At 48.3% G+C, this 72,089-nt stretch overlaps 1 protein-coding gene across 1 annotated transcript; it reads left to right on the top strand.

The window, feature by feature from the left end:
- Nucleotides 1–38,188: 38,188 nt before the first annotated feature.
- Nucleotides 38,189–51,084, top strand: LOC142302776 (beta-1,3-galactosyltransferase 1-like). The gene is made up of 2 exons (XM_075343887.1): nucleotides 38,189–38,778; nucleotides 49,918–51,084. Exons 1-2 carry the CDS (start codon nucleotides 38,189–38,191, stop codon nucleotides 50,915–50,917), a joined length of 1,590 nt encoding a protein of 529 aa, XP_075200002.1. The 3' UTR covers nucleotides 50,918–51,084.
- Nucleotides 51,085–72,089: the final 21,005 nt, after the last annotated feature.

Raw genomic sequence — 72,089 nt, 5'->3', positions numbered from 1 at the left:
TTTTTGTGAAATGACCCCCCGGCAGCATGGAGAAACCCTAAAAATGTCACAAAAGTCTCAGAAGAGTGCTCAAATGACATGGCAACAGCATGGGGAAGACCCCTTGAAGCATTTATCACTTAAAAGTCACAGCTGTGAACAATTTTGTCCGCGTTTTACGCCATTTTTACGGACTCACCAGAAAACCTTCCAAAATGACCCCAAAATGATTTTTCATGGCGGAAATGTTAAGGGCACATACCCAATAGTGAGATAGAGCTGGTGTATGTTACTTTTTGAGATTAATACATGAAAGATTTTACGTGAAAACATTGTGTGGCACTCCGATGTCCCTGAGAAGAGACGTACATGAAGGCCTCTTGAGTCTAATGTGCCCATTTTGAGGAAGTGAGTCTTTGTAGTATTTTCCTTTGCCAGGGCAGTCCAAAATTGTGAGGTTCACCAATGCCCCTGCATACAGACGTGCATGAGGGCCTGTAAACCTGAAGTGCCCATTGGAAGGAAGTGGGTCTATTGTAGTATAGCCCTTTGGCAGGGCAGCCAAAAATTGGGAGGCTCCACATTGTCCCTGGATAGAGACGTGCATGAGGGCCTGTAAACCTGAATTGCCCATTGGAAGGAAGTGGGTCTATTGTAGTATAGCCCTTAGGCAGGGCAGCCAAAAATTGGGAGGCTCCACGTTGTCCCTGGGTAGAGACGTGCATGAGGGCCTCAAAACATTAAGTGTCCATTGTCAGGAAGTGGGTGTATTATAGTATAGCCCTTAGGCAGGGCAGCCAAAAATTGGGAGGCTCCACGTTGTCCCTGGATAGAGACGTGCATGAGGGCCTGTAAACCTGAAGTGCCCATTGGAAGGAAGTGGGTCTATTGTAGTATAGCCCTTAGGCAGGGCAGCCAAAAATTGGGAGGCTCCACGTTGTCCCTGGGTAGAGACGTGCATGAGGGCCTCAAAACATTAAGTGTCCATTGTCAGGAAGTGGGTGTATTATAGTATAGCCCTTAGGCAGGGCAGCCAAAAATTGGGAGGCTCCACGTTGTCCCTGGGTAGAGACGTGCATGAGGGCCTCAAAACATTAAGTGTCCATTGTCAGGAAGTGGGTGTATTATAGTATAGCCCTTAGGCAGGGCAGCCAAAAATTGGGAGGCTCCACGTTGTCCCTGGGTAGAGACGTGCATGAGGGCCTCAAAACATTGTTCCCATTGCAAAGGAGCGGGTCTCCTGTCGTTGTAATGTCCATTCTGCAAAGAATGGGCGAAAAAATTTACCACTGGGGGTATACCTGAAACAAAGGCCTAAGTATTGCAATTTGTAACGGTCATCATGGTGGCGCATGAGGAGAAGGAGGAGCAGTCCAGTGATTATCCAAAGTCCAGAAGTGTGTACCCATGGGTGAGTGGAGGTACATGGCAAACTTTAAATTCCGCTCTCATTTGCTGGTGGTGTGGTGAAGTCTGGCCCAATCCAACCCTTGTTCATCTTGATCAGAGTCAGCCTGTCAGCATTTTCAGTTGACAGGCGGGTGCGTTTATCTGTAATGATTCCACCTGCGGCACTAAAAACACGCTCTGACAAAACGCTAGCGGCAGGGCAGGCCAGGACTTCCAAGGCGTAGAGAGCCAATTCATGCCACGTGTCCAGCTTGGATACCCAATAATTGTAAGGCACAGAGGAATGTCGGAGTACAGTTGTTCGATCTGCAAGGTACTCCTTCAGCATCTGGGCAAACTTAGGATTTCTTGTGGCACTACCCCGCACCTCAGGGGCTGTGGTACGTGAGGGGCTGAGAAAACTGTCCCACATCTTAAAGACTGTTCCCCTACCTCTGGCGGATTGGACTTGTGCCTCTCTCGGCTGTACGCCTCGGTTGTCCACTGATTCCTGACCTATGCTGCTAGCGTTTTGTGAGGGGAATGCTTTGCCTACTTCCGTGACTATGGCCTTCCGGAACTGCTGCATTTTGGTTGACCTCTCCTCCACGAGAATAAGAGACAAAAAGTTCTCCTTGTAGCGTGGGTCTAACAGTGTTACCAACCAGTAATGATTGTCGGCCAAGATGTTCTTAACGCGAGGGTCACGAGACAGGCAGCTTACCATAAAGTCAGCCATGTGCGCCAGACTCTTAACAGCCAGGACTTCAGTAGCCTGACCAACAAGATGACTGAACATGCTGTCCTCCTCCTCCTCCTCCTCCTCCTCATCTACCCTGTCCTCTGGCCAGCCACGCTGAACCGAGGATATGACTGGTGTGCATGTCATATCCTCAATTTGGCCGGAGAGTTGCTCCATGTCTTCATCCTCCTCCTCGTCATAGTCCTCCACTGCACGTTGTGATTAGACGAGGGTGGGCTGTGTGTTATCATCACCCACACCCACTACTGTTTCTTGCTGCAACTCATCGCGCTCCGCCTGCAATGCATCATGTTTGTTTTTCAGCAGAGACCGTTTTAGAAGGCAGAGTAGCGGTATGGTGACGCTAATAATGGCGTCATCACCACTCACCATCTTGGTGGAGTCCTCAAAGTTTTGGAGGATGGTACATAGGTCTGACATCCATCTCCACTCCTCAGGTGTTATGTGTGGAGTTTGACCCATTTCCCGACGGCTTAGGTGATGCAGGTACTCAACAACTGCCCTCTTCTGCTCACATATCCTGACCAACATGTGCAGAGTTGAATTCCAACGCGTGGGGACATCACACACCAGTCTGTGAGCCGGAAGATGCAAACTGCGCTGAAAGCCGGCAAGGCCGGCTGAAGCAGTAGGTGACTTTCGAAAATGTGCAGACAGGCGGCGAACTTTTACCAGCAGATCAGACAGCTCTGGGTATGACTTTAGAAACCGCTGAACCACGAGGTTGAGCACATGGGCCACGCATGGAACATGTGTCAGCTGGCCTCGCCTCAAAGCCGCCACCAGGTTCCGGCCATTGTCACACACTACCTTTCCTGGCTTTAGGTTCAGAGGTGTGAGCCAGTGATCTGCCTGCTGTTTCAGAGCTGTCCACAGCTCTTCTGCATTGTGGGGTTTGTCACCTATGCAGATTAGCTTCAGCACAGCCTGTTGCCGCTTCGCCGAGGCAGTGCTGCAGTGCTTCCAGCTTGTGACTGGTGTGGAGGGTACAGTGGATGAGGATGCGCAGGAGGAGGAGGAGGCTGAAGAGCATGACATTCCGGAGCTGTAGAGTGTGGGTGAAACACTGACTGAGGTAGGGCCTGCAAACCTTGGTGTGGGAAGGACGTGTTCCGTCCCTCGCTCAGACTGGGTCCCAGCTTCCACAATATTAACCCAGTGTGCCGTCAACGAGATGTAGCGGCCTTGCCCACAAGCACTTGTCCACGTGTCTGTGGTTAGGTGGACCTTGGGTGAAACAGCGTTGTTCAGGGCACGTGTGATGTTTTGTGACACGTGGTTATGCAACGCGGGGACGGCACACCGGGAGAAATAGTGGCGGCTGGGGACCGAGTAACGTGGGACAGCTGCCGCCATCAGGTCACGGAATGCTTCTGTCTCCACCAGCCTAAAAGGCAACATTTCCAGTGCAAGCAGTCGCGAAATGTTAGCATTTAGAACTGTGGCATGTGGGGTGTTGGCAGTGTATTTGCTCCTGCGTTCAAAGGTTTGCTGAATGGATAACTGAACGCTGCGCTGGGACAAGGACGTGCTTGATGATGGTGTTCTTTCTGCGTAGGCAACTGCAGGTGCAGGAGTGGAGGAGGCTTGTTCGCAGGCAGCATGGACAGGGGATTGGCTCGCATGCACAACCAGCGAAGACGTAGCAGTGACATCAGCAAGCACTGCTCCTCGACTCTGTTGTACTTCCCACAAAGTCGGGTGCTTGGCTGACATGTGCCTGATCATGCTGGTGGTGGTCAGGCTGCTAGTTTTGGTACCCCTGCTGATGCTGGCACGGCAGGTGTTGCAAATGGCCTTTTTTGAATCATCTGGATCCAACTTAAAAAACTGCCAGACTCGGGAAGACCTAACATTTGTACAGGCACCTTGTGTCGTCGTGTTGTTCCGGGGAACGGTTGCCTGACTTCTGCCTGGGGCCACCACCCTGCTTCTTACTGCCTGTTGTGATGCTACGCCTCCCTCCCCCTGTGCACTGCTGTCCTCGCTCTGCATATCCTCCTGCCAGGTTGGGTCAGTTACTGGATCATCCACCACGTCGTCTTCCTCTTCCGCACCCTGCTCCTCCTCCTGACTTCCTGACAATTGTGTCTCATCATCGTCCACCACTTGTTGAGACACGTTGCCAACTTCGTGAGAACGTGGCTGCTCAAATATTTGGCCATCTGTACAGACGATCTCCTCATGACCCACTTCAATATGAGCTGGCGAGAGGCCAGAATGTGTGAATGGAAACGTGAACAGCTCTTCCGAGTGTCCAAGTGTGGGATCATTAATGTCCGAGGAGGACGTGTACTCAGCCTGGTGGTAGGAAGGAGGATCAGGTTCAGAAATGTGCGGTGCAGTATCACGGCTACTGACACTTGACCGTGTGGAAGACAGAGTGTTTGTGGTGGTGCCAATCTGACTGGAAGCATTATCTGCTATCCAACTAACAACCTGTTGACACTGGTCTTGGTTCAAGAGCGGTGTACTGCTGCGGTCCCCAAGAATTTGGGACAGGACGTGCGAGCGACTAGATGTGGCCCTTTGTTGTGGCGAAATTAGAGCTTGCCCACGACCTCGGCCTCTGCCTGCACCACCATCACGTCCACTTCCTTGTTCCTTGCCAACGCCCTTGCGCATTTTGCAATGCTGTGCTGACGTGTATATTCACTACTTGTGCGTTATATCAAAGTTTGTGGAAATTGCACACAAGTGCACCTGTACGCTGCCACCGACAGGCACACACGTGCGGTTTTAAAAACCAAGCACGGACGCAATAAGAACCTAACAGGTTTTTTTGGGGAGCGACAATTACAGACAAGTCAGACACTATCTGGACTGTTTTAGACTGTGTACACCAGCCCCAGATATGATGAAGGCTGGTATACGGTCACCACTAGGAATGGCTATATATACCCTGCCTGCCTGCCTGCCTGTATACTGGTACAATAGTCCTGACAAGGACTCTTCTGGTCACTAGCCTGTATTCAGACCTGGCTATACCCTGCCTGTATATAGCAACAATAGTCCTGAGAAGGACTCTGCTACTGTACTCCGACCTGGCTATACCCTGCCTGCCTGTATACAACTAGAATAGTCCTGAGAAGGACTTTTGGTCACACTGTTTGCAGCCCTGCAACTGAAAAAGCTATAAAGGGCCGCAAAGCTTTCCCTGAATCAGCGACACTCTCCCTGCACTCACTGTCTGGATAGCTGTGAGCAGAGCACAGCACGCCAGCCGGTATAAAGGCTCGGTCACGCTGTGCAGGCCGGCCAATCACTGCAATTCCACAACTAACAGGGCTGTGGCATTGCAGTGGTCTGCCAGCCAATCCCTGCATGAGGGCTGGCTCTCAAAAGAGCGCCAACATGCAGGGATGAAGACCACGAGTACAGCACGAGTATCGCGAGATTACTCGGTCCCCGCCGAGCAGCCCGAGTACAGCGATACTCGTGCGAGTACCGAGTAGTTACAAGCATGCTCGCTCATCACTAATCATAAGATATCTTGTAGCGTGTAAAGCAGGCTTAAGACAAGCCAGAAATCTCACAGATGGGAAGATGAGCCAGGAATCTCACAGAACTGGAAGACAAGCGAGGAATCTGACATAACTGGAAGACAAGCCAGGAATCTCACAGAACTGAAAGACGAGCCAGGAATCTCACAGAACTGTGGCTTGTGAACATGTAGTTTGTCAAATTCCAGTCTGGCTTTTTTATGATTTTTTTTCAACAATGGTGTCCTCCTTTGTCGTTTCCCATGAAGTCCACTTTGGCTCAAACAACAACGGATTGTGCGATCTGACACTGATGTTCCTTGAACTTGAAGTTCACCTTTAATCTCTTTAGAAGTTTTTCTGGGCTCTTTTGTTACCATTCGTATTAGCCGTCTTTTTGATTTGTCATCAATTTTGGTTCCTGCGGCCACGTCCAGGGATTTTGGTTACAGTCCCATGGATCTTAAATTTCTGAATACTATGTGCAATTGTAGTCACAGGAACATGAAGCTACTTGGAGATGGTTTTATAACCTTTACCTTTAACATGCTTTTAGAAGGGCGCCATATTCTTCTTCTTTCCTTAGAGGATCTAACGTTCAGTATTATTATCAGCATTTATCCACATGGAGTAAGGTTGGATCTAAATGTGTATTGTCCCGTGTAGACTACGTCATTATACATTATACCTCTCTTCTCCTTGTTTCTTATACTATTATCTTGGGTGTATGGCACATCTGTCACGATACCTACCGGGAAGTACCAAGTGAACAGTGAAAGGAAGGGGAAGGGAAACCCTGTGTCTAGGGAAGGGGGAGATGGGAAGGGGGAGATGTGTGACCCCTGACCAAGCCAACCGCTCGGCCCTGGCTTCCCTCTCCACTCTAGATAGGTTCCGCACCTATGCGCTGAGCCCGATACCTGGCCCTAGGCTAACCCTGATCTTGGCCCTAGGTAGGGAGAGGAAGGGATGAGCTCTTTGTCAACCCCACTAGGCACTAAAGGACACACAGGGATAACAAACAAGGAAAAACCACAAACAACTTATCTCTAGTTGTCTCAGAGAGAGAAGCTGCAACAACCACCAAGATGATGTATGCAAGCCGCCTGCTTGCATTGATGACTTGATAAAGATGTATCAAATATCACCTGCACCGAATAATAGGAAGTGTAGGTATATAAAGTCAAGAAAAGTACTGATGAACAGCAGATGATGAGCTGAACAATGCTCCAGGGTCCTAAAGAGAAAGGGATGAAAACCAAGTAGGAATGATAGCAGGTCAGGGAGCAGTCTGTAGAGAAAAACACTGTGACCGTCTATAGCCGGACACTACAGGACTGTCTGTCAGCTGTGACATTATCATCCTAATTATTTGGTGGTGCCGGTCCATCTCTCTATTTTCTACTATTGTTGTTAATATTGTCACTAACATCACCAGCACCACTTCTGCTTATCTAAGGTCCCAATCTACCAAAATCAATGGTGGTGTCATGGTTCACCTCCCCGTCCACATGGCTAGGGGGCGGAGCTCATGGTTCACCTCCCCGTCCACATGGCTAGGGGGCGGAGCCTTCTCCCAGGCCTCACTTCCAGAGCCTGGATGCCTTAAAAGCTGACATTTACAGTGAACCAGCGCCGGCTATAAGCTTAGCACTGCTTTGCCTGTGATTGCTGGTACTTTGAGTGATATCCTGATCCGTCTGTTCCTGTGCCCCCGTGTCCTTGTCTGTGTTCTGTCTCCTGGTCGTCCCTCCTGTCCTCTGTCCCCTTTCCTACCTCCCCACTTGGTTGCTTCCTCTGGTACTGACCACGGCCTGACTTTGACTCCGCTTCTGCTCGTACCTCTGGTCCTGCTTCTGCCCGTACTGTGTTTGACCCAGCCTGCCTGACTATTCCTCGTAGGCCCTGCAGCTCTGTTTCCCAGCTGTGCTGTGAGGCAGTGTACGAGAACACTGTGTATTTACTTCCTGGTTCTCGTTGCTTTGTGTTGCGTCTTCTGCTGCAGAGCTCCGGCTTCCCCTGGTGGCAGCTTGACAGGTGGCAAGAATAAAGCAACCGGGCTTATTACAGCCATAGTGTGTTCCTCCTCTGTATGATCTGGTCAGGTCATACAGGGACATATTTGGGTTCAACAACCTTGTTGTCTCACATGTGTCCCCATCACGTCATTCCATGCAACGAATGTTGTGGGCAGGGGGACAGACCGTGGCAAGGGGGGAGGGTTGCTCGACACGCTTGGATCCGGGGTCGCTGCGGAGGCTTGAGGGGAAGCCGGATCCGGGCCTGAGCACCCGTCTGTCGTCTGCAAGTGAAAAAGGGGGTTTATTTATATAGGGGAGGTTTGTCAGTGACGCCACCCGTGGTGTGCGGTCAGGGGCAGGCTGGCCCAGGGGGCAGGTGGGCAGTTGACCCCAGAACACCGTCACAACCGCTGTAGAGGGCCGGCCGCCTGCTGCATAATATCATTATAACACACACATGGCCGCGCACAGTTCACTGCGCACGGCCGTGTCTCTGGTACTGTGATGCCGCGGGGTCGGCACTGACACATTACAGGCGCAGACCGTGTCAGCAGGCGGCATTATATAGTACAGGAGACACGGCCGCGCGCAGTTCACTGTGCGCGGCCGTGTATTGTACATGACATTGTAACGGGGTGCCAGGGGTGCCTCGGGGTTTGTAGTCGTGGCCCCGGTTTCACTCAGGCTAACCCCCGGTTCCGCCGTCACTATTGGGACGGGAGGTGACTTGGTGGGGCAGAGTGTGGTGTTGCAGACGCCGTCGTCAGTTGTACAGAGACTCTGCAGACATGGATCAATTGAACCAGCAGGCATTTTTTATTAAACACTTCTTCTTCACAGAGGCACAACACTTCAAGTGACTTCACACTTTTTGGCTGAGGGGAAAAAACCTGTTCCTGACGTCTCCTCCAGTGGGATGTGCCCGGCTAATCCACTTCACCTGGCTCCCACTACGGCTATCACAGACCGGACCCACACCAGTACTGCTTCACACTTGAGGTTCCGCCTTCTCCTCTTCTCTCCGGCTTTCCTATTCACCCAGCTCCCACACTCTGCCCCTTCTCTGCTTCTTCTCTACCGTCCCGGACTCAACTGCCTCTGGTTCTAGTTTTTTTTCCTTTACAACTCTCCTTCTCCCTCCCCTTTCTGCTGCCGGCTCCTCCTTTCCTCTGCCCTGTTTCTGTGGAGACAGCCGTCCCACCCGGCCACTAGGGGAACCCCTAAAAACAGTGCATATAACAATAAAACATTTTTATTAAATAACATCAACATTCCGGGGAAACTGTACCTCATTGTAAGGGGTCTGCCCACCCCTTACATACCTCCCCTCTTTAAGCCTAAGCCTCCCGGCAAGGCACACACCTAAAAACCACATTTATGTAATAAAAATACAAACATGTCCACCTTAGGGCACACGCAAGGGGCGCACCAGTCCGGCGCCCGGAGTCCCTCCTGGGAGCTCCCGGTCTTAGTAGGTAACGTGCCCGGAGGCCTTCAGTAAGCACTCCCGGTCTTTGCAGGTCTTCTGCCCGGAGGCTTTTGTAGCACTCCCGGTCTTAGACGGCAGGAACACAAGAAAGCAAAGTTTCCTTTAACCACACGGAGGGAACCCTTGGCTCAGTCCAGCGTCAGGCTCCTTCCGGGCTCCGTAGCTTGAACAGGTTGAAAACAATAAAACTTTTCCGGCTCTTCAACAATACCGGTAATCAATACGAACAGCTCAGTTATCTTCCGGTCATGACAGCTCACTCCGGGTGATAAGCACGTTGCCATTCAGCCCGCTGAGCCTTCACATAGTCAGACAAGGACTGACCAGGCAACCGGCGCAGCCTCCGGAAGGGTTCATAGTTGACGGTTGGCTCCGGTGTCTCAGTCTCCGGTCTTGTCTCCTCAACCCCCGACGGGGGTGATGGGGTCGCCGAACGGGACGGCTGGGGGCTGCCCATGATGATCACCGGGTGAGTAACCAGACTCTGTTGAATAGCCAGCACCGCCGGGGTCCCCTTCTCTGGGTCAGCGCTCGGTCCGGTCATGACTTCAGGTGCTACTGCCAGTGTGCTTCTCGGGCGGGAAATCTCAGCTAGTACCAGTCTTTGCTGTGTACGCCGCCGGTATTGGCATTCTTCCCACTCGATTTCTTGCTGCCATTGGGCAGCCTCTTGGGTAGTGGGCATCCGGGTCACTCCTACCGCAAATAGGCCCCGGCATCCCACCTCTCTCATGAACCGCACCTTCTCTCCCGGGTATACAGTATGAAGGCGTTGTGGTAGGCCTTCAGTGTTCAGGTTCACCCGGTTGTAAAAGTAATGATCACCGGTCTCTTCATCCTCGATGAAACCATAGCCCTCTTTCTGGTTGAACTTTACCACAGTTCCGACGGTACACTGTCGTTCGAATTCATCACTCCGGGGACCGGCCATCATTTCACGGGCCACGGTCTCGGCCAGCAACCTCTCCTGTACCGGGTCGGGTTCTGGTGATGGGGACTTCCGCCGAGTCTGGGACGACGGCTGCACTGGATCCCAGAAGAAACCCCACTCGTCCTTTTCTAGCTCCCGGGCGTGTGGTTCTTCCGGGGCCGGAACTGTTGCGTGGGTTGAAGATCCCACCGCGACCGGCGGGGGTACCTCCGGGCACCGGTAGGGAGTTCCCAGGAGTCTGTTTCCCGACGGCAGCTGTGCCGTGTAAGTAGCTCGGACCTCGGTCGTGGTCTCTCCGGTCACGGCGTCCCAGGTAGTAACCCAGGTAACCTTCGTAGGCCGCTCCGATCCTCCGGGCACAGCCGGTAAGTTAGGGGTGAGTCCTTCCGCAGCTGCAGCCGCAGTCGGCTTCGGGTGTCCTCTGCCCAGGCTAGTCGCGACCAACGCAGCCACCGCAGCTTGCTGTCTTTCTGAGTTCTCCATATTGCTCGACGTCACTTTCTGAGTAGTCGCTTCTTGTAATGGCGTCGGGGACAGTGGAGATGCTGGGGAAGGTGGAGGCGGCCCTTCTTTTCCCGCTCTTGGGTACGCTCCACCCCCAGTCTCGCACATCACGTCGACCCGGCCAAGGCGGCTCTTCTTTCTTGCTGCAACACCGCCCACTTCACATGTTTTTCTCGGCATCCTGGGGCCAGCACCTCCCCTCTTTGAGCGGCGCACTCTTCACTTCTTTTTCTTCACCGGCCAGCCCCAGGCTCTTTTTTTGGCGCCAATTCTTCACGCTCTCACTGTGTCCATAAAGACGACGGCCATCTTGCCGCCATCTTGTGCCCGGTCCAACGCCTTAGGCACCACTTCTTCTTCCCACCATGGGATCGGGACCCTTCGCCAATAATCCGGATCCTGTGCCCTAGGCACCACTTGGTCTCCATCTTCTTGAATCGGGACCCCTTGCATATAATCCGGATCCTGCCGACTACGCCACATGTAACGGGGTGCCAGGGGTGCCTCGGGGTTTGTAGTCGTGGTCCCGGTTTCACTCAGGCTAACCCCCGGTTCCGCCGTCACTATTGGGACGGGAGGTGACTTGGTGGGGCAGAGTGTGGTGTTGCAGACGCCGTCGTCAGTTGTACAGAGACTCTGCAGACATGGATCAATTGAACCAGCAGGCATTTTTTATTAAACACTTCTTCTTCACAGAGGCACAACACTTCAGGTGACTTCACACTTTTTGGCTGAGGGGAAAAAACCTGTTCCTGACGTCTCCTCCAGTGGGGATGTGCCCGGCTAATCCACTTCACCTGGCTCCCACTACGGCTATCACAGACCGGACCCACACCAGTACTGCTTCACACTTGAGGTTCCGCCTTCTCCTCTTCTCTCCGGCTTTCCTAGTTACCCAGCTCCCACACTCTGCCCCTTCTCTGCTTCTTCTCTCCCGTCCCGGACTCAACTGCCTCTGGTTCTAACTTTTTCCTTTACAACTCTCCTTCTCCCTCCCCTTTCTTCTGCCGGCTCCTCCTTTCCTCTACCCCGTTCCCATGGGGACAGCCGTCCCACCCGGCCACTAGGGGAACCCCTAAAAACAGTGCATATAACAATAAAACATTTTTATTAAATAACATCAACATTCCGGGGAAACTGTACCTCATTGTAAGGGGTCTGCCCACCCCTTACAACATCATGTCAGGGCCGCCATCAGGGCATTACTGCCCGTACTGGTGTATGGGGCCCAGAAGCAAGGAGGGAGAACTGGCCGCTCACCGAAAGCTGCCCTCCCCTGCTGCTCTGCACTAATCTATGTGATCGGTGCAGGGGAGGAAGCTACCGGGAGATGAACGGAGGCTGCTGGAGCGGCAGCAGGTGAAGTGAGGAATTTCAGGACCTATCAGGTCAAGTGCCTGATCACATGACCAGTGACCCGGCAGGTCCTGTAGCTGATGCAGTCTCCGTGCAGCTCCCAGCGTCTCATCTACTGGGCTGCACTGATCAGGAACGGCAAGATGAGGTAATGTGTGTGTGTGTGTGTGTGTATGTGTGTGTGTGTGTGTGTGTGTGTATGTGTGTGTGTGTGTGTGTGTGTGTGTGTGTATGTGTGTGTGTGTGTGTGTGTGTGTATAAATGTGCTTGTTGTAAGGCTGCGTGTGTGTGTGTGTGTGTGCGTGTGTATAAATGTGCTTGTTGTAAGGCTGCGTGTGTGTGTGTGTGTATGTGTGTGTGTGTGTGTATAAATGTGCTTGTTGTAAGGCTGCGTGTGTGTGTGTGTGTGTGTGTATAAATGTGCTTGTTGTAAGGCTGCGTGTGTGTGTGTGTGTATGTGTGTGTGTGTGTGTGTGTGAGGCAAATCCCGGGATATGAAGGTGAATTATGACTCCAGTCATAATCCCTCATCACTCCCTGGCAGTGCCCCCTCCCTTCTTGTTCTCAGTGTTCCACTTACACCTCCATGGCCATGTCCTGTGATATGGAGATGAGGTGGTGTGGGAACAAAGGACACAGGATGACTCCCTGCCGTCACCCTGTAACAAGAGTTGTATCTCATTAGCAAGGCTATGGAACTAGCTAGACAGAACGACTCCAGTAAAAAATGGTTCATATCTCGCAAGCCATATTTCCGATAAATATGGCAACCATAAAAATGGTGTCTCCGCATGCGGACGATGCCGGCACACCCTTTTTATGGGAGCAGGACATTGGGAAATGCCCCAGGCGTGATATCAGCCAATGGGGAACTGGCAGACAGGTCATGAGTCCCCTCGTTCTGTAGCTAAATTCATAACTGTCACAATGAGAGCATTGGCGTCCGCCTACGACGCTCCCAGGCAAAGTTATGGCCATATTCCATGTTGTGGATTTTGTCCATAACTCAAGCCAGGGGTGGAGCAGTGCTCCCTGTGAGGTCACTAAGGTAGGAGGGGACCTGGATCTGCCCAGGTTGATAACCCTACTTCGGCCATTTTCCAGTGTTCTTTCGCTGGGGGTCACGTGCAGGAAACATCTGCGGGAGTTCCTAGAAACCTGGTCTACAGCGCCCCCCTGTGGCCAGACGCACAAGGTAACTGATTGAATTGCATACCTGTTGTAAACCGTGCTTTATCTGTAACTGTACTCTGACATATGTATATTCTGTAGATTCCCTATTGTATATATTGTAGTTTCTAGTGTGCTTTAGGCTGATTAAATTATATAATTAATCTTGGGCTGTTCTGTTATCTCGATCTTGAATCCCACGTCTGTGTGTTCGGCTAATAGTTACCGTGAAGCGGTTGGTGGCAGCGAGTTGTGCCAAGGATTATTGTGGGGAGGCCAGTGAGATTCGGGGAGATTTTATATATTCCGCCCGCGGAGGTCGGGGGAATATATACCTTACTCTCACCGGGGACCCTTCAATAATCGGCATAAGTAGTATAGCGGCCTCCTTGCTTATTGTCGGGCAATTCCATAATTGGCCTGACTATAAGAGGGGCGCTAGAGAGCGCGTCACGTGCTCTGTCTGTCGGTCGGGAGGTATAAAGGAGGGGTGACCCCCACTTGTTACCCCCCGATTGTGACGTACTGGTAGCCAGCGCGGGGGATTTCTGAGTGACCCCCCCGGTGGTTTGTGACATATTGGTGGCAGCGGTGGGATCGAGATAATAGTGTGTGTGAGTGTGAGACCCATACTCCCAGACACTAAAGACTGCCTGCAGCAGCTGTGGCTGCTGGGGTCTTCAGACTAGCTCAACACTAGAGTGTCAGAGTGCAGATACTGTAAGGTGTGTGGAGGCATCAGGTGTCAGTTCTGTGTCAGTGACCAAAAGTCTGCAAGAATGGCTGATGGCACCAGGAGCAGAGCTATGCAACTGGCCAATGCTAAAGCAGGAGCCGAAGAGAGGGAGGACGGTGCTGTGGGCAGTAATGAGGAGGTTGCCCACGAGTCCTCCAGGAGCTCGACGCCAGAAAACCGTTCTGCAGAGGACAGCGCACAAGCTGGCAATTATGGACAAGATGAGGAGCAGCTCACCCAAGGGTCCTCAACGAGCCAGATGCCAGCCCTCCGCTCTGCAAGGGACAGTGAATCACCAGGCTCCGCAGCGGGCCGCCGATCACCACGTGCCATTCCACCGAGCCTGGGAGGCTCGGATAGCCTTCTTCAAATGGCTATGGCCCTTCTCCAGGCTGGAGACCAGGAGGGCTACAAGGGACTCCTGGCAGAGCGCAGGGCAGAGCGGCAAGCAGCGCGTGAGGCTGAGGCTGCGGAGCGGCAGGCAGCGCGTGAAGAGCGCCAGGCAGAGCGTGACTACCAGCTGCAGCTAGCCCAGCTCCGGCCCTCATCAGCCACACGTGACCTTCAAGACACCAAACTTCCAAAGGTCCGTGTTGAGGACTTCCCAGTGCTGGAGAAGGATGGAGACTTGGACTCTTTCTTGACTGCTTTTGAACGGACTTGCTTGCAGCACCATCTGGACAAGGACCAGTGGGCCAAATACCTGACCCCCCGTTTAAGGGGTAAGGCCCTGGATGTCCTTGGGGACTTGCCTGCTGAGGCAGATCAGGGCTACGACACCATCAAGCGGGCCCTGATCCAACAGTACAACCTCACTCCAGAGTCCTACCGCAAGACGTTCCGGAGCCTACAGAAGGGACCAAAGGACTCCTGGGCTGACCACCGGCGGGCACTTGCCCGAGCTGCCGACCACTGGACCCAAGGCCTGCAGCTTTCCACCGGACCGGAGATCCTGGACTTGTTCATCACGGAGCAACTCTTGTGGAACTGCCCTGAGGATCTCCGCCAGTTCATCCGAGACCAGAAGCCAAAGGGGTCCACGGCTACAGCTGCCCTTGCCGATGACTACACCCACAACCGGGCCCCTGAGGCCAGGAGAGCGGCCACCAGCAGCACCTGGAGAGGGGGTAAGATGAATTCTGCGACTGCCCCACCTGCCCCTAGACTGCAGGGGGTGTCCCCCTCAACTCCCCTCTCCAGGCCCGTGGCGGAACCAAGACGGTGCCACCAGTGCAACCTACCTGGACACTTCAAGGCCATGTGCCCTCAGCGTCCCAAGGCCCCGGCTCCGTCCCCGTCCCAAGGGCCGCCCAAGGTGTATTGTGTGGGTGGGGGTGGTGGTAGGTCCCTGGACAGCTTCCAACCTGTCACCGTCGGCCGGTCTGTGACCATAGGACTGCGAGACAGCGCCTCGGAGGTGACTCTGGTGCGGCCTGAGATGGTGTCCCCCCAAGACTTGATCCCTGGAAAAACCCTCGCTGTCTCCGGGATTGGAGGCACTGACCCGGCGCTGCCTGTTGCTGACATTTATGTGGACTGGGGCGCAGGGCGGGGGGTGAGGGAGGTGGGGGTAACTGATCGGATCCCTGCAAACGTGCTACTTGGGACAGATTTGGGGCAGATAACCTCCCAGTTTGGGCCCCCCCCAAGGGCTGAACCTTCAGCCAGTACTGACATGACTCCTGACAATGTTAATGTGTTATCTATGAATGATGTAAGGGAGGAGGGAGTGAACTCTGATATTTCTGCTTGCACAGACACCATAGACACACACGCAGCTGCAGCTGTGACAGGAGGGGAGGGGGTCAGAGAAAGGTGTGACAATGCCTCTACAAGTAACCAGCCTGTGAGCTGGGATCTGTTGCCCTCTGCAGGGATAAGCAGAGAGCAGGGTGCTGCAGGGGGAGGACCAGTGTGTGGGGTGGGGGCTACCACAGCAAATGTGGGGTCCCCAGAGATTTCACAGCGGGGTTCTGTGGCTGCAGGAGGGGAACAGGCAGGTGAGATTGGGGCCGGTCCAGGAGCGGAAGTGCTCCCAGGTAAGATCTCGGTGCATGGTTCCCCCACAACCGGGGTGTCAGGAAGCCAGGTAGGTCTGCCTGAACCGGCGACTTGGTCAGGAACGGAGGAGGAGCAGGCACGACCCACGGTCGCAGCGGCTGTGGCCGCTGTCACCCGCAGTGGGAGTGCTGGGAGCCAAGGGGCCTCCCGGAGGTCCGATAGCTCTTCCCCTTCTGACCAAGTGGCAGCCGAGTCAGGTGGAGGCCAGGACACAGGTCCCGGGGTACTGACTGAAGATGTGACAGTCTCGTCGATTCTGGCCACATCTAGTCAGGGGTTTCAGGCAGCGTTAGAAGCTGACGACAGCCTGAAAGCTCTTAAGGAGCAGGCGGCACAGCCTCCCTCGGACTCGGACCCGGAGCGAGTGGTCTGGGACCAAGGACGGCTGTACCGGGCCACGGTCCAGCAGGGTTCACCGGAGGCGTGGCCCAGGGACCGACAGTTGGTGGTACCCTATCCGTTCCGGACGGAGTTGTTGCGGATCGCACATGAGATTCCGATGGCCGGACACCTAGGGATCGCTAAGACCAAGGCCAGGTTAAACCAGCATTTCTACTGGCCAAAAATGGGGGCCGATGTGGCTGCCTACTGCCGTTCGTGTGAAACCTGTCAGAGAGTGGGGAAGGCGGGGCCACGCCCCAAAGCCCCACTAGTATCTCTGCCAATCATCGATGAGCCTTTCAGGAGGGTGGCTGTGGATCTGGTCGGCCCGCTGGCCATCCCCAGCAGCTCCGGGAAACGCTTCCTACTGACGGTAGTGGACTATGCCACCCGGTACCCAGAAGCAGTGGCCTTGTCGTCCATTCGGGCTGACAAGGTGGCCACCGCATTGCTGGAGATTTTCTCCCGAGTGGGTTTTCCCCAGGAAATGCTCACTGACCGGGGGACCCAATTCATGTCCCAGCTGATGGAGGCCCTCTGTAAGCAGGTCCAGGTGCGACATCTGGTGGCCAGCCCGTACCATCCACAGACTAATGGCCTGTGCGAGCGGTTCAATGGCACCTTAAAGCAGATGCTTAAGATGTTGGTCGACTCCCATGGGCGTGACTGGGAGCGGTATCTCCCACACCTGTTATTTGCTTACCGGGAGGTTCCACAGGCCTCAACAGGATTCTCACCGTTTGAGCTCCTGTACGGGCGACGTGTGCGGGGCCCCCTGGCTCTGGTGAAAGAGGCTTGGGAAGGGGATTTGGCCACCCCTGGAGTGTCGGTTATCGAGTATGTCATGCGCTTCCGGGACAAAATGCAGGCCTTGACGCAACTGGTACACGACAATATGGCTCAAGCCCAGGCCGATCAGAAGCGTTGGTACGACCAGAACGCTTGTGAGAGGACCTACCAAGTGGGTCAAAAGGTGTGGGTACTGGTCCCCGTACCACAGGACAAGCTTCAGGCAGCCTGGGAAGGCCCATACCTCGTGTACCAGCAGCTCAACCCTGTAACGTACCTGGTCACCCTGGACCCTGCCCGTGGAAGGCGGAAGCCCTTCCATGTGAACATGATGAAGGCACATCATGAGCGGGAGGCATGTGCGCTCCCCGTGTGCAACCTGCCCGAGGAGGGAGAAGCGGAAACCCTCTTGGATATGCTAGCCCAGGTTAGGGCAGGCGGATCCATTGAGGATGTGGAGGTTGGCCACCAGCTCTTGGAGGACCAACGGTCCCAGCTGTGGGCCACCCTACACCCCTTCCGGGGGTTGTTTACCAACCAGCCCGGAAGGACTGACTTGGCTGTCCATCACGTGGACACTGGGGATCATCCCCCGATCCGGCGTTCAGCATATCGGGTCTCCCTGGAGGTGCAGCAACACATGCGCCAGGAGATTGACGAGATGCTGAAGCTGGGGGTGATCCAGGCATCCAACAGCGCTTGGGCCTCGCCTGTAGTCCTCGTCCCTAAGAAGGACCGAACCACTCGGTTCTGCGTGGACTACAGGGGGCTCAATGCGGTCACGGTCGCCGATGCGTACCCAATGCCACGCATCGATGACCTGCTCGATCAGTTGGCCGGGGCTCAGTACCTGACCATCATGGATCTGAGCCGGGGATATTGGCAGATCCCCCTGACTCGCAAGGCCAGGGAACGCTCTGCCTTTATTACCCCATTTGGACTGTACGAGTCCACGGTGATGCCATTCGGGATGAGGAATGCCCCTGCCACTTTCCAGCGGATGGTCAACACCCTGCTCAAGGGACTTGAAGGGTACGCGGCCGCGTACCTGGATGACATTGCCGTCTTCAGTCCCACCTGGGAGGACCACCTAGAGCATCTAGCACAGGTGCTCAGGCGGATCCACCGGGCAGGTTTGACCATCAAGCCGGGAAAGTGTCAGCTGGCCATGAGCGAGGTCCAGTACCTCGGTCACCGGGTAGGTGGGAGAACACTGAAGCCCGAGCCTGAGAAAGTGGAAGCCATCGCATCCTGGCCCACCCCCAGGACCAAGAAGCAGGTGATGTCCTTCTTGGGGACCGCTGGGTACTATAGGAGGTTTGTTCCATGCTATAGTAGCCTGGCAAAGCCCTTGACGGACCTCACCAAGAAGAAGCTGCCCTCTGCAGTCGATTGGACAATGGACTGCGAGACAGCCTTCCGGGCCCTAAAGGACGCCCTGTCCAGCCCGCCCGTGCTACAGGCAGCCGACTTCACGCGGCCGTTTGTAGTACAGACCGACGCCAGTGACTTCAGCCTCGGTGCGGTGCTCAGCCAGGTGGACTCTGCGAGCCAAGAGCACCCAGTCTTGTACCTGAGCAGGAAGCTGTTACCAAGGGAAGTTGCCTATTCCACGATGGAGAAGGAGTGCCTGGCCATAGTGTGGGCCCTGCAGCGTCTGCAACCCTATCTATACGGGCGCCACTTCATCGTGGAGACGGACCACAATCCCCTCAGCTGGTTGCACACCGTCTCTGGGACGAATGGGCGATTGTTGCGATGGAGCCTTGCGCTCCAGCAATACAACTTCACCATTCGCCACAAAAGGGGCCGTGACCACGGTAACGCAGACGGGCTGTCCCGACAAGGAGAGGTCGCGGACGGGCGCACGGGGGAACACCGGAGTGTGCTGCCCCCTAGCGCCCTCAAAAGGGGGGAGGTGTGAGGCAAATCCCGGGATATGAAGGTGAATTATGACTCCAGTCATAATCCCTCATCACTCCCTGGCAGTGCCCCCTCCCTTCTTGTTCTCAGTGTTCCACTTACACCTCCATGGCCATGTCCTGTGATATGGAGATGAGGTGGTGTGGGAACAAAGGACACAGGATGACTCCCTGCCGTCACCCTGTAACAAGAGTTGTATCTCATTAGCAAGGCTATGGAACTAGCTAGACAGAACGACTCCAGTAAAAAATGGTTCATATCTCGCAAGCCATATTTCCGATAAATATGGCAACCATAAAAATGGTGTCTCCGCATGCGGACGATGCCGGCACACCCTTTTTATGGGAGCAGGACATTGGGAAATGCCCCAGGCGTGATATCAGCCAATGGGGAACTGGCAGACAGGTCATGAGTCCCCTCGTTCTGTAGCTAAATTCATAACTGTCACAATGAGAGCATTGGCGTCCGCCTACGACGCTCCCAGGCAAAGTTATGGCCATATTCCATGTTGTGGATTTTGTCCATAACTCAAGCCAGGGGTGGAGCAGTGCTCCCTGTGAGGTCACTAAGGTAGGAGGGGACCTGGATCTGCCCAGGTTGATAACCCTACTTCGGCCATTTTCCAGTGTTCTTTCGCTGGGGGTCACGTGCAGGAAACATCTGCGGGAGTTCCTAGAAACCTGGTCTACAGCGCCCCCCTGTGGCCAGACGCACAAGGTAACTGATTGAATTGCATACCTGTTGTAAACCGTGCTTTATCTGTAACTGTACTCTGACATATGTATATTCTGTAGATTCCCTATTGTATATATTGTAGTTTCTAGTGTGCTTTAGGCTGATTAAATTATATAATTAATCTTGGGCTGTTCTGTTATCTCGATCTTGAATCCCACGTCTGTGTGTTCGGCTAATAGTTACCGTGAAGCGGTTGGTGGCAGCGAGTTGTGCCAAGGATTATTGTGGGGAGGCCAGTGAGATTCGGGGAGATTTTATATATTCCGCCCGCGGAGGTCGGGGGAATATATACCTTACTCTCACCGGGGACCCTTCAATAATCGGCATAAGTAGTATAGCGGCCTCCTTGCTTATTGTCGGGCAATTCCATAATTGGCCTGACTATAAGAGGGGCGCTAGAGAGCGCGTCACGTGCTCTGTCTGTCGGTCGGGAGGTATAAAGGAGGGGTGACCCCCACTTGTTACCCCCCGATTGTGACGTACTGGTAGCCAGCGCGGGGGATTTCTGAGTGACCCCCCCGGTGGTTTGTGACAGTGTGTATGTGTGTGTGTGTGTGTGTGTGTGTGTGTGTGTATAAATGTGCTTGTTGTAAGGCTGCGTGTGTGTGTGTGTGTGTGCGTGTGTGTAAATGTGCTTGTTGTAAGGCTGCGTGTGTGTGTGTGTGTATGTGTGTGTGTGTGTATAAATGTGCTTGTTGTAAGGCTGCGCGTGTGTGTGTGTATAAATGTGCTTGTTGTAAGGCTGCGTGTGTGTGTGTGTGTGTGCGTGTGTGTAAATGTGCTTGTTGTAAGGCTGCGTGTGTGTGTGTGTGTATGTGTGTGTGTGTGTATAAATGTGCTTGTTGTAAGGCTGCGCGTGTGTGTGTGTGTATAAATGTGCTTGTTTTAAGGCTGCGTGTGTGTGTGTGTGTATAAATGTGCTTGTTGTAAGGCTGCGTGTGTGTGTGTGTGTATGTGTGTGTGTGTGTATAAATGTGCTTGTTGTAAGGCTGCGCGTGTGTGTGTGTGTATAAATGTGCTTGTTGTAAGGCTGTGTGTGTGTGTGTGTGTGTGTGTGTGTGTGTATGTGTGTGTGTGTGTGTGTGTATAAATGTGCTTGTTGTAAGGCTGCGTGTGTGTGTGTGTGTGTATAAATGTGCTTGTTGTAAGGCTGCGTGTGTGTGTGTGTGTATGTGTGCGTGTATAAATGTGCTTGTTGTAAGGCTGCGTGTGTGTGTGTGTGTGTGTGTGTATAAATGTGCTTGTTGTAAGGCTGCGTGTGTGTGTGTGTGTGTGTGTGTGTATAAATGTGCTTGTTGTAAGGCTGCGTGTGTGTGTGTGTGTATGTGTGCGTGTATGTAAGTAAATGTGCTTGTTGTAAGGCTGTGTGTATGTGTAGTATTTAACAGAGTTGTGTGTGTTAATAGGTGCATGTATTAGAGCTGTGTATGTAGGTGCATGCAGTAGGGCAATGTGTTTGTATATGTGCATGTGAGCTGTGTGTGTGTCTGTATTTAAATGAAGCAGAGCCGTGTGCGTCTCTGGGCATGGAGCAGAGCCGTGTGCGTCTGTGGGCATGGAGCAGAGCCGTGTGCGTCTGTGGGTATGGAGCAGAGCCGTGTGCGTCTCTGGGCATGGAGCGGAGCCGTGTGCGTCTGTGGGCATGGAGCGGAGCCGTGTGCGTCTGTGGGCATGGAGCAGAGCCGTGTGCGTCTGTGGGCATGGAGCGGAGTCGTGTGCGTCTGTGGGCATGGAGCAGAGCCGTGTGCGTCTGTGGGCATGGAGCGGAGCCGTGTGCGTCTGTGGGCCTGTCTGTCTCTTGGCTCATACACAGCACCATACTGTATATACAGGAGCAAACTACAGTCTGCATTATGTCTGTATATATTATATGTATATAGTGTGGATGTGTGTGTACAATATAGTGCTGTGTATACACTATATACAGCCCCGAGCCTCTATATTATACACAGTGGGTACGGAAAGTATTCAGACCCCTTTAAATTTTTCACTCTTTGCTTCATTGCAGCCATTTGGTAAATTCAAAGAAGTTCTTTTTTTTCTCATTAATGTACACTCTGCTCCCCATCCATCCTGACAGAAAAAAAACAGTAGTTTAGATAGTTTTGCAAATTTATTAAACAAGAATAATATATATATATATACACTAGCTGTAGTACCCAGGCAATGCCCGGGATAGTAGCTGTCTCTCTGTCTCTCTCCCAGTCTCTGTCTGTGTGTCACTGTCTCTCTGTCTGTGTCTATGTCTCTGTCTGTATTTGTATCAGTCTGTCTCCATCTCTGTGTCTGTCTCTTTCTATCTCTGTGTCTGTCCCTATATGTGTCTGTCTGTCTCTCTCTTTCCCCGTCTGTCTCTTGTGTCTGTCTGTCTGTCTCTTTCCTCGTCTGTCTCTTTCCCCGTCTGTCACTTTCCAGGTATGTCTCTTTCCCCGTCTTTCTCTTTCCAGGTCTGTCATTTTGCCCGGCTGTCTCTTTGCCGGGCTGTCTCTTTTCCAGGTCTGTCTCTTTTCCAGGTATGTCTCTTTTCCAGGGCTGTTTCTTTTCCAGGTCTGTTTCTTTTCCAGGGCTGTCTCTTTCCAGGGCTGTCTTTTTGCCCATCTGTCGCTGTCCGTCTCCCCACCGACATCTTATTACCTCACACATAAGCTTCTTATACTAACAGTTTATTTTGTTCCTAAAGCAACCACTGACAGTTGCTATTAATAGCCTGTAGCTCCCACCTCCATTCAGTTTAATGGAGGCAGGATTTTTTGGAGAGTGACTTTAAAGAGTGGGGTTAAATTTTCCTGTCAAAACATAGTCTATGACGTTCCTGAGTCACATGGAGTGTCTGTGCAAAATTTTGTGATTGTAAATGCGACGGTGCAAATTCTTTTAGCAGACATACATACAGACATACACTGAGCTTTATATATTAGATATACACACATATGGCTGATGATTCCTTCTGGGGCTTGTCATTTTGATAACCCAAAAACATTGTGCGTGCAGTTTTTTTTCTCATGCTGTCAAAATGACGACTGTGCTGCATAGCAAAGCCGAACAGCAGTTAATGTTTGGTTTGTGAGGACGGTTTGCAGAAGTGGAGTTTTGCCAAGAATGGTGGTGGTACTATGGAAGGTTTGAGTGGTGGAGGCGGAGCTGGGGTGGAGCCTGAGTCTCAAGGGGCCTGAAAATTTTGCCAGTATGGGGCCCTGAAAATCCTGGTCCTGCTTCATGCTGCGTGCGCTGCCTCCCCACCGAAGAGGAGCATCAAACAAGTCTGTGGGCTACACAGGATGCAAGAGAAGTGTTGTCCTCAATCATCCAAAGTAAAAGCCCCCCAGTATGTGCATGTCTGTGTGTACAGGATTGTGTCTATTTATGTGTGTGTATGTTTATATGTTTGTGACTGTCTTCAAATATGTATCTGCTTAATGTGAATAAATCTGTGTACATGTCTGTACGCCATGTGGGTATACGTGTCTGTACGCCGTGTGGGTGTACGTGTCTGTACGCCGTGTGGGTGTACGTGTCTGCACGCCGTGTGGGTGTATGTGTCTGCACGCCGTGTGGGTGTACGTGTCTGTACGCCGTGTGGGTGTACGTGTCTGCACGCCGTGTGGGTGTACATGTCTGTACGCCGTGTGGGTATACGTGTCTGTACGCCGTGTGGGTGTACGTGTCTGCACGCCGTGTGGGTGTACGTGTCTGTACGCCGTGTGGGTGTACGTGTCTGTACGCCGTGTGGGTATACGTGTCTGTACGCCGTGTGGGTGTACGTGTCTGCACGCCGTGTGGGTGTACGTGTCTGCACACCGTGTGGGTGTACGTGTCTGGACGCCGTGTGGGTGTACGTGTCTGCACGCCGTGTGGGTGTACGTGTCTGCACGCCGTGTGGGTGTACGTGTCTGCACGCCGTGTGGGTGTACGTGTCTGCACGCCGTGTGGGTGTACGTGTCTGTACGCCGTGTGGGTGTATGTGTCTGTATGCCGTGTGGGTGTATGTGTCTGTACGCTGTGTGGGTGTATGTGTCTGTACGCTGTGTGGGTGTATGTGTCTGTACGCCGTGTGGGTGTACGTGTCTGTACGCTGTGTGGGTGTATGTGCCTGTACGCTGTGTGGGTGTATGTGTCTGTACGCTGTGTGGGTGTATGTGTCTGTACTGTATGTTTGCATGTCCGTGTTTGTGGGGTTCTATGCATGTGTGTATGATGTGTGTATGTAAGGGTACGTGACCATGATCAGGGTTCACAGCATTTTGGATGTTGAGTGTTTTTGCTGCATCCAAAACGCTGTGTTGTACAGAACAAGCACAGTGGATGTGTTTCTAAAAATCCTATGCCCACTGTGCATGTACTGCCCGTCCCACAGCAAAAGCTGACCTGTGGCGTGGATCCCCGAGCCGCAGCATGTCACTTTATTGCTGCGGAGATGCGAGTGTTTTCAACAGAGAACAGAGAAAAACGACCGCAGCGGCCTGAACCCTGACTGTGGGCTCAGGCAGCTGCAGTCCCTTTGGAGAGCACTCGCGGCCCCGCAGGTGAGGACACGCTGCCTCCAGGACGTAGCATGTCTGGACAGTGAGCACATACCCTTATAGTGTTGGGGTGTATGTGTAAAACATTTGTATCTTATCTTTAAGGGTGAGTGCCCACCGATAGGCTTCCTTACGGTCTGGACGCAGGGTGCTTTCTCTAGCAGAGACACGTTGTCCATGCACACGATCAGGGTCACTGACAGTGGATTTTTGCTGTATTCTCCCACTCAGAGCACTAGCATCTGTTAGAATAAATTCACAAGCTGCAGCTCAGAAACTCGCGCCACAGGTGAATTTATAGAGAGTCTAAAAGAAGCCCAGGGATCCGGAGATTTCTATAAATCCATCCACTGTGCCTGTGCTGTACAATGCAGCATTTTGGACTCAGTGAAAACACTTTGCGTCCAAGACGCTGCTGACACTGATTGTGGGCACGGGCCCTAAGGGCTCACTCACATATGTGTTAGAGGATTTCATTTGTCTTTCTCTGTTTATGAAAAGGCAAGTAAATTAACCCCTTCCTGCACTGTGACGTAGCTATGTCACCTTAAGGCCTCCTTCACATGTCCATGTTTCTGGTACGTGTTATATCCGCTTTTTTACCACATATTCTCATTATATCCTATGGTGCTGCTCACATGTCCGTGTATTTATCAGAGAGTAATAGAGAAGGGTGTTCAATTGCCACGCCAACAGATCACTCATTCAGATGATGAAGACCAATGTCACTTTATTTTCATACAGGTCTACGCGTTTCAGGAGCACCTGCTCCCTTCCTCAGGACCGTCAGGTTAAAAATAACATCAAATTTGATGTTATTTTTAACCTGACGGTCCTGAGGAAGGCAGCAGGTGCTCCTGAAACGCGTAGACCTGTATGAAAATAAAGTGACATTGGTCTTCATCATCTGAATGAGTGATCTGTTGGCGTGGCAATTGAACACCCTTCTCTATTACTCTCTGATGTCTGCCACTGGGTGGCTGCAGCCGTGGATCTCGTTTTACATGCACTTATAGTAGTTGTGACTGTCACAACTACATCAGGTGAGTGAGTTTACTCCCCCTTCCCCACCCCACATATATCGGGGTAAGACCCTATTTTGCGCTTTTTTTGTCCACAGCCTCCTTCTATGTCCGTGTATTTACACAGACCGTGTGTCCATGAGATCCACATAGCGATGTCTATTTTTTTCCTGCAGCAGAGATGACTATGGTCATTAGAAGTCTATGGGTCGTGAAAAATACACACAGCACACGGATGGCATCAGTGTATAGTCCGTGTGCCATCAGTTTGCTGTGCGTGTTTAACATTGAAAATATAGGAGAAGCAACAAGTAGTTAGCTGGGTTATGGTACTGTAACTATGTAGTAAGCATGGTTTTGCTCCCATATATATATATATAGTAAGCCCAGTTATGGTACCATAGTTAAGCAGTAAGCTTTGTTCTGGTACTATGTGTGTGCAGTAAGCTTGTTCTATTCCCGTATGTATATAGGAGGCTTGGTTCTGTTGCTGTTTCTATGTAGAAGACTGAGTAAGTACGATTGTGTTCCTGTATTGGTACACTAAGCTCAGTCCTGTTCCCCTATCTCTGTAGTAAGCTCGGTTCAGCTCCCATATCTCTGTAGTAAGCTCAGTTCTGCTCCCATATCTCTGTAGTAAGCTCGGTTCAGCTCCCATATCTCTGTAGTAAGCTCGGTTCAGCTCCCATATCTCTGTAGTAAGCTCGGTTCTGCTCCCATATCTCTGTAGTAAGCTCGGTTTTGCTCCCTTATCTCTGTAGTAAGCTCGGTTCTGCTCCCATATCTCTGTAGTAAGCTTGGTTCAGCTCCCATATCTCTGTAGTAAGCTCGGTTCAGCTCCCATATCTCTGTAGTAAGCTCAGTTCTGCTCCCATATCTCTGTAGTAAGCTTGGTTCAGCTCCGATATCTCTGTAGTAAGCTCCGTTCAGCTCCCATATCTCTGTAGTAAGCTCGGTTCTGCTCCTGTATCTCTGTAGTAAGCTCGGTTCTGCTCCCATATCTCTGTAGTACGCTCAGTTCTGCTCCCATATCTCTAGTAAGCTCGGTTCTGCTCCCATATCTCTGTAGTAAGCTCGGTTCTGCTCCCATATCTCTGCAGTAAGCTCGGTTCAGCTCCCATATCTCTGTAGTAAGCGCGGTTCTGCTCCCATATCTCTGCAGTAAGCTCGGTTCAGCTCCCATATCTCTGTAGTAAGCTCGGTTCTGCTCCTGTATCTCTGTAGTAAGCTCGGTTCTGCTCCCATATCTCTGTAGTACGCTCAGTTCTGCTCTCGTATCTCTGTAGTAAGCTCGGTTCTGCTCCCATATCTCTGTAGTAAGCTTGGTTCAGCTCCCATATCTCTGTAGTAAGCTCGGTTCTGCTCCCTTATCTCTGTAGTAAGCTCGGTTCTGCTCCCATATCTCTGTAGTAAGCTTGGTTCTGCTCCTGTATCTCTGTAGTAAGCTCGGTTCTGCTCCCATATCTCTGTAGTAAGCTTGGTTCAGCTCCCATATCTCTGTAGTAACCTCTGTTCTGCTCCCATATCTCGGTTTTGCTCCAATAAGCTTGCTTCAGTTCCCATATCTACTGTATGTAATCATCTTGGTTCTTTTGCAATATCTATCTACGCAGTAAGCGCGGTTCTGTTCCCATATATATGTACCAGCCTGTTCATAAAGCCTGTTACCACTGCTGCTTTAAAGTAGCGGCCAGAGATCGGCAGTCCAATAGTGGGCTGCCGCAACTTGGGGGCCACTGCTTTGTGACTGCCCCGCAGGCTAAATTGTGCCAGCCAGCCCCTGTGTGCGGTGATTGTCGGTGACACTGCCGCTGCCGCTGAGGATGATGCCCGGGACCGATGGAGTGGGGCAGCTGGATGTTATCTCCTCCACGGGTAGGGGAGGTGTTGTCCCGGGGCCCAATACAGGTGGGATGGTGCTACAGAGCGCAATTTGCAGGGTCGGACCGGGGGATAAATTCACACAGAGTCCAGATGGTAAACCAAATTGCCAGTGACCGGTGACCTCCGGCGGGTGTGTTCGGATACCGCAACCGGTACAGCAGATAGGGGTCCCTTCCTCCTGCACTCAGTGTTTGTGTCCTTTTTGTTAACTACTTCGCATGAAACGGGAAAGTCCACTCCCGGTGATACTGTGTGTTGGGAGCTGTGTCCCACAAGAACTGACCCGTGGGATCTTAGCAGGCAATTGCGGAGCCCTATCCCCATCGTTGGGCTTCCGTCTCGCTCTATCTGGGCCTCCTGTGGGACAAGACCTGAAATCTTGTCCCTGGCTGGTCAATTAGTAAGGTGCTTGAAACTGTCCATCCCTAGGGTCCAGGTACCCTGTCGTGCACGGCTCCAGACCGGATTCCTGCTGTTGGTACCGGCGGGCTACAACGCTGCCCCAATCCACTTAAGATCTCCGTCGCCTGTGGCCCTGTCTGCCGACTGCCACCTAGTCCGTTTGTCAGTAGTCCGGTTGCCCAGGAGCTCCAACCCCTGACTGCCCTGTCACCTCACACTCTCCAACTCTAAACTGAAACTGTTCCCTTCCATTACACCTCAGAACCCCTAGGTGGGCGTCACCATCTGCTTGGCCCCGCCCTCTGGTGTGTCCCTATTGTCATGGGTGGGTGACTAGGATTTGTATGGCTGATGTTATGTACCTAGATGGGGATTGTGATGGAGGAAAAAAGAGGAGGGAATCCTGCACCAAGAAGAGGGGTGCAGTCATCTGTGACAACCTGATTTTGTCAGGGCGTCACACGAAAACAGTGCCCACATACAGTACATAGCCAATATGTTACTTTTGCATACTGGCCGCGTGTTCATCACCATTATTCAGCGAGCTTTGTCATTCATTCTATCAACCTCAAATGATTCTGTGAATACAGTCTACATGAGGAATGCTGATTCTGCACGTTGCTTCCAAAATCCACCCAATCCCCCATCCCTTGCAGCTGATACAGTCATACTGGCAGCCTGGCACTGGCTGCTGCATCCAGCATAGCCCGGGTAATTCCATTCTCCACTGACCTGACAAACTTCTGTCCTCACGTTCATAGGAGCAGCTACAATGAGGTAAGCACCATCCAAAATATCTTGATATGACTGGAATCACTACCAGACCGAATCTTCACTATGATTCTTTTAAATTTGGCTTGGCAGCAGCTGTCTGGCATTGGGTGCTAGAAACCATATTACTGTCTGGATGCAGAAAGAGCTCAGTTATGGGTTCTTCGCCCATAACAAGGTAACTTTTTGGAAGTCTATGGCTCTATAACTTCTAGACCAGTCATGATTGAGGCTCGCTTAGTTGGGTTTAGGTTTTATTTGTTGCATTTTTCCATAGTGGAGACCAACTATCCATGAAATTACTTCACGGTGAGTGGATGATGGGCTTGTGCTTATACAAAACAACCCATCTAAAGGGGGCTTTACACGCAGCGATATCGCTAGCGAAAGCACACGCCACCGTTGTTTGTGCGTCACGGGCAAATCGCTGCCCGTGGCGCACAATATCGTTAGTCCCCGTCACATGGACTTACCTTCCTAGCGACGTCGCTGTGACCGGTGAACCGCCTCCTTTCTAAGGGGGCGGTTCGTTCGGCGTCACAGCGGCGGTGCCTAAGCGGCCGCTCAATAGAAGGGGAGGGGCGGAGATGAGCGGGCCGAACATCCCACCCACCTCCTTCCTTCCTCATTGCGGGCGGCCGCAGGTACGGTGATGTTCCTCGTTCCTGCGGTGTCACATGTAGCGATGTGTGCTGCCGCAGGAACGACCAACAACCAGCGTCCTGCAACAGCAACGATAACCGGGAAAGGAATGACACGTCAATGATCAACAATTAGGTAAGTAATTTTGATCGTTAACGGTCGTTCGTGCGTTTCACACGCAACGACGCCGCTAACAAGGCCGGATGTGCGTCACGAATTCCGTGACCATAACGACATCTCGTTAGCGATCTCATTGCGTCTAAAGTGGCCTTAAGTAAGTAGAACTGGACTCTTAAAGCATGATCAGAGAAGCAGCTTGAGCTACTGATTTTAAGGGAATGTGTCATCAAAAAATTACATATTATTTGAATTAGTTTTTTGTGTTAAATATATTTTGGGCAGTGCCATTTTTTTTTATCACAATCTGTAATAACTAGGAGAAACATTCACCCTTAGACCTCCAGTAGGAGGCCTCTCACCTATCCAGAGCAGATCTCCTGATTTGCCCTGATGAGGGGTAAATACCCCGAAACATTTAATACAACTGGAGTGCTGGTTTGGCTTCTTATCTTAAGTAATGGGTCAAGGCTCGGTAACGGGTCAATATTGACTCTTAAGATTGCTACATCCAGTAGGTGGCTCTTGAGCTCCTGTCCTCGTCCTCTCTGAAGACGCTATTTGCAAAATAAAAATTGGAAATCTTGCAATTTTCACACAGCCAATAGTAACTTATCTAAACTCCTGTAGTTTCAGAAGATACACATGTACATTAGCCTTATACTGACTCAAACCCTATTTTTTGTATTGAAGCATCTTAATGAGGGGGTGCAAAGGTCATTGTGACCACAAGTATGCGATCTGCAGACTCCCGGCCAGAATCCAAGTAGATAAATATTGAAATGTAACAATTAACACTTCGTATAAAAGCCTTTGTTGGTGATAACAGCATCAAGGAATCTCCTATATGAAAATAGTCGCCTGCATTGCTCAGGTGTGATTTTGGCCCACTCTTCCACACAAACATTTTTCAAATCCTGAAGGTCCAGTGGGCTCCTTCTATGAACTCTGAACTGTAGTTCCTTCCATATATTTTCTATTGGATCCAGCTCCGATGATCGGCTCGGCCATGCTAGCAGCTTTATTTCCTTTCTCTGAAACCAATTGAGAGTTTCGTCGCATGTGTAATTAAGATCATTGTTTTGCCGAAATGTCCACCCTCGTTTCATCTTTATCCTGGTAGATGGCAGCTGATTTTTATCAAGATTGTCTCCATAAATTTGTCCATTTTTTGGGGGGGTGGAAATCTTTGGCATCCAAAGAGTTCAGTTTTGGTCTCATCTGACCAGACTATATTCTCCCAGTATTTTACAGACTTATCTAAATGTTGTGAAGCAAACATTAAACACTCCTGAATATGCTTTTTGTTCAGCAATGGAGTCTTGCGTGTTAAGTGTGCATACAGGAGCGTGCATACAGGAGCGTGCATACAGGAGCGTGCATACAGGAGCGTGCATACAGGGCATGGAGAGCGAATGCATTACTTATTGTTTTCTTTGAAACAATTGTATCTGCTGATTCCAGGTCTTTCTGTAGTTCTCCACAGCTTGTTCTTGGCTCTTGGACAACTCTCCTGATAATTCTTTTTACTCCTGTCTGAAATCTTGCAGTGAGCCCCTAGTCATGGCCAGATTATGGTGAAATGATGTTTTGTAATATAGATGAAATGAGAACAAAACACAGCCACATTTTTTTACAGTCTCTTTTAGGTTATGTGCACACAGTGTATTTTTTTATGTCATTTTTTAACAACTCTGCCCCAAAATCTGTATGCCTATTTTGAAGCCAGAGGATAAAAGAGAAGGGGTTATTGCCGCGCTATTCACCAGGAGAGAGGACAAGAAGATGATCAATGTTCCTTTATTGTAGCTTGTGTCTACGCGTTTCAGGAGCTCTGCTCCCTTCATCAGGACATACAGCACAAAAACAACATAAATATGTTGCAGCAAAGTCTATGAGATTCCTGAAGTGTTGTGCCATATTGCTTTTTTTTCTTGCAAATTTTGTTGTAGAAAAAACCTGCAGTGTGTTAATTGTTGGGGTGTTTTTTTTCCTGTGTTTTTTTTTAGCCCTTCCAGCCATGGACTTCATTAAAAAAAAATGCATGTCACAAAAACGCAACAAAAAATGCGTTTTTGGTGCATTTTTCTGCCAGAAGGTGCAGATTTCATGCAGAAATCTAACCCTAAGGGGTACTTTGCATGCTGCGCCATCGCTAGCCGATTGTAGCGATGCCGAGCGCGATAGTACCCGCCCCCATCGCAGATGCGATATCTTGCGATAGCTGCCGTAGCGAACATTATCGCTACGGCAGCTTCACATGCACTTACCTGCCCTGCGACGTCGCTCTGGCCGGCGACCTTCCTCCTTCCTAAGGGGGCGGGTCGTGCGGCGTCACAGTGACGTCACCTGGAAAGCGGCCAATAGAAGCAGAGGGGCGGAGATGAGCGGCACATAAACATCCCGCCCACCTCCTTCCTTCCTCATTGCAGACGGGACAAAGGTAAGGAGATGTTCCTTGCTCCTGAAGCTTCATACACAGCGATGTGTGCTCCCGCAGGAACGAGGAACAACATCGTACCTGTCGCTGCAGCGAAATTATGGAAATGACCGACACTACACAGATCACCGATTTTCAACGCTTTTGCGATAGTTTATCGGTGCTTCTAGGCTTTACACGTTGCGACATCGTTACCGGTGCCGGATGTGCGTCACTTTCGATTTGACCCTGACGAGATCGCAGTAGCGATGTCGCAACGTGCAAAGTACCCCTTAGCCTACCTTAGACACCGAGACAATACAGCTGGGCTGGAATCTGCAGTCATTGATCAAAGCTGACCTAGATGTTTTAGTGCTCTTTTGTAATAAGGAAACCTTAATTATGAAATTCTCTGAGCGATCTGCATTTCAGGATCTGGTCAGACGTTTCCTTTTAGTTTGGAAAGTTTGCAGTGAAGCAACAAACGGTGACTGAAGCCCAGCGACAATACACGTGTGGTTTACATCTTCATCAGGCACCGCACAACACCTATTAGCATTGACGGCCCTACCGCTGTACGGTGATGATTGATGATGGATATACCCATTATACCCTGATGGAATATGTCTGCACACTTGTAGCCTTCACTGCATTTAGTTTGGATTATTATTTATCTGCAAGAAATATCGAAAGCTAAGCTCCAAGACAAGTCATCAGATGTAAGTAAGAACTCCTGGCATCTAGAAAGACGTAAGAGGGATCTGGCGTCCCCTAATTTTTTTATTTTACTCTATTAACTCATGTTTTACTATTATTATTCTCCATTTAGTACTTTCAGTGCATAGTATTATCCTACTAGGAGATTAGGAAAGAAAGGAATGGGCCCAGCATCAATTCAATAAAATATAAAAAAAAATATTTTTTTTTATTGGTATCCAGTTAAAATAATGTCGGGGAATGAAAAAATTATCTAAAATCAGAAGAGTCCTTAATCATCAACTTATGACTAAGGACTCTTCTGATTTTAGATAATTTTTTCGTCCAAAACGCGTAAAGTTTCACCTGCTATACATATTTTTGTACAGTGAGTTCCCCGACATTATTTTAACTGGATACCAATAAAAAAAAAAAAAAATGTTTTATATTTTATTGAATTGGTGCTGGGCCCATTCCTTTCTTTCCTAATCTCCTGTTACACGCACCGGTATGGACTGACCGGCAGGCCTCGTGCACCTTGGAGGGGAGTATGGACTCTAATAACAGGTGAGCTGGATACACTTTCTGCCTTTCAATAGTATTATCCTACTGCCTGTATTAGAATGTTATAAGGGAAATTAACCCAAATGTAAAACTTTTAATAGAGACAGGAAAACACGGACTAAGCAATATTTTTATGCGAATGGGTACATTAGAGTATATAGACCACTATAAAAAAAAAAAAAAAAAAAGATATTAACAGTGTTGTTTCTACCCTTCTTCTTTAATGGTCACTCATTTCAACAGACTTAGGGGTACTTTACACGCTGCGACATCGCTGCCGATATATCGTCAGGGTCACGTCGTTAGTGACGCACATCCGGCGCCGGTAGCTACATGTAACACAAATGAGCGATGATCAACAAGCGCAAAAATGTGCAAAATCGTTGCTCGTTGACACGTCGTTCATTTCCATAATATCGTTGCTGCTGCAGGTACGATGTTGTTTGTCGTTCCTGCCGCAGCACACATCGCTGTGTGTGACACCACTGGAACGACAAACATCTCCTTACCTCCGTCCACCGGAAAAGGAGGAAGGAAGGAGGTGGGTGGCATGTTCCAGCCGCTCATCTCCTCCCCTCCTTTTCTATTGGGCGGCAGTTCAGTGACGCTACTGTGACGTCGCTGTGACGCTGAACGAACCGCCCCCTTAGAAAGGAGGCGGTTCGCCGGTCACACCGACGCCGCAGAGCAGGTATGTGCTTGTGACGCTGCCGTAGCGATAATGTTCGCTACGGTAGCGATCACCACATATCGGCCGTGCGAGACAGGGGCGGGTGCAATCGCGCTCGACATCACTAGCAAATGCTAGCGATGTCGCAGCGTGTAAAGCCCGCCTTACACTGACGAGCAAAAGGGTAACTATGTTTTGCACTTTTGACTTTCAGGCTCCATATCTCACCATCCTCTGCAGCTTTAAGCATGAGATGACCTTCATTTTATACACAATCATCTTGGCTATCTCACACAGAAATTTGACTTGCAGCTATTTAGCATATGATTAGTTATGCAGATTCTTGTCAGGTCACTGCATTGTTACTGTTTTGCTCCTAAAAGTCTAAATCAAAATTTTAAATTTTTTGTTAGTATCTGATAAATCCACCTTTGGATTTCACACTGCCTGAATCCTTCTGGGCTCTTGATCAGATTCTCCCATGTCTCAATCGAAATCTGCTACCAGGTCTCCTCTACACGTTCCCAGTGTTGGTGTATACTGGTCGGGTCACTTGGGGATGTATACAGCTTTTTCTTCACCTCTACCCATAAGTGTTGGATTGGGTTGAGGTCTGGGGACTGTGGGGACAATCCAGCTCCTCTACTTCCTTTTCATTTAACCATTTCTTCTCCAGTCTCGCTGTATGCGTCAGGTCGTTGCGGGAACACTATGTTGTCCTTTTCATAACCATAGTACTCGAGTGTATGAAGTAATTCATCTTGTAGGATCCTCACATATAGCTCAGCATTGAGACCACCATCGATCCTGGTCAAGTATCCAAAGCCTTTGCCTGTGAAACACCCCCACATCATCAGGCTTCCTCCACCACTGAACTTGACAGCACCTTCAATTTCTCGATCCATTAGCTCATTTTTCCCTTATTTCTTCCAGACCCATTTGCCCCCATCAGAGCCGTCTATTGACTTTCATCTCATTTCTCCAAATCACCTGTTTCCAGTTTTCTACTTTCCACTTTCATATTTCTTTGCAATCTTGAGCCAACACTTCTTATGATAATATTGAAATTGAGGCTTCCTCTCCATTTTTCGGCCACCAGCGATCCCGGTTTCAGTGGTTATTGCATTCATGGTGAACTAGTTACTATTCTGCATGGTGTGAAGGTTCCCCTGTTCTGCGTTTATTTCCTACCCTTTGCTTTACTCCCTTGTACATATATTGTCCCCCTTTTGTGTTTGAGTGCAGTGTGTACGAGGTTTCGTTCTCTCTTGTCCGTGTCTTTTCTGTGGGGTTTTGTTACTGGGTTTCCGGCACGCTCCCAGGGTGGGAAGGAGTAAGATCAGGGCTCAGACAGAAGTCAGGGTCACGCTGGGAGCTCGGACCTCGCTACCATCAAGCCTACCTCCAAGATAAGGGACAGTGCAGGGTCTTAAGTCTGTGGACCAGCTAGGAGCCCCTGTTCTGTCTGTACATACCACATGACAGAAATTAATATTTAACATTTCTATATATCAAAATTATTATTATAGGAGCGTCTACCAACAGAAATTTCAGGGTTCCATTTTTATATTTTCGGTCTCAAAGATCAAATTTGAGATTTAAAAATATTAACCAGTTTATTGTAAGCAAATGTGAACTGTTGTCATTATGTAGGACCATTCCAGACTAATTGAGTTGTTCACAATATCCACATTATGGAAATCGTGAGCCTATTGATCTCTACATATATTTTCTTATTAACTATAACTGATATATATAATAGCCTTACGTGTTAATAAAATCGTGGATAACTGTGAACTTATCAATTAAATTTATCAACATGTTTAGATTTTATTTTATTTATCCTACGCTACAATCAAGTATGCCTCGTATTTCCATTTGGTTATTAATAGCGCAAAAGTTGTGATATGAGGAAATCACCATCCATATTTATCATCTAAGGCCATATATTATATAGATACCGAGTTTCATCTGAAATAAGGCACTGTCTTATATTATTTTTTGCCCCGTAAAATGCGCTTGGACTTATTTTCGGGGTAGTGCTTATTCTCGGGGGAAACACAGTTGTTGGTAAGTTTCCCCCCCCCTAAAAAGAAGACCCCCCCCTTCTCCACGACAAGCATACCAGACACGGTAGCAGTCGAAGATACTAATAATAATAAAGCATATTGTAAACAAATGGCTAATTTAATTGTACACTGAGGGATATACTACATAGAAACCCTCAGGAGGGGTGCCGACTTCAGCTAGAGACATTGTAAACAAAGAGAACAGAAGAACAATGGCACAAAATAAATGTAAAAAAAGTTGATTTTATTAAATATTAATAAAAATATTTCATATCAATGCAAAATTTATTTTTATTTTTACAACAAGTAATGTGAGGAAGGAAGAGGTATATGAGTAGACTAATAGTTAAAAGTCATAGGGAACAAACTTCAGATGACAAAATTCATGCCACCATTCGCATAACCCAGCCAAGGTAATAGAAATTGTATAAACCAGGTAAGTGGTCTAATATGAAGGATAGATCTGAAATCTTGAGGTGTGCCAGCACCAAACACCACTATGGGCCCATGTGGCTGGAATGAGGATAAAAGGAAAACTCTGAATCAATATGATGTACGAAATTAGACCAAAATAGGCGTAAAAAAAACAACAGCGGTCCCTTGTAGTCGTGTGCAGGTATTCAGGTGGGAAGAATAGATGCACCAATGAGAATTAGAAGGAAAAAGGAAAAGAAACACCCAGATACATAAACCTGTATAAAACAGGGAATGCCAAAGGGGAGATGAAAAAATAAAGTGTATAATAAACACTAGTGCATCTATAATTCCACTAGTGCTCGAGAAGAGCAACTAGTCATGGGTCAAAGAGGAGAGGCACGTGAAAGTATCTCACATATGAGTGTTCACATAAAGTTCCCATTGGGAGGGAGGGAGGCACACCAGTTGAGGTCATAAATTAGAAAGTAAGCCCAGATACATAAGCCTGTATAGACAGGGAATGCCAAAGGGTAGATGGTAAGTAAAATATCAAAATATTACACAATGACTACTGGTGTGTCTACTACCCAAACCATAGGGCAAAAATAGTCATGGGAAAGAAGATGAGGAAGGAAAAGATTCTGCAGAAAATTGGATAAAAATAGCAATGATCACTTCAGACTAAAAACACGCATAGAAAACAGTGTATCTATGAACCTGTGAAGTGCTCTAGTCGTGGAGGTAAGAGGTCTGCAGAAAGGGAAAGAATAAACACATTAATGACCAGGGTGGCCAGTGGAGGTCATAGCACCAATGGGTCCGCAGCACTGCCAATAGGGCAAGGATAGTCGTGAGGATGAGAGGGCTGCGCGTTAGATGACAACAACCCCACTGGTCACTGAGGGCAGCAATAAGGAAATGTAGAGAAAAGTAAATAGTGGAGGAGCCGGCGGCAGCGGAAGTAAATAGAAGCACGTGCAAAAATTATTATATACCGCTGTCACAGGCGATCAAAGTGAATGAGATGCCAGAATTACCTGGTGAGTGGGCTGGGTGTGATGGCAGGTGGAAGGCCCCGACGTCCGTTTCGCTAGGCGCTTTTTCGAGGGAATAGTAAATCTGAAGTAACTAATGCTTTATATCAGGTCAGCGCAGGTGAAAACAGTCAAGGGATTATGGAGGCTGGAACTGCGCATGCGCCGGCAGCGGAGGCTAGGGGGCAGAGCAGACAGGAGACCACTTGGTGTAGAGCGCATGCGTGGGAGAGCGGACGTCTCCATGACTCCCGCGCATGCGCTCAAGGTGGGCAACATCAGGCTACGCCTCCCTGCAGTCAGCAAACCGGCAGCCGCGCACAGCCGCAATGGAGGGGAAGTGAAAAGAGTTATGAGATTATGTATGTATGAAAACAAGTGAAGCGATTACAAATGATGACAACAATGATAATAACAACAAATACAATTGTATATGAGTCCAGTCGGATTTCCACATGATCCACCGATGGGGAAGGGGTGAAGATCAGATGATGCCAAAGAGAATAATTGTTTGCAGGGAGAGGGAAGATAGAACCTATGCAGAATCATACACAAAAAAGAGGGAAAATATTAACACCAACAATGCAATAAGAAAAAATAATAAAAATAAAAACACCCGAAAATTAAAAACAGAAACAAGTATGTTCCAAAAATGTGTAGCCCTAAGGTTACAATATTTATAATTTATTCAAATACTGGACAATACAAAAAATGTAGAAGACTCAATACTGCAGTCCCGATGAACAATAACAGAGTTAAAGACATGGAGAAATATGGGAGAGTATAACATATTCCCATATATGTAAATTGGGCAAAAAGGGGAGGACGCGAGCAAGAGGGGAATTTTCACAAAAATGGGGAGAAGCTGTCTCATTTAAACCATGGGGGACCAACGTGTTCAGGGAGACAATCCACTTTGACTCCCGTTGTGCGAGAGTCTTCCGTAGATTGCCGCCCCGAACACCATTGTGGACCACATCAATGCTCTGAACCCTCAGAGACCTTGCATCACAGCCATGATGCCTACGGAAATGGCGGGGGAGGGTCTTTAATAGAGAAACGTCCTCCACAGAGCCAGCAGCATTAATGTCCCTGACGTGCTCCCTGACCCGTACACGTAATTCGCGTGATGTAAGACCAACATAGATCAGGGAGCACAGACAAGAGATCAATTACTCCATTATCAACCACGTCGGCCAACCACGGAAGTCAAATCAGATTTATTGGGACTTTTAACCACGAGTGGGACACGATGAGGGATATCCTGGACAGACATTGGTCGGTCCTTTTTACGGATCCTGTTCTGGTCGATGTTCTGCCCAGGAGGCCCCTCATGATGGCCAGGAGGGCGAGGAACCTGGGAGATCTTCTCGTCAATAGTCATTACATCCCTCCCCGCCCCAATCCATTTGGTTCGGGTGGCCCTCTCCGGGGATGCTTCCCATGTGGCCATTGTGTAGCTTGTCCCAATATCCTCAGAACTACGTCCTTTGCATGTTCAGAGGGAAAGAGAACGTTCTCCATCAACCAGCGCATTACTTGTGCTTCTACACACGTAGTTTACTACGCCACCTGTCCGTGCTCCCTGATCTATGTTGGTCTTACATCACGCGAATTACGTGTACGGGTCAGGGAGCACGTCAGGGACATTAATGCTGCTGGCTCTGTGGAGGACGTTTCTCTATTAAAGACCCTCCCCCGCCATTTCCGTAGGCATCATGGCTGTGATGCAAGGTCTCTGAGGGTTCGGAGCATTGATGTGGTCCACGGTGATGTTCGGGGAGGCAATCTACGGAAGACTCTCGCAAAACGGGAGTCAAAGTGGATTGTCTCCCTGAACACGTTGGTCCCCCATGGTTTAAATGAGACAATTAGCTTCTCCCCATTTTTGTGAAAATTCCCCTCTTGCTCGCGTCCTCTCCTTTTTGCCCAATTTACATATATGGGAATATGTTATACTCTCCCATATTTCTCCATGTCTTTAACTCTGTTATTGTACATCGGGACTGCAGTATTGAGTCTTCTACATTTTTTGTATTGTCCAGTATTTTGAATAAATTATAAATATTGTAACCTTAGGGCTACACATTTTTGGAACATACTTGTTTCTGTTTTTAATTTTCGGGTGTTTTTATTTTTATTATTTTTTCTTATTGCATTGTTGGTGTTAATATTTTCCCTCTTTTTTGTGTATGATTCTGCATAGGTTCTATCTTCCCTCTCCCTGCAAACAATTATTCAATTATTCTCTTTGGCATCATCTGATCTTCACCCCTTCCCCATCGGTGGATCATGTGGAAATCCGACTGGACTCATATACAATTGTATTTGTTGTATTATCAATGTTGTCATCATTTGTAATCGCTTCACTTGTTTTCATACATACACAATCTCATAACTCTTTCCACTTCCCCTCCATTGCGGCTATGCGCGGCTGCCGGTTTGCTGACTGCAGGGAGGCGTAGCCTGATGTTGCCCACCTTGAGCGCATGCGCGGGAGTCATGGAGACGTCCGCTCTCCCACGCATGCGCTCTACACCAAGTGGTCTCCTGTCTGCTCTGCCCCCTAGCCTCCGCTGCCGGCACATGCGCAGTTCCAGCCTCCATAATCCCTTGACTGTTTTCACCTGCGCTGACCCGATATAAAGCATTAGTTACTTCAGATTTACTATTCCCTCAAAAAAGCGCCTAGCGAAACGGACGTCGGGGCCTTCCACCTGCCATCACACCCAGCCCACTCACCAGGTAATTCTGGCCTCTCATTCACTTTGATCGCCTGTGACAGCGGTATATAATAATTTTTGCACGTGCTTCTATTTACTTCCGCTGCCGCCAGCTCCTCCACTATTTACTTTTCTCTACATTTCCTTATTGCTGCCCTCAGTGACCAGTGGGGTTGTTGTCATCTAACGCGCAGCCCTCTCATCCTCACGACTATCCTTGCCCTATTGGCAGTGCTGCGGACCCATTGGTGCTATGACCTCCACTGGCCACCCTGGTCATTAATGTGTTTATTCTTTCCCTTTCTGCAGACCTCTTACCTCCACGACTAGAGCACTTCACAGGTTCATAGATACACTGTTTTCTATGCGTGTTTTTAGTCTGAAGTGATCATTGCTATTTTTATCCAATTTTCTGCAGAATCTTTTCCTTCCTCATCTTCTTTCCCATGACTATTTTTGCCCTATGGTTTGGGTAGTAGACACACCAGTAGTCATTGTCTAATATTTTGATATTTTACTTACCATCTACTCTTTGGCATTCCCTGTCTATACAGGCTTATGTATCTGGGCTTACTTTCTAATTTATGACCTCAACTGGTGTGCCTCCCTCCCTCCCAATGGGAACTTTATGTGAACACTCATATGTGAGATACTTTCACGTGCCTCTCCTCTTTGACCCATGACTAGTTGCTCTTCTCGAGCACTAGTGGAATTATAGATGCACTAGTGTTTATTATACACTTTATTTTTTCATCTCCCCTTTGGCATTCCCTGTTTTATACAGGTTTATGTATCTGGGTGTTTCTTTTCCTTTTTCCTTCTAATTCTCATTGGTGCATCTATTCTTCCCACCTGAATACCTGCACACGACTACAAGGGACCGCTGTTGTTTTTACGCCTATTTTGGTCTAATTTCGTACATCGTATTGATTCAGAGTTTTCCTTTTATCCTCATTCCAGCCACATGGGCCCATAGTGGTGTTTGGTGCTGGCACACCTCAAGATTTCAGATCTATCCTTCATATTAGACCACTTACCTGGTTTATACAATTTCTATTACCTTGGCTGGGTTATGCGAATGGTGGCATGAATTTTGTCATCTCAAGTTTGTTCCCTATGACTTTTAACTATTAGTCTACTCATATACCTCTTCCTTCCTCACACTACTTGTTGTAAAAACAAAAATAAATTTTGCATTGATATGAAATATTTTTATTAATATTTAATAAAATCAACTTTTTTACATTTATTTTGTGCCATTGTTCTTCTGTTCTCTTTGTTTATTATAAAAATAATAATAAAAAAGAAAAGGTGTTAAAGGGGTAGGTAGGGGTGCAGTTTGCAACAGCCATGGTCATGCCATGCAACAGCCTCCTCACCTCAGCTGTGTCTATGAGTGCTTAACACCTTGCACTTCTGTATCTTGCTCAGTGGTGGTTGGTTTCAGCCTCCTCACCTCGGCCGATTCTCTAAGCACTCAGCATCTTGTACTTCTGGGCTGCCAGGGAGGTTGCAGTTCTGGAATATGGCAGCACTGGAGGATAATAAGCTTCCGGTTGCTTCACGTTTGATGCTTCTCAAATCTTTGGCAATTAATTTGCATTTTTTTTTGTGCAGTTGGTAGGGTTTAGCCTCCTCACCTTTGCTTTGGACACTCCCTGGAACTTGGTACACAAGTACTTAACAGTAGCGATGAACCACCCCCCTAGTGTTCGAGTTCGGTTCTTCGAATGGCGGGTGTGTTCGTCGAACATTTGACGAACACCTTCGAACCCCATTGAAAACAATGGCAGGCAAACACATTATACATATACACATACAGTTAATAATAAACATTGCCATTATACTTACAGGTCCCGCGACGCCTCCTGCAGACTCTGTCTCCCGCTGCTTCTCCTTCCGATCATCGCTGTGTCCTGCCGGTAACCAGCACTGATCATAGGACCTTTCCGTGATGTCATAGCATGTGACCAGTCACGTGTGTATTATCTCATTGGCTGCAGACTGGTCACATGGCTATGACGTCATGCTAGGGCCTGTCAGTGCACGTCGCCAGTATGCGGTCCTCGCCCGAGCATCTCCGTACTCAGTATACTCAGTGAGTACCGGTGAGATACTCGGGCACATGCTTGGCTCCCCGTTCCTGCATATCGGTGCTCTTTACAGAGTCAGCCCACATGCAGAGATTGGATGCCACAGCCGGTGAATAGCGGCACCGGGAATCAGGTGATCGGAGATCACCGTTGCTATAGTAACCCGCCTGTCAGGTTACTATTGCAACGGTGGCAGCGGTGACGTCACCGCTCGCCAACCCAAAGCCTTTGCTCACTCATTGAGTGATTAGACTGCACGGGAAGCAGCGTCCTTCCTCCCATGCAGTGCTGTCTGATGTAGCAGAGCTGCATGGGTTGAAGGAGAAAGAAGACAGAAGACCAGGATCGTGGAGGGGTGAGAGAGAGTAATAAACATGGAGTCTCTAAGTGTGTCTGTGTCTTTTTTTTAACCCTTTATTGGAGATTCTTAATGGCCGGGTCAAACTTGCCTGACATTAAGAATCTCTGGCTTAATACTAGCCAGTAAAACAAAGCTAGTATTAACCCTTTATTACCCAGCGAGCCACCCGGCATCAGGGCCGCTGGAAGAGTTGGATACAGCGCCAGAAGATGGTGCTTCTATGAAAGCGCCATTTTCTGGGACGGCTGTGGACTGCAATTCACAGCGGAGGGGCCCAGAAAGCTTGGGCCAACCTGTGATGCAATCCCCAGCTGCCTAGTGGTACCTGGCTGGACACAAAAATGGGGCGAAGCCCATGTCCTTTTTTTTTTTTTTTTTTAATTATTTCATGAAATTAATGAAATAATTAAAAAAAGGGCTTCCCTATATTTTTAGTTCTCAGCCGGGTACAAATAGGCAGCTGGGGGTTGGGGGCACCATACCTGCCTGCTGTACCTGGCTAGCATACAAAAATATGGCGAAGCCCACGTAATTTTTTTTTTTTTTTTTTTTAGTTTTTTGGCAAAAAGCTTAAAAAAAAATGTCTCCCTGGATTTTCCATTGCCAGTGAAGGTAATACCAAGCAGTGGGGGTTAGCAGCAGTAGCTGCTTGGATTACCCTTAGCTACCAATACAAAAAATGCAGCGGGAGCTCACGGTTTTTTTTTTTAATTATTTATTTAAATAACTAAAAAAAAATGGGCTTCCCTATATTTTGATTGCCTGTCATCACAGTACTGTAAAAATAAATCATTAAAAAAAAATCACGTAGCGCTCAGCTGTATTTTTGATTCTCAGCGCAGATAAAGCAGACAGCTACGGGTTGCCACCCCCATCTGCCTGGCGATACCTTGGCTGGCAATAAAAATACAGGGAAGCCCATTAATTTTTTTATTTAAAATAATAGTTAAAAAAAAATGCGTGGGCTCCCGCAGTATTTTGATCGCCAGTCAGGTAAAGCCAGGCAGCTGGGGACTGGGATTCTCAGCAGCCCACAGCCACCCCTGGAAATGGTGCATTGTTTCTTAGCGCCATTTCCAGGCACTTTATCCGACTCGTCCAGCGGCCATGATGGCGGTGGCTCGCTGGGTAATAAAGTGGTTAATACCAGCTTTGTATTCTCAGATGGTACTAAGCCCGAAATTCATGGTGTCACGCCAAAATACGTATACATGGCCGCCATGAATTTCTAGTAAAGATAAAAAACAAAACAACACACAGAAAAATATTTTTATTAGAAACTAGCTGTACTACCCGGCTTCGCCCGGGTTAATAAGGGTTAATAACTGCTGCACGGGATAGTAACTGTCTCTCTGTTTCCCCCTCTGTATATCTCTCTCGGTTTCTCTCTCTATCTCTTTGTCTGTTTGTCTCTGTCTCTTTCTCCGTCTGTCTCAATCTCTTTCCCTGTCTGTCACTTTCCCTGTCTGTCTCTTTCCCTCTGTTTCCCTGTGTCTGTCTGTTTGCCTGTGTCTGTCTGTTTCCCTGTGTCTGTCTGTTTCTCTTTGTGTCTGTCTGTTTCTCTTTGTGTCTGTCTGTGTCTCTTTGTGTCTGTCTCTGTCTCTTTGTGTCTGTCTGTGTCTCTTTGTGTCTGTCTGTGTCTCTTTGTGTCTGTCTGTGTCTCTTTCCCTGGCTGCATTGTGACACACCAACATTCCATATAAGGGCGTGGCTGCGCATTCTTCTGAAGTTCTGGCTGCACTGTGGCTCCCAGCTCCATTCGCTTTAATGGAGGCAGATTTTTTTGTGAATAACTGTAAAGAGCGAGGTTAAAATTTCCCCTCAAAACATAGCCTATGACGCTCTCGGGTTCCAGAAGTGTGAGTGTGCAAAAGTTTGTGGCTGTAGCTGTGACGGTGCATTTGCCAATCCCGGACATACATACACATACAAACATTCAGCTTTATATATTAGATAAAACACAACACAATTAGTGACTCCATCTTTATTGAACTAAAGAACCCCCCCTCTGCTGTAGTCCTGGGTTGAGGGTCCCGCGATGTCCAATCCGGATCCAATATCATCTGATCGGTTTGCTGAACGGCAAAGTGATTAGATGATGTGTCAGGTGTTCAAGGGCCTGCATCACATGACACATCAGCTGATGGTATAAAAGCCGTTTATACAATCAGCTGATGCATCAGTAGAAAAAAAAAAATACACACTTCTGTGCAGACTCCCATCCGATCGCTGCAGGACCAGCGGTAATCAGCTAATGCGGTCACCTGACAGCATCAGCTGATAGTTTAAGCTGGCCGGGTGGTAAAGAGCCGGCCTCACCACTGGAGCTGATATGATCAGCTGATGCTGTCAGGTGACCGTATCAGCTGATCACCGCCAGGACCTGCTGAAATCGGACGTGTCCCGGGAGTCTGCAGACAGGTGAATATGATATTTTTTTTTCTACTGTTCACTTTTGATTTTGCAGTTGCTTCCACCTCCTGTCTGGACATGGCGCCGGACGGGAGGTAGAAGCAGGGGTGGCGGTACCGGGATGATCCACTCTTCTGTGTTTACCAACACAAGGAATCCTCTTCCTGTACACGTGATTGTACTACCCACCCCTTGCGTTTATAGCTGCGTTTATAGTCATAGAAACGCTTAGTTTAAGTTCACACACTGTGTTTTTTTGACGCTGTGTTTTTGTGCGTTTTTTCCCACAAAAAATGCACAAAAACGCAGCATCATAAAAAATGCATCAAAAAATGCGTTTTTTGCGTTTTTGGCTGTGTTTTTATGCGTTTTTAAAGATTGTTGAAAAAAAAACGACTGATGTAATTTCCTTATTCAATATGTTCTTCATTCTCCACTAGTGTATGCAGGAGAGCAGACAGCTGCAGAACTACAAAGCTCAGCATGCTCTATCCAGGACTGTATGCTGGAGGGAGAGGCAGGGGGAGCAGAACTACAAGGCTCAGCATACTTCATCCACTAGTGTATGCAGGAGAGCAGACAGCAGCTGCAGAACTACAAGGCTCACCATGCTGCATCCAGGACTGTATGCTGGAGGGAGAGATAGGGGGAGAAGAACTATAAGGCTCAGCATTCTCCATTCACTAATGTATGCAGGAGAGCAGACAGCAGCTGCAGAACTACAAGGCTCAGCATACTCCATCCAGGACTGTATGCAGGAGCTTTTTGCCCCCCAAAAAATGACGTGGGCTTCACCATATTTTTGTATGCTAGCCAGGTACAGCAGGCAGCTACGAGCTGCCCCCAATCCCCAGCTGCCTATTTGTACCCGGCTGGGAACTAAAAATATAGGGAAGCCCTTTTTTTTTTTCTTTCTTGAATTTCATGAAATAATGTTAAAAAAATGACGTAAGCTTTGCCCAATTTTTGTGTCCAGCCAGGTACAACTAGGCATCTGGGAATTGGAATCCGCAGCGCAGGGTACCCAAGCTTTCTGGGCACCCCCCCCTGCGAATTGCAGTCCGCTTTCATAGAAGTGCCATCTTCTGGCGCTGTATCCAACTCTTCCAGCTGCCCTGGTGACGGATGGCTCGCTGGGAAATAATGGGGTTAGGGCTAGCTGTATATTATCAACTGGCTCTAAGCCCGAAATTCATGGTTTCACGCCAATATTAGACATGGCCACCATGAATTTCTAGTACAGATAAAAAAAAACACAACACACAGAAAATTATTTTATTAGAAATAAAACACAACACAATTAGTGACTTCATCTTTATTGAAATAAAGACCCCTCCCCTCCGCAGTAATCCTGGGTCAGGGTCCCGTGCTGTCCAATCCGGATCCAATATCATTTGATCGGTATTCTGGAAGGCATACCGATCAGATGATGTGTCAGGTTCAAGGGCCTGAATCACATGACACATCAGCTGATTGTATAAATGGCTTTTATACAATCAGCTGATGCATCAGTGCAAAAAAAAAAAAAAAAAACTACACACGTCTGTGCAGACTCCCGTCCGATCGCTGCAGGACCCGGCGGCAATCAGCTGATGAAGTCTCCTGATGGCATCAGCTGATAGTTTAGCCGGCCGGACGGTAAAAAGCCGCCCTCACCTTGAGACTTATACTGTCAGCTGATTCCATCAGGTGACCACATCAGCTGATCATCGCCAGGTCCTGCAGCCATCGGACATGTCCAGGGAGTCTGCACACAGCCAGAGCTGGGGGTGGCGGTAACGGGAAGAGGAGCTGGGAGCGGACATGGCACCGAGAGTCTGCAGACAGGTGAATATGATATTTTTTTTTCTACTGTTCACTTTTGATTTTGCAGCTGCTTCCACCTCCCATCCGTACATGGCGACGCACGGGAGCAGACATAGCGCCAGACGGGAGGTGGAAGCAGGGGTGGCGGATCCATTCTTCTGTGTTTACCAACACAAGGAATCCTCTTCCTGTACACATGATTGTACTACCCACCCTTTGCGTTTATAGCTGTGTTTATAGTCATAGCTGAGTAAGTTGTGATTCGTCCTAACTTCTTGGGGTAGAGCGTTCCAGAGGTTTTGTGCAGCTCGGAAGAAGTCTTGGATTCGGGAGTGGGAGGTTCGAATTAGTGTGGATGTTAGTCGAAAGTCCTTTCCTTCCGCATTGCCGGCGGGCCGCAGGTAAGCTGCAGTTCGTCGTTCCCGAGGTGTCACACGTAGCGATGTGTGCTGCCTCGAGAACGACGAACAACCTGCATGCTCAACAATCAACGATTTTTTAAAAAGGAACGACGTGTCAACGATGGATGATAAGGTGAGTATTTTCCATCGTTAACGGTCGTTCCTTGCTGTCACACGCAACGTCGTCGCTAACGATGCCGGATGTGCGTCGCGGAATCCGTGACCCCGGCGATATATCGTTAGATACGTTGCTGCATGTGCCGGTGCCTTTAGTTCAGGTCAAAGACCTGCTGATAAAAAGTATATTGTGATCCGTTTTGAGACCATGAAACAAAAAATTGGGAATGCATCCTTTGAATGTGGTTACCAGGATGTGAAGCATCAAATACGTAAGTGAAACAAAATGTAAAACACATCATAGTCACCCAGCCCTAAACTGTCCACGCCATCATGACATCAATGAAGCATCTAAAACTTTTAATTTAGACGAATCTTAAAAGGGTAGTCTTAAGTTGTCTCTTGAGCAGCACACAGCTTTCCAGTCTCATCACTTCCCGGTTTCTGGTAAGGCGGGCTCTCCTCGAGTGAAATCTCTGCTGAATAAAACTAAAGTATTAGTAGAACTAGAAAGATCAGCACAAGTTTTGCTATTAGGTCGGTTTCAGACGTCTTGTTTAATCAGGTACCAGTCACTCGCATGGTTATGGTCACACGTTTGTCATGCGAGAGTCACGCGTGTGTCACACATGTGACATCCGTGTTTGCATACGTGTGACAGGTACCGGAGAAAACACGGGTCTGTGAAATAAAAAGATTTTCCAAATTTACCTGCTTTCTTTGGCTCTGCTGCCTCCTACTAAAAACCGTCGCTCATTATATTCATCGATTATTCACTGCACTCAGGACCTGGAAGCCGGAGCAGCGCGGGTACAGCACCGCCGAGGACAGCACCACGGGGACAGGTGAGTATTCTGCAAGCACAGTGACATTCAGGAGGTCATCGGCGTTCCCAATGAACTCTGATGACATCCTGATGACCCCTGTGACACCTGCGCTACAGTTTTACGGGTTCATCAGAGTTCATTGGGAACTGTGATAAGTCCCCGATGCTGTCCCTGCGATGATACGGCTTCCAGGTTCTCACTACACACACACACACGTATACACTGAGCACATATACACACATATGTATACGCACATAGCAGACACACATGGATACACCAAGCACATACATTATGCACATGCATGTATACACTGAACACACACACACACACACGCACACACTCTGCTGTATACTCACCCAGCGCTGCTGTCCCCAGCACTAAAGTCCCCGCAATGCTCCGGCTTCCATCTCCACAGGACACTGAATATTCAGTGAGTATAATGAGCGGGGGTCAGCAGCGGGAGGCAGCAGAGCCGGAGACAGCATCGATGGAGAAAGGTAAATATAGAAAATCTTTTTATTAAAAAGACCCATGTTTTCTCCGGTACATGTCACACTGATGTCACACGGATCACATCAGTATGCAATCCGTGTGACACCCGTGATGCCGGAAAAAAAAAAAAACATGCCTGCGTGTGTGCATGCGGGGTCATGAGAGGTCACACGGTCCGTGTGAAACCACGGACGTGTGAGTAACAGCAAATAATAGCATGGGTACGTGTGTGTATCCGTGTTAAAAACGGATGTCACACGTACCTAAAACACGGACGTCTGAAACCAGCCTTACACATTCAGCCATCAGTGGGGTTTTTTCTGAAGTCTACACTGTTATCACTGTGTACATATATACATAGAAATAACAGGGCATTTAAAAAAACAGAAGCCTTGATTAGGAGGCCTGATGTAAAAGCTCCTGTCCTGATTTATAACTGCATTTCTTCTGACGATGAGGGGGAACAGTTGGGAAGGGATGTGAGCAGCTAACTGCTGTACTCAATAGGCTGGAGAGCTAACGGGGATGTTAAGAGTTAAACCCCTCTCCTACAATGTAACTACTGCGCAATCTAAGCCAGAGACTAGAGACCAGGCTCTATAGAAACAAGCTGTACACTATAAAAGATAAAAGTTCTCAATTTGAAAAAGCAAATCAACTGCCAACATGCTTATTTGCATGCTAATTAAAGCAATTTAAAGCACCACTCCAGCATTTTTCTTTTCTGTACACTAAGGAAGATAAAAGCTATCATGAACAATGACAGCAGATTGAAATAGCAAGTCAATTGTAAACTTGCTTATTTTTATGCTAATTAAAGCAATTTAAAGTACCAGTCCACTGGGGGTTTTTTTCAGCACTGGAGTAGCGCTTTAAATTTAGGCCCCCTGCCCCGTCACATACTCACCTTCCGGCATCTCACCTTTTAACGACATTGCTCCAGTTCCACGGTGCCAACTTGCGACAGTATCTTCTGACTGGCTGGAAGTCAGAAGTTATGTCACAAGCAGACATAAGCGAACCCGAGGTTTGGTGTTTGTAGCAAACACAGAGTTTACAAAAAAAAAACAGAGTTTGCTTTTGGAGTTGGGGCGCTTAACGTATGACAATTACTCGTGCGAGAATCGCTGTACTCGGGTACGCTCGGTGCTCTACCTAGTGCGAGCCACTTTTAGTCTTTGAACGGCTCACACTAGGGGGGTGATCAAACAGCGTGATCAAACGTAGTGTGCACAAAAAAATAAAACAACAAAAAAGGAAAAACTCTACCCACCCTCCCTCGAAAATGTTTATGGCTGAGTGTATGTGAGCAGAGACCCAAACCAAACTTTATCTAAAGTCTGTCTGAACCCGCCGAACTGAACTACCAAGGGATTCATAGGCAGTATTATATGAAGGTGCTTTTTTGGGGTATATGCAGGCCACTGAACCCCTCCGGTTAGGACTTCCTGGTCCATGGGGTGAAACATACATCTCACAGTATGTAGAAGAATGTGTTTTTCCCAATGATAGTCGGATGATACCTCATATTATGTTATTCTAGTATGACTACTACAGGCTTCAGGCTGGAACAGAGTTCTTTGTCGGCCCATTATTGAGAAGCAGCGCCAATCCAGATATATCTTTCTAGAATTATGTGATATACTAAAGTTGGATGTCCTAGTTGGTTGAGGATGAGAACTTTGAGATGATAAACAATTTCTCATTTTTGGAGATATAACTAATTAATCTACCCATTGTTCTTCGCAGGAAACGACTAAAATCACTCATTCCTCATGTCTGCTTCTTTTCTGTTATATTGGTTATATTCATTCTGGTATATACAAGTGACTGGAGGACTGAAGACGAAAAGATCTACTCCCGGGTTCCTCAGAGAGCCATCACTCCCTTTTACCCATATTTCATAGAAGAAAATGAAAAATGTAAAGAGGGGGCACCATTTTTAGTTTTGCTCATTCCTTCGGCTCCTCAGGAGTTCCACACCAGAAACGTCTTGAGAAACACCTGGGCCAATGAGTCTTTGGTCAATGGTGTTCATATCATTAGGCTTTTCCTCTTGGGAAGGTCAAAGAGTAACGATGAGAAAGTTATCCAAGAGAGTGCCCATTTTCATGACATCATAATGCAAGACTTCTTGGACTCTTACTACAACTTGACAATCAAGACTTTGATGGGAATAGAGTGGGTCAGTCGTTTGTGTCCAAAAGTAAAGTACATCATGAAAATCGACTCCGATATGTTTTTCAACCCTTGGTTACTGGTTGAGAGAATCTTACAGCCTCAAAGACCACCTAAGAAAAACTTCTTTACGGGGATGATTACGCTGAATGGTTTACCGTTCAGAGAAAAGGACAGTAAATGGTACATGTCCACCAAAACTTACTCCAAAATGTTTTACCCTCCCTTTTGCACCGGAACAGGATATGTTTTTTCTGGGGACATGGCAAAGAAGATATACCTGGCAGCCACAAGCATGCAGATGTTCCCATTTGAAGATGTTTTCGTAGGAATGTGTTTAGAAAAGTTGGGAGTCAAAATCTTTGAACTTTCAGAAAATTGGTTTAGAAGAGATAGGGTTCCTTATGACAGGTGTAAGTTCACGAGGCTAGTCACCATGCACCACTTTACACCTGAGGAACTTTTGAAGATTTGGCCCGATTTCTCCGTAGCAGTGAAGACTTGTAATAAGAACGGACTTGATAATGAAATCAAACATTGGGCATCAGTCGTCTTTCCACCACTGTTTTAACTGTTTATTCAGCCTTTTCCATAGCTATATATTATCAAATCAGTCCAAAAGAAAAATGTTTCACAAGAACCTTTTGCGTTTCTTTTATAAGTGATATATTTATTTACCATGATTTTATCTCCAAGGAAATATTAGCTCTACACTCCATATAAAAGTACACAGATATACAAGTGCATCTCAATAAATTATATTATCAAAAGTTGATTTATTTCAGCAATTCAATACAAAAAGGGAAACGCATATATTATATAGAGTCATTACACACAGCGGGATCTATTTGTATATATTATATAGAGTCATTACACACAGAGGGATCTATTCCTATATATTATACTAGCAGTACTACCTGGCTTCGCCCGGGTTAATAACTGCTGTTAACAAAATAGAATGTATTAGCAAAAATGTATTCTGCACACAAAAACTACAAAACAAATAGATAGAAATGTAATTACTAAAAGGCAAAAACTAAGCTAATAGAAGCATTTCACAACATATATTTCAACACCACAGATATTCCACATTGATTTAACTAAATTGGCCAAGTAATGTGCTCCGTCTGTCTCTTTCCAGATCTGTCTCTTTCCCCATCTGTCTCTTTCCCCGTCTGTCTCTGTCTGTCTCTTTCCCTGTCTGCCTCTTTCCTCATCTGCCTCTTTCCTCGTCTGCCTCTTTCCTCGTCTGCCTCTTTCCTCGTCTCTTTCGTTGTCTGTCTCTATCTCTCTGTCTTTCCAGGTCTGTCTCTTTCCCAGGTCTCTCTCTTTCCCCGTCTGTCTCCCCGCCTCTTTGTCTGTGTCTTTTCCTGTCTGTCTCTTTTCCTGTCTGCCTGTCTTTGTCTGTCTCTATTTCTCTGTCTATTTCCCCATCTGTCTCTATCAAGGTCTGTGTCTTTCCCCATCTATCTTTGTATGTCTCTCTGCCTGTCTCCTCCTTCCCTGTCTGCCTGTCTCTGTCCCTGTCTGCATGTCTGTCTGTCTCTTTCCCTATCTGTCTCTCTTTTTCACCGTCTGTCTCTGTCTGTCTCTTTCACCGTTTGTCTCTGTCTCTTTCCCTGTCTGTTTCTATCTCTCTCTCTTTCCCTGTCTGTCTCTCTCTATTCGTCTCCCCACCGACATCTTATTACTTCACATATAAGCTTCTTATACTATGAATGTCTTTTGTTCCTATAGCAACCACTCACAGCTCCTACTAATAACCTGTAGTTCCAGGCTCCATTTACTTTAATGAAGGCATGTTTTTTGGCGAGTAACTGTAAAGCGCGGGGTTAAATTTTCCTGTCAACACATAGTCTATGACGTTCCCTGGGTCACATGAGGTGTCTGTGCAAAATTTTGTGATTGTAAATGCAACGGTGCGAATACACTTTTCGTTTCACTTTTTCCCCATTATGTAGATAGGGGCAAAATTGATTGGTAAATTGGAATGTGCGGGGTTAAAATTTCGCCTCACAACATAGCCTATGACGCTCTCGGGGTCCAGACGTGTGAGTGTGCAAACTTTTGTGGCTGTAGCTGCGACGGTGCAGATGCCAGTCCCGGACATACATACACACATACATACATACACACATTCAGCTTTATATATTAGAGTCATTACACACAGAGGGATCTAATCCTATATATTATATAGACTCATTACACACAGAGGGATCTATTTCTATATATTATGTAGAGTCATTACACACAGAGGGATCTATTTCTAAATATTATATACAGTGATTAAACACAGAGAGATCTATTCCTCCATATTATATAGAGTCATTACACACAGAGAGTTCTATTTGTATATATTATAGAGTCATTACACACAGAGGGCTCTATTTCTAGTGTTTATTTCTGTTAAACCCTTAAGCCCCCGTGCGTTTTGCGTTTTTCTGTTTTTGTTTTTTTTTTTGCTCCCCTTCTTCCGAGAGACGTAATTTTTTTTATTTTTCCGTTAATCTTGCCATATGAGGGCTTGCTTTTTGCGGGACGAGTTGTAGTTTTAAATGAAACCATAAGTTTTACCATATGGTGTACTGGAAAACCGCAAAAAAATTTCAAGTGTGGAAAAACTGCAAAAAAAATGTGATTGCACAATAGTTTTTGGGGTCTTTTATTCACCATGTTCACTATATGGTAATATTCATCTGTCGCTGTAATGCCTGAGGTTGATGCGAGCTCGTAGACACCAAACATGAATACGTTTACTTGTATCTAAGGGGTTAAAAAAATTCACAAGCTTGTCCAAAAAAAGTGGCGCATGTTTTGTGCCATTTTCCGAAACCCGTAGTGTTTTCATTTTTCAGGATCTATGGCTAAGTGACGACTTATTTTTTGCATCTTGAGCTGATATTTTTAATTGTACCATTTTTGCGCAGATGCTACGTTTTGATCGCCTGTTATTGGATTTTGCGCAAAATTTGTGGCAACCAAAAAATGTAATTTTGGCGTTTGGAATCTTTTTGTTGCTACACCGTTTACCAATCAGATCAATTGGTTTTATATTTTGATAGATCGGGCATTTTTGAACAACACGGCGATACCAAATATGTGTATATTTTTTAAGCCCTTTAATTTTCAATGGGGCGAAAGGGGGGGGTGATTTAAACGTTTAGGTTTTTTTTATTTTTTTGAATTTTTAAACTTTTTTTTTTACTTTTTTTTTAATTGTACTAGGTCCCCTAGGGGTCTATAACGATCAGCAGTCTGATCGCTCTGCCATATCTCCAGATCACAGCTTCTGAGCTGAGATCTCCAAATATGCTGCTTTACTTTCAATGCCGGAACTATTTCGGCATTGAGATCAAGTGACTCAAGTTAGCTACAGGCGTCATCACATAACCCTGTGCTACCATGGCAACCACCAGAAGTCACGTGATCATGTCATGTGACTTCCGATGGGGGCGGGGTAAGTCATTATAATGGCAAAAGTGGTACATTTAGGCCGATTTTCTTTGTGTTTATTTTTGAAAATTTCGGAAATTTGGCGAAAATTTTGAACATTACGCAATTTTCAACATTTTAAATTTTATGCCCATAAATCTGAGAGATATGTCACAGAGAATAGTAACTAAATAACATTTCCCACATGTCTACTTTACACCAGCATTGAAACAATTTTTTTTTTCGTTAGGAAGTTAGAAGGGGTCAAAGTTCATCAGCAATTTCTAATTTTTCCAACAAAATTTACAAAAAAAAATTTTTAGGGACCACATCACATTTGGAGTGATTTAAGGGGCCTAAGTGACAGAAAATACCCAAAAGTGACCCCATTCTAAAAATTGCACCCCTCACACTGCTCAAAACCATAATCCAAGAAGTTTATTAACCCCTTTAGGTGCTTCACAGAAGCCAAAGTAATGTGGAAGAAAAAATTAAAATTTTACTTTTTTTACACAAAAATACAATTTAGCATTTTCACAAGGGTACCAGGAAAAAATGCACCATAAAATTAATTGTGCAATTTCTCCTGAGTACACCGATATCTCATATGTGGGGGAAATCAATTGTTTGGGCGCACAGATACCTCATATGTGGTGGAAATGAAATGTTTGGGCGCACAGCAGGGCTCGGAAGAGGAGCGCCATTTGACTTTTCAAACGCAAAATTGTCGGGAATCATTAGCGGATGCCATGTTGCGTTTGGAGACCCCCTGATGTGCCTAAACAATGGAGCTCCCCCACAAGTGACCCCATTTTGGAAGCTAGACCCCTCATGGAATTTATTTAGATGTTTAGTGAGCACTTTGATCCCCTGGGCGCTTCACAGAAGTTTATAGCGTTGAGTCGTGAAAATAAAAAAAAAAAGATTTTTACCACAAAATTGTTACTACATCCAGGTAGTTTTTTTTTCCCACAAGGTTATCAGGAAAAATTGCATCATCAAATGTATTGTTCAATTTCTTCTTAGTACACAGATACCTCATATGTGGTGGAAATGAAATGTTTGGGAGCACAGCAGGGCTCTGAAGGCAAGGAGCGCATTTCTGTTTTTTTCACAATGCCCATATGAAGGACCAGTCAATGGGATTCCAAATAGAATATGATGAATTTGGGTTTTCGGACAAAAATTGCTGGGCATACAGGTTAGTTTGCCCCACCATCAGACTGAAAATTGACTCAAAGAAATAGACTTTGAAAAAGTCTCTCCCTGAGATTGGCAGTCTCAAACGGGATTCCTGATTGGAGAACGAAATCAGGAATCTGTGGAGCAAAATTTTCAGGGACGGGAGCACTAGCACTAGGTTGGGGGTTAGTCACACTTGACTGTGGGTCTGCCTCCATGGCCTCTGGCTCTTCTCCCACGACCCACAGCTCCGGACGATCTCTTGTCCTGCGACGTCTTCGTGGTGGCGAGTCTGTGTCGCTGGAGGAGGAAGAAGTGGGAGGAAGAGAGAAAAATGGGGTTCGCTCCCTCACTATCAGCTTCGGAGGCAATAAAGGCATATGCCTCCTCAGCTGAGTACACCCTTTGTGACAGACGAGTGGGACATTTTGTGTGTGCTGTGTTAAAAAAAAACCTAAACTTTATTATAGTGTGCATGTGTATGTGCAAGTGTTTGGTGAAACTTTCTACGGCAGAAGGGGGCTGTCAGGTGGGGGGCAGGATCCCTTGGGCGCAGGGGCTGAGAAGATGCGAGGGGCGATCCCTGGGGCGCAGGGGCGATCCCTGGGGCGCTGATGATCACTGGAGGTCAGGGGCGGTGGTGATGACTTGGTCACTGGGGTGGGGGTGATCACTGGAGCGGGGGGGGTGATCACTGGAGCGGGAAGGCAGGTGAATTTGCCACTGGCGACTAAAGCCCTAAACTAAAGACTGATCTAATTAATTAATATATTAACTTTTAATTCATTATTTTAAGATCTTTAGGACAAAATTGTTAAAAACGCAGAACACCGTGGTCTGTCTTCAACTGATATAGGTGATCATTCTTTCATGAGAAATTTCCTATTCAGACTAACTATGAGTAGTATCTATATCATTTCTATCATGAATGACCACTGGTGTTCGCTAATTAAAATATAACAGACAGTAGCCTCCTCCAAAAAATCCTTTATTTGAAATGAGACAAAAAAGCACCCTCTCACCACTATTAACCCCAAAATCACCCCTCCAGGTCTGCTACACTGAGCGGCCATAGAACATGACCACCCACTGCGAGGTTCAGGCAGCGACAACACTCATGCTATTTACAGTCACAGCAGAGCTTGAATTGTCGTGGGACCTCGTGTGGATTACATTGGACCTGCAGGGGTGTTTTAGGGGTTAATGAAGTGGTGAAAGACTTTTGTCTTTAATTTCAAAGGATTTTTTGGGTGTTTCTCACTTGCAGATTAGTAATGGGGGGGGTCTCAGACTCCTCCCATTTCTAATCTAGGGCTCAGTGGAAGCTAGGAGCTGTTATTAACCCCTTATCTCGATTGCAACTGCACCAAAGCAAAAATTGGGATGAGACGGGTAAAGAACTGGGACTGTCGCATTTAATGGATGCAACAATCCTGGGCAGTTGCAGGCTACTATTTTTTTTTTTTTTTAAATCAGATCTTTTTTTTATTAAACAATTAGGAATCAATACAGAGAAAATATATTGCATCTTATATAACTAGTAAAGGCGTACATTGAAAAAACATATGTTGTCTATAAATCAGGCTCTTCCTCTGTATAAAAAAAAAAAATTCTTAGATCACAGTTATATAAATTGAGCCTATAAACAACATGGCTCCACAGATAAACAAAAGTTAAATTATGCAATAATACCTCAGTCTAATAGAAAAGTCTCCTCCATCAGCCGTGTCGCTCCGCATCATATTTCCATACCCGCTTGCCTCTCTCTCACCGTTTAGTCATCAATCACACCCTTCCGGCCCCTCCCGCAGCGCCGCTCAAAGTCCACTTCGCCATGTAAAACACTAGTTTTAACTTTTACTCCCCAAAAGTTCCATTCACTGCAAGCACAACAGTAACTGGTCCAGCATTGCATCCTGCACTAGTGCCCCAGAGGGGAGACCCGGCGACTCCATCCATGGCTGCCAGATTTTGCAAAACTTTCTCAGTGTTTTTCTTTTTAAATAAACTCCCGTTTCCATTCTAATGACGTTATTTAATTTATTTTTAAGCTCTGATAACGGTGGTAGAGGATCTAACTAAAGCTGGTGTCACACATAACGACGACGACAACGACGTCGCTGCTACGTCACCATTTTCTGTGACGTTCCAGCGACGTCCCGTCGCTGTCGCTGTGTGTGACATCCAGCAACGACCTGGCCCCTGCTGTGAGGTCGCCGGTCGTTGCTGAATGTCCAGCTTCATTTTTTGGTCGTCACTCTCCCGCTGTGACACACACATCGCTGTGTGTGACAGCGAGAGAGCGACGAAATGAAGCGATCAGGAGCCGGCGTCTGGCAGCTGCGGTAAGCTGTAACCAGCGTAAACATCGGGTAACCAAGGGAAGACCTTTCCCTAGTTACCCGATGTTTACGCTGGTTACCAGCCTCCGCTCTTGCTGCCAGTGCCGGCTCCTGCACTGTGACATGTGGCTGCAGTATGCATCGGGTAATTAACCCGATGTATACTGTAGCAAGGAGAGCAAGGAGCCAGCGCTAAGAAGTGTGCGCGGCTCCCTGCTCTCTGCACTGTGACATGTAGCTGCAGCACACATCGGGTTAATTAACCCGATGTGTACTGCACCTAGGAGAGCAAGGAGCCAGCGCTAAGCGCGGCTCCCTGCTCTCTGCACATGTAGCGACGTTATGATCGCTGCTTCTGCTGTTTGACAGCTAAGCAGCGATCATAACAGCGACTTACAAGGTCGCTGTTACGTCACCGAAAATGGTGACGTAACAGCGACGTCGTTGTCGCTGTCGCTTAGTGTGACACCAGCTTTATGGTATGCCAGTATCTTCCTTGCGGAAACAAAGAAAAGCTCATGCAAAACCGGCGCACAACCCAATCATATAAATTAGTCAGTGACTGGTTCATGTAATTATAAATTTATTAAGTCCAAAAACACACACTACAAAGACATGATAAAATCAATTAAAATTGTGCAGAATAGCACAGGTGAGGACACGTTCCCTCTGGAATGATTGGAAAATTGCCAACATGAATACATGAAAAGGTCAGCATGTGATCAAAAATGAAAAATATATGACTGACTCATGTGTATCTCTCAATAATGATTACACAGCGCATGCTTTCAATGTGTGAACAGATGAATGATGGCAGTGCGTGAACCCCAATATTTCAATATATACAGATCAAGAATTCATCATGTATACACAGTACATCTCATAGTAGTGGGATCTGAGTGATCATAAGAATAGGGCTATAGATAAGAGGCCCTAAAGGGGTAGCAATAATGTCCCAAGTATCCTATAAGGTATACCTCATCAGAGTCAGACAATGAGACCTGATGGTGACAAAGCAAGGATTATACAATGAATGATCATCACCTAGTTATTCATCAGAAATACACTACCCATGTATAGAGCATAAACATGAAGGTCATGGCAGGGGTAGCAATAATGTCCCAAATATCCTATTAGGTATACCTCATCAAAGTCAGACAATGAGACCTGATGGTGACACAGCAAGGATTATACAATGAATGATCATCACCTAGTTATTCATCAAAAATACACTACCCATGTATAGAGCATAAACATAAAAGTCATGGCAACACCAGGGGGAGCGTGGCCGGCCCCACGCGTATCGCTGCGGACAGCTTCATCAGGCTCCCCTGATGATCATTCATTGTATAATCCTTGCTGTGTCACCATCAGGTCTCATTGTCTGACTTTGATGAGGTGTACCTAATAGGATATTTGGGACATTATTGCTACCCCTGCCATGACCTTCATGTTTATGCTCTATACATGGGTAGTGTATTTCTGATGAATAACTAGGTGATGATCATTCATTGTATAATCCTTGCTTTGTCACCATCAGGTCTCATTGTCTGACTCTGATGAGGTATACCTAATAGGATACTTGGGACATTATTGCTACCCCTTTAGGGCCTCTTATCTATAGCCCTATTCTTATGATCACTCAGATCCCACTACTATGAGATGTACTGTGTATACATGATGAATTCTTGATCTGTATATATTGAAATATTGGGGTTCACGCACTGCCATCATTCACCTGTCACACATTGAAAGCATGCGCTGTGTAATCATTATTAAGAGATACACATGAGTCAGTCATATATTTTTCATTTTTGATCACATGCTGACCTTTTCATGTATTCATGTTGGCAATTTTCCAATCATTCCAGAGGGAACGTGTCCTCACCTGTGCTATTCTGCACAATTTTAATTGATTTTATCATGTCTTTGTAGTGTGTGTTTTTGGACTTAATAAATTTATAATTACATGAACCAGTCACTGACTAATTTATATGATTGGGTTGTGCGCCGGTTTTGCATGAGCTTTTCTTTGTTTCCCCAATTCCTGTTTCATGCAGGCTGCAGCACCTAGCTTTTTACTGAATTGAGCTGTGCATCCGGTTTTTTCTTCTATAGTATCTTCCTTGCTTGATACAGGATACAGGCTATTCCCAGGGCTGTTGGAGAGTCCGGGTCTACTCCTCCCTCCCACAGACTCAACAAACATAAACGAGGTGATGGCTGTATTGTGATATGATATATTTGGTCTATGAGTTCCAGGGTTTGTTTCCAGAAATCACCAATGTGTCCACACTCCCACATAACATGCATCAAATGGGCATCATCCTGTCCACACCTAACACATTGTGCATTTGGTCTAAGTCCCATCCTGAATAATAGGCTGGGAGTTTTATATACCCTGTGGATGAGATATATTTGAGAAAGCCTTTGGCACTCAGAGACCACCAGTTTAGGGACCTGTTCTAGCATGTCGGACCACTGGTCTTCCGTCAGGGGACCAACGTCCCGTTCCCATTTACCTTTAACAGTCAGTGGGTATATCTCCAGATGGGCAGGTAGTAATCTTTTGTATAGTTCAGAAATAAGACCTTTAGAGGACTCAGATGTAAGTAGCATATGTAATGTTTGATTATGTGTCACTGTCACCGGGTTTGAAATAACGTTTGGAACTCCATTCTATGTCTGAACTGGGTGCAAAAACCTAAAAAAACATCACTATGGGGAGATAAGGTATGCACACCAGTGACTATGTAAGGGGAATACATGAAATAGCAGAAACTACTGTGTGAATACTGACATGAAAAATCCAATAGCTATATGAAAGAATGAAATGTGAAAAATGGAATCTGCATTACTGCCATGAACATATGAATCAAGAGAAATTTAGCTACTGAATTGATCAATGCAATAGAGCCCTGTGAGGTAAATCCTGGGATATGAAGAGGAATTATGACTAGAAGTCATAATTGCTCTCATCACTCCCTGGCAGTGCCCCCCCTCCATTCTTGTTCTCAAATGTCCAGCATCTGTGAAGGTGTCACATCCCACTTACACCTCCAACAGCCATCTCCTCTGATATGGAGATGAGATGTTGTGCGGACAATGGACACAGGATGGCTCCCTGCCGTCACCCTGTAACAAGAGTTGTATCTCATTAGCAAGGCTTGGAAGTAGCCAGACAGAACGACTCCAGTAAAAAATGGTTCATATCTCGCAAGCCATATCTCCGATAAATATGGCAACCATAAAAATGGTGTTTGCGCAGGCGGACGATGCTGGCACACCTTTTTTATGGAAGGGGGAGCTTGGGAAATACCCCAGGCGTGATATCAGCCATATGGGAACTCGTAGACAGGTCATGAGTCCCCTCGTTCTGTAGCTAAATTCATAACTGTCACAATGAGAGCATTGGCGTCCGCCTACGACGCTCCCAGGCAAAGTTATGGCCCATATTCCATGTTGTGAATTTGTCCATAACTCCAGCCAGGGGTGGAGCAGTGCTCCCTGTGAGGTCACTAAGGTAGGAGGGGACCTGGATTTGCCCAGGTTGATAACCCTGCTTCGGCCATTTTCCAAGGTTCTTCTGCTCGGGGGCCTGGTTGGGAAAGACCTGTGAGGAAGAATCCTAGGAACCTGGTCTACAGCGCCCCCCTGTGGCCAGACACACAAGGTAACTGATTGAATTTGCATACCTGTTTGTAAACCATGCTTTATCTGTAACTGTACTCTGACATATGTATATTCTGTAGATTCCCTATTGTATATATTGTAGTTTCTAGTGTGCTTTAGGCTGATTAAATTATATAATTAATCTTGGGCTGTTCTGTTATCTCGATCTTGAATCCCACGTCTGTGTGTTCGGCTAATAGTTACCGTAAATCGGTTGGTGGCAGCGAATTGTGCCAAGGATTATTGTGGGGAGGCCAGTGAGATTCGGGGAGATTTTATATATTCCGCCCGCGGAGGTCGGGGGAATATATACCCTACTCTCACCGGGGACCCTTCAATAATCGGCATAAGTAGTATAGCGGCCTCCTTGCTTATTGTCGGGCAATTCCATAATTGGCCTGACTATAAGAGGGGCACTAGAGAGCGCGTCACGTGCTCTGTCTGTCGGTCGGGAGGTATAAAGTAGGGGTGACCCCCACTTGTTACCCCCCGATTGTGACGTACTGGTAGCCAGCGCGGGGGATTTCTGAGTGACCCCCCCCGGTGGTTTGTGACATATTGGTGGCAAGCGGTGGGATCGAGATAATAGTGTGTGTGAGTGTGAGACCCATACTCCCAGACACTAAAGACTGCCTGCAGCAGCTGTGGCTGCTGGGGTCTTCAGACTAGCTCAACACTAGAGTGTCAGAGTGCAGATACTGTAAGGTGTGTGGAGGCATCAGGTGTCAGTTCTGTGTCAGTGACCAAAAGTCTGCAAGAATGGCTGATGGCACCAGGAGCAGAGCTATGCAACTGGCCAATGCTAAAGCAGGAGCCGAAGAGAGGGAGGACGGTGCTGTGGGCAGTAATGAGGAGGTTGCCCACGAGTCCTCCAGGAGCTCGACGCCAGAAAACAGCTCTGCAGAGGACATTGCACAACCGGGCACTGCTGGACAAGATGAGGAGCAGCTCACCCAAGGGTCCTCAACGAGCCAGATGCCAGCCCTCCGCTCTGCAATGGACAGTGAATCACCAGGCTCCGCAGCGGGCCGCAGATCACCACGTGCCATTCCACCGAGCCTGGGAGGCTCGGATAGCCTTCTTCAAATGGCTATGGCCCTACGCCAGGCTGGAGACCGGGAGGGCTACCAGGAACTCATGGCCGAGCGTGAGCGGCAAGCAGCGCGTGAAGAGCGCCAGGCAGAGCGTAACTACCAGCTGCAGCTAGCTCAGCTCCGGCCCTCATCAGCCACCCGTGACCTTCAAGACACCAAACGTCCAAAGGTCCGTGTTGAGGACTTCCCAGTGCTGGAGAAGGATGGAGACTTGGACTCTTTCTTGACTGCTTTTGAACGGACTTGCTTGCAGCACCATCTGGACAAGGACCAGTGGGCCAAATACCTGACCCCCCGTTTAAGGGGTAAGGCCCTGGAAATCCTTGGGGACTTGCCTGCTGAGGCAGATCAGGGCTACGACACCATCAAGCGGGCCCTGATCCAACAGTACAACCTCACTCCGGAGTCCTACCGCAAGAAGTTCCGGACGCTGCAGAAGGGACCAAAGGACTCCTGGGCTGACCACCGGCGGGCACTTGCCCGAGCTGCCGACCACTGGACCCAAGGCCTGCAGCTTTCCACCGGACCGGAGATCCTAGACTTGGTCATCACAGAGCAACTCTTGTGGAACTGCCCTGAGGATCTCCGCCAGTTCATCCGAGACCAGAAGCCAAAGGGATCCACGGCTACAGCTGCCCTGGCAGATGACTACACCAACAATCGGGCTCCTGAAGCCAGGAGAGCAGCCACCAGCAGCACCTGGAGAGGGGGTAAGATGAACTCTGCGACTGCCCCACCTGCCCCTAGACTGCAGGGGGTGTCCCCCTCAACTCCCCTCTCCAGGCCCGTGGCAGAACCAAGACGGTGCCACCAGTGCAACCTACCTGGACACTTCAAGGCCATGTGCCCTCAGCGTCCCAAGGCCCCGGCTCCGTCCCCGTCCCAAGGGCCGCCCAAGGTGTATTGTGTGGGTGGGGGTGGTGGTAGGTCCCTGGACAGCTTCCAACCTGTCACCGTCGGCCAGTCTGTGACCATAGGACTGCGAGACAGCGCCTCGGAGGTGACTCTGGTGCGGCCTGAGATGGTGTCCCCCCAAGACTTGATCCCTGGAAAAACCCTCGCTGTCTCCGGGATTGGAGGCATTGACCCGGCGCTGCCTGTTGCTGACATTTATGTGGACTGGGGCGCAGGGCGAGGGGTGAGGGAGGTGGGGGTAACTGATCGGATCCCTGCAAACGTGCTACTTGGGACAGATTTGGGGCAAATAACCTCCCAGTTTGGCCCCGCCCCAAAGGCTGAACCTTCAGCCAGTGCTGACGTGCCTCCGGACAATGTTAATGTGTTATCTATGAATGATGTAAGGGAGGAGGGAGTGAACTCTGATATTTCTGCTTGCACAGACACCATAGACACACACACAGCTGCAGCTGTGACAGGGGAGGGGGTCAGAGAAAGGTGTGACCATGCCTCTACAAGTAATCAGCCTGTGAGCTGGGATCTGTTGCCCTCTGCAGGGATAAGCAGAGAGCAGGGTGCTGCAGGGGGAGGACCAGTGTGTGGGGTGGGGGCTACCACAGCAAATGTGGGGTCCCCAGAGATTTCACAGCGGGGTTCTGTTGCTGCAGGAGGGGAACAGGCAGGTGAGATTGGGGCCGGTCCAGGAGCGGAAGTGCTCCCAGGTAAGATCTCGGTGCATGGTTCCCCCACAACCGGGGTGTCAGGAAGCCAGGTAGGTCTGCCTGAACCGGCGACTTGGTCAGGAACGGAGGAGGAGCAGGCACGACCCACGGTCGCAGCGGCTGTGGCCGCTGTCACCCGCAGTGGGAGTGCTGGAAGCCAAGGGGCCTCCCGGAGGTCCGATAGCTCTTCCCCTTCTGACCAAGTGGCAGCCGAGTCAGGTGGAGGCCAGGACACAGGTCCCGGGGTACTGACCGAAGATGTGACAGTCTCGTCGATTCTGGCCACATCTAGTCAGGGGTTTCAGGCAGCGTTAGAAGCTGACGACAGCCTGAAAGCTCTAAAGGAGCAGGCGGCACAGCCTCCCTCGGACTCGGACCCGGAGCGAGTGGTCTGGGACCAAGGACGGCTGTACCGGGCCACGGTCCAGCAGGGTTCACCGGAGGCGTGGCCCAGGGACCGACAGTTGGTGGTACCCTATCCGTTCCGGACGGAGTTGTTGCGGATCGCACATGAGATTCCGATGGCCGGACACCTAGGGATCGCTAAGACCAAGGCCAGGTTAAACCAGCATTTCTACTGGCCAAAAATGGGGGCCGATGTGGCTGCCTACTGCCGTTCGTGTGAAACCTGTCAGAGAGTGGGGAAGGCGGGGCCACGCCCCAAAGCCCCACTGGTATCTCTGCCCATCATCGATGAGCCTTTCAGGAGGGTGGCTGTGGATCTGGTCGGCCCGCTGGCCATCCCCAGCAGCTCCGGGAAACGCTTCATACTGACGGTAGTGGACTATGCCACCCGGTACCCAGAAGCAGTGGCCTTGTCGTCCATTCGGGCTGACAAGGTGGCCACCGCATTGCTGGAGATTTTCTCCCGAGTGGGTTTTCCCCAGGAAATGCTCACCGACCGGGGGACCCAATTCATGTCCCAGCTGATGGAGACCCTCTGTAAGCAAGTCCAGGTGCGACATCTGGTGGCCAGCCCGTACCATCCACAGACTAATGGCCTGTGCGAGCGGTTCAATGGCACCTTAAAGCAGATGCTTAAGATGTTGGTCGACTCCCATGGGCGTGACTGGGAGCGGTATCTCCCACACCTGTTATTTGCTTACCGGGAGGTTCCACAGGCCTCAACAGGATTCTCACCGTTTGAGCTCCTGTACGGGCGACGTGTGCGGGGCCCCCTGGCTCTGGTGAAAGAGGCTTGGGAAGGGGATTTGGCCACCCCTGGAGTGTCGGTTATCGAGTATGTCATGCGCTTCCGGGACAAAATGCAGGCCTTGACGCAACTGGTACACGACAATATGGCTCAAGCCCAGGCTGATCAGAAGCGTTGGTACGACCAGAACGCTTGTGAGAGGACCTACCAAGTGGGTCAAGAGGTGTGGGTACTGGTCCCCGTACCACAGGACAAGCTTCAGGCAGCCTGGGAAGGCCCATACCTCGTGTACCAGCAGCTCAACCCTGTGACGTACCTGGTCACCCTGGACCCCGCCCGTGGAAGGCGAAAGCCCTTCCATGTGAACATGATGAAGGCACATCATGAGCGGGAGGCATGTGCGCTCCCCGTGTGCAACCTGCCCGAGGAGGGAGAAGCGGAAACCCTCTTGGATATGCTAGCCCAGGTTAGGGCAGGCGGATCCATTGAGGATGTGGAGGTTGGCCACCAGCTCTTGGAGGACCAACGGTCCCAGCTGTGGGCCACCCTCCTCCCCTTCCGGGGGTTGTTTACCAACCAGCCCGGAAGGACTGACTTGGCTGTCCATCACGTGGACACTGGGGATCATCCCCCGATCCGGCGTTCAGCATATCGGGTCTCCCTGGAGGTGCAGCAACACATGCGCCAGGAGATTGACGAGATGCTGGAGCTGGGGGTGATCCAGGCATCCAACAGCGCTTGGGCCTCGCCTGTAGTCCTCGTCCCTAAGAAGGACCGAACCACTCGGTTCTGCGTGGACTACAGGGGGCTCAATGCTGTCACGGTCGCCGATGCGTACCCAATGCCACGCATCGATGACCTGCTCGATCAGTTGGCCGGGGCTCAGTACCTGACCATCATGGACCTGAGCCGGGGATATTGGCAGATCCCCCTGACTCGCAAGGCCAGGGAACGCTCTGCCTTCATTACCCCATTTGGACTGTACGAGTCCACGGTGATGCCATTCGGGATGAGGAATGCCCCTGCCACCTTCCAGCGGATGGTCAACACCCTGCTCAAGGGACTTGAAGGGTACGCGGCCGCGTACCTGGATGACATTGCCGTCTTCAGTCCCACCTGGGAGGACCACCTAGAGCATCTAGCACAGGTGCTCAGGCGGATCCACCGGGCAGGTTTGACCATCAAGCCGGGAAAGTGTCAGCTGGCCATGAGCGAGGTCCAGTACCTCGGTCACCGGGTAGGTGGGGGAACGCTGAAGCCCGAGCCTGAGAAAGTGGAGGCCATCGCATCCTGGCCCACCCCCAGGACCAAGAAGCAGGTGATGTCCTTCTTGGGGACCGCTGGGTACTATAGGAGGTTTGTTCCATGCTATAGTAGCCTGGCAAAGCCCTTGACGGACCTCACCAAGAAGAAGCTGCCCTCTGCAGTCGATTGGACAGTGGACTGCGAGACAGCCTTCCGGGCCCTAAAGGACGCCCTGTCCAGCCCGCCCGTGCTACAGGCAGCCGACTTCACGCGGCCGTTTGTAGTACAGACCGACGCCAGTGACTTCGGCCTCGGTGCGGTGCTCAGCCAGGTGGACTCTGCGAGCCAAGAGCACCCAGTCTTGTACCTGAGCAGGAAGCTGTTACCAAGGGAAGTGGCCTGTTCTACAATGGAGAAGGAGTGCCTGGCCATAGTGTGGGCCCTGCAGCGTCTGCAACCCTATCTATACGGGCGCCACTTCATCGTGGAGACGGACCACAATCCCCTCCGCTGGTTGCACACCGTCTCTGGGACGAATGGGCGATTGTTGCGATGGAGCCTTGCGCTCCAGCAATACGACTTCACCATTCGCCACAAAAGGGGCCGTGACCACGGTAACGCAGACGGGCTGTCCCGACAAGGAGAGGTCGCGGACGGGCGCACGGGGGAACACCGGAGTGTGCTGCCCCCTAGCGCCCTCAAAAGGGGGGAGGTGTGAGGTAAATCCTGGGATATGAAGAGGAATTATGACTAGAAGTCATAATTGCTCTCATCACTCCCTGGCAGTGCCCCCCCTCCATTCTTGTTCTCAAATGTCCAGCATCTGTGAAGGTGTCACATCCCACTTACACCTCCAACAGCCATCTCCTCTGATATGGAGATGAGATGTTGTGCGGACAATGGACACAGGATGGCTCCCTGCCGTCACCCTGTAACAAGAGTTGTATCTCATTAGCAAGGCTTGGAAGTAGCCAGACAGAACGACTCCAGTAAAAAATGGTTCATATCTCGCAAGCCATATCTCCGATAAATATGGCAACCATAAAAATGGTGTTTGCGCAGGCGGACGATGCTGGCACACCTTTTTTATGGAAGGGGGAGCTTGGGAAATACCCCAGGCGTGATATCAGCCATATGGGAACTCGTAGACAGGTCATGAGTCCCCTCGTTCTGTAGCTAAATTCATAACTGTCACAATGAGAGCATTGGCGTCCGCCTACGACGCTCCCAGGCAAAGTTATGGCCCATATTCCATGTTGTGAATTTGTCCATAACTCCAGCCAGGGGTGGAGCAGTGCTCCCTGTGAGGTCACTAAGGTAGGAGGGGACCTGGATTTGCCCAGGTTGATAACCCTGCTTCGGCCATTTTCCAAGGTTCTTCTGCTCGGGGGCCTGGTTGGGAAAGACCTGTGAGGAAGAATCCTAGGAACCTGGTCTACAGCGCCCCCCTGTGGCCAGACACACAAGGTAACTGATTGAATTTGCATACCTGTTTGTAAACCATGCTTTATCTGTAACTGTACTCTGACATATGTATATTCTGTAGATTCCCTATTGTATATATTGTAGTTTCTAGTGTGCTTTAGGCTGATTAAATTATATAATTAATCTTGGGCTGTTCTGTTATCTCGATCTTGAATCCCACGTCTGTGTGTTCGGCTAATAGTTACCGTAAATCGGTTGGTGGCAGCGAATTGTGCCAAGGATTATTGTGGGGAGGCCAGTGAGATTCGGGGAGATTTTATATATTCCGCCCGCGGAGGTCGGGGGAATATATACCCTACTCTCACCGGGGACCCTTCAATAATCGGCATAAGTAGTATAGCGGCCTCCTTGCTTATTGTCGGGCAATTCCATAATTGGCCTGACTATAAGAGGGGCGCTAGAGAGCGCGTCACGTGCTCTGTCTGTCGGTCGGGAGGTATAAAGTAGGGGTGACCCCCACTTGTTACCCCCCGATTGTGACGTACTGGTAGCCAGCGCGGGGGATTTCTGAGTGACCCCCCCCGGTGGTTTGTGACAAGCCCCAACACTACGCCAAAGTATTTCTCTACGTTGGGGTCCCTAGCTTGTGTGTGTCCTCTCATGCAGTTAAAAAACTTACCGTGTATGGGAAGCTGAGACCCAGGCTATATATACGATGTGGATTGGCAATAGGTGTGTATGGGGAGGGTTCACAAACGAAAAACTACTATCAAATATGAAATAACGTTTGGAACTTTATTCTATGTCTGAACTGGGTGCACACAGCAGTTTCTGCTATTCCATGTATTCCCCTTACATAGTCACTGGTGTGCATACCTTATCTCCCCATAGTGATGTTTTTTTAGGTTTTTGCACCCAGTTCAGACATAGAATGGAGTTCCAAACGTTATTTCATATTTGTTAGTAGTTTTTCGTTTGTGAACCCTCCCCATACACACCTATTGCCAATCCACATCGTGTATATATAGCCTGGGTCTCAGCTTCCCATACACGGTAAGTTTTTTAACTGCATGAGAGGACACACACAAGCTAGGGACCCCAACGTAGAGAAATACTTTGGCGTAGTGTTGGGGCTCTATTGCATTGATCAATTCAGTAGCTAAATTTCTCTTTATTCATATATTCATGGCAGTAATGCAGGTTCCATTTTTCACATTTCATTCTTTCATATAGCTATTGAATTTTTCATGTCAGTATTCACACAGCAGTTTCTGCTATTCCATGTATTCCCCTTACATAGTCACTGGTGTGCATACCTTATCTCCCCATACTGTCACCGGGTTTGTCCTCCCCTGTCTTTCCAGTGCGTGTCTCAGCTGTAAGTACTGATAAAAGAAGACATGCGGGAGGTGAAACTCCGTTCTCAATTGCTCAAAACTCTTAAGAATATTATTTTGTAGTACTTGTGACACTAAATGGATCCCTTTATCTTCCCATCGTCTGAACCCCACAAATTTTTTAATTTCTGGCAAATCCGGGTTCCGCCAGTGGCCAGAACTCCGTAGGCCCATTTATCTTCAAAAGAAACTTACCTCTGTCCCATACCCTAAATATGATAGCCAAGGTGGGATATCGTGCCCCATTTATGTCTTTGTCCCACATCCAACTGGGAACCCGGATATTTCCATACCGATCCCTCTCTCACTATATCACCACTATTATCATACGCTCCTTCTTTGCCCCAACCCCTAAGATGTTGCATCTGGGAGGCTATATAGTATATATATGGGTTTGTTACCGCCAGTCCTCCCTCCCCCTTTCCCCGCTGTAGCACTTCCAGTCGAATCCTAGCCTGATTTTTCTTCCAGATAAGTTCCTGGAATCATGTATTAATTTTTGCAAAAAAATTCCCTACGTATCCACACTGGAGACTTATGTATAAGATATAGTAATTGTGGCATCATTACCATTTTGATTAAGTTGGATCTACCGATATTTGATAGCGGCAAGCGACACCAGGTGTGTACCTTTGCTCTGAACCGCTGCAACAAGGGTTCCAGATTTAGGGCCTGGAAATCCTTCAGATTTGGGCTAACAGTTACTCCCAGATACTTAAACTCTCAGACCACAGGAACCGGTATCTGCAAGTCCGAGAAATCCACCGGGAGAGGGTCTATCGGCATTAAAGCCGATTTGGACTAATTAATCCGAAGGCCAGACCTCCGCCCAAATTCTTGAATATCCATTGCCAGCAAAATCGAGGAATGTACCCTGTCTAAATATAAAAGTTGGTCATCCGCATATAATGATATTTTCTGCTCCACACCTAAATCCCATTATCTCCCTGGACTTCCGTATTGCAACTGCCAATGTCTCTACTGCGGTAGCAAATAGCAAGGGCGAGAGTGGGCACCCCTGTCTAGTACCTCTTCCAAGAGGAAAAGACTCAGAGAACCTGCCATTAGCCCTAACCTTCGCCACCGGTGAGTCATATAGCAGCTTCACCCAATTTATAAATCTGTGTCCAAAACCCATTTTCTAAAGTACCGCCCACAAATACCCCCATTCTAAGCTATCGAACGCCTTAGCAGCGTCTAAGGACAAAATTGCCCTTTCCCCTGGCCTCTCAGAACTATGCTGAATGCCTAAGTATAATTTTCTAAGATTCATAGATGTGGTTCTACATGGAATAAATCATGTTTTATCATTCTGTATAATAGATGATATGACATCCTATTGGCGAGCACCTTGGCCAGTAATTTAACATCTGTTGGTAGTCGAGAGATTGGGCGGTACGAGTCCGGGATCTCTGGATCTTTTACGGGTTTTAATATTAAGACTATTAAGGCTTCCCTCATAGAGGGCGGGAGAACCCTCTGCCTTTCAGCCTCTTCAAATACTTTAAGTAGTTTAGGTAGCAGTAAGGGCGCATAAGTTTTATAAAACTCATCAGGCAGGCCATCCGTTCCCGGAGCTTTTTCATTTTGCGTCTGGCCAAGCGCTTCCTCCAATTCTTCTTCGAACAGGATGTCTCGATCCAACAAATCCCTTTCTTCGTCAGCTAGTGTGGCGAGAGAGCATCCAAATATTGCTCAATCTCAGTAAGGTCACAGTCTGAGGTGTATAGCCGCATATAATACCTCTTTATCTCCCTCACTATATCCTCACTTTCCGTTACAAGATCACCCGACTCCGTCTTCAGCCTATTTATATATGAAGATCCTTCCTGCGCCCTAATGACCGTGGCTAGTAGGTGCCCTACTCCCTCCCCCTCTATGAAATATTTCTGTTTGAGGAAGTAACGTTTATTTGCTGCCGCCGACATGAGATTTTCTTTGAGTGACGTTTGTGCCTTCTCTATAGTGTTTTTTGTTTCCTCTGTCGGGTTGAGCACCACCGCAGCCTCCGCAACAGATACTTCCTGAATTAGACTCTGGGTGTAGCACCTGTTTTGGTTTTTACGTATGCATATTTCTCTGATATAGATGCCCCTCACCACGGCTTTCATAGAGTCCCAGACTATATGTGATGGTGCAGAGCACTCATTAAATTGGAAATATTCTAAAATAGTATCATGTAAAGATCCTCCTATAAGCTGGATCCAGAAGGGATTAAGTTTCCAGATAGGCCTAGACAGGGTGAGGGTACCCCATGAAAGTGTACCATGGAGTGGTGAGTGATCAGATATGCTTCTAGGTAGATAGGCCACCAATTGTACATATGAGGTCATAATTGTGTTCCCAATAGCCAGGTCAATCCGTGACATAGTGTGGTGGGAGCTAGAGTAGCAGGAAAACTGTTTGGATGTGGGGCTTTGGATGCGCCAACGGTCTACAAACCCAGCTCTGTCAGCAATCTAGCAAATGAAGTTGAGGCTGCGTCCTCTGATATGTTCCCCGAATGTAGCTTATCTAGATAAGGATGTAAATATGTGTTAAAATCTCCTATCAAAAGAGTCGGCGCAGGGGGGAAGGAGTCTAAAACAGACAAGATTCTTTTTACTGGTTTGACTGAGTACGGTGGAGGGATGTATACCGCAACCAGAATTGTATACCATACAGCGTGCAAAGTAAACAAACAAATCTGCCCCCAGGGTCAACCACTGATTTTGTACATGAGAACAGGATGGATTTGTGCACCAACACACTGACACCCCGTGCATGGGTCGAGTATGTCGCATGATATTCATGTGTGATCCATCCCTTCCTCAGCCAATGAACATTATCTCTTACCATGTGGGTCTCAGATAAACATAGAACAGCTGGGAGAAACTTTTGCAAATGAGTAAATATAGCACACCTCTTATTCGCATCCCCGAGCCCCCTAACATTCCACGCTACAATATTAAGTGATGTCGCCATAAGAGCAGGTTAATAAATAATAAACCAGAGCATACTCCATTCCTGGGGGAGAGAGGCAATCTCCACCAATTCCTGTTAGCATTAGCTTGAGTGACACGACTGAGGTACGTCGCACCCCACATATTAATTGCAAAATACAACAATAAAACGAAAAAAACAAGGAGGGAAATAGAGCCCTGCACACCAGTGTACAGCGCTCCCGCCCTCAAAAACAAGTG

Source organism: Anomaloglossus baeobatrachus, chromosome 4 (assembly GCF_048569485.1).
Source record: "Anomaloglossus baeobatrachus isolate aAnoBae1 chromosome 4, aAnoBae1.hap1, whole genome shotgun sequence".
Classification (NCBI taxonomy): domain Eukaryota; kingdom Metazoa; phylum Chordata; class Amphibia; order Anura; family Aromobatidae; genus Anomaloglossus; species Anomaloglossus baeobatrachus.
Note: the sequence above shows the minus strand (reverse complement) of the source record. Positions and strands in the feature narration are given on the sequence as shown.

Coding starts and splice junctions, on each gene's coding strand:
- LOC142302776 (XM_075343887.1), top strand. CDS start 38,189: ATGAGGGATATCCTGGACAGACATTGGTCGGTCCTTTTTACGGATCCT. Junction 38,779..49,917: donor TGGATTGTCTCCCTGAACAC/GTTGGTCCCCCA, acceptor TGTTCTTCGCAG/GAAACGACTAAAATCACTCA.